Source organism: Oryctolagus cuniculus, chromosome 18, assembly GCF_964237555.1.
Source record: "Oryctolagus cuniculus chromosome 18, mOryCun1.1, whole genome shotgun sequence".
Classification (NCBI taxonomy): domain Eukaryota; kingdom Metazoa; phylum Chordata; class Mammalia; order Lagomorpha; family Leporidae; genus Oryctolagus; species Oryctolagus cuniculus.
In genome coordinates, this window is record NC_091449.1 from 6,414,173 (window position 1) to 6,484,295 (window position 70,123).

The window sequence follows — 70,123 nt, forward strand, 5'->3', positions numbered from 1 at the left end:
GACGTCTGGAAGGGGGCTTCTGGGATACCCAGACCCAGCCCAGCCCTTCCAGCGGCCTGCCTCTCCCCCTCCCCACTCAGGGTGGTCCCGCGCCGCAGGGGGCCGTGGGCGGGGGCTGCGCGAAGGCCCAGGGACGCCCCCAGAGCAGAGGGAGGGAAGGGAGCTTGCTGCAGGCGTCTGACGGGTGAACGCGGGCGTCCACGGCCGGCCACGGGGCGGATGTCCCCAGATGCGGCCGGGGGCTCCCCAGGGGGCAAGGCCAACCGCCCTCCCGGCATAAGCCGAAGGTCCCTCCTGCCGCTCGCACGACGGTGTTGGGGATCAGCACGCCCGCCGGCGGAACCACCGCCGGACCAGCCCGAACCCGCACACCGGCCGGGTGGCCAGATGACGTCAGGCGCCACGACCGCACACGCGCAGAAGCGACCACCGAGCCTCGCCGAGAGGCAGGGGTCGCCTCCGCCCATTCTGGCCCCTTACTGGCTAGAAACGACTGCTCGTCACGGCCGTCGTTAGCGGCGACGTAGGCGGGGACAACCTTGGTCGCTAAGATACTCCGTACTTCCGCTTCCTCTCCCTCCCAGCCCCCGCTCCTCCGCTCCGGCAAGACCAATCTCGTTCATCCGCCCAATGGCAAATGGGCAGTGGGCGGGACTTCACTTGTTCGGACCAAAGAAACACGGGCTCGGCCCCGCAGAGCGCGCCCAATGACGGTGGGGCAGCCCCTGTGGAGTGGCTAGGGCGGCCCCACGCCCGCCTTTCCTCCTCCTCCCAGCACAGCCCCGCCCTACCCCGGTTTCAGCACAGCGCTGGCCGCAGTCTGACAGGAACGGGACGGAGCCAAAATGGCGGCGGCCGACGGCGACGACTCGCTCTACCCCATCGCGGTGCTCATAGACGAGCTCCGCAACGAGGACGTTCAGGTCCGGAGGCCCCAGGGGACGCGGGGAAGACGGGAAAGGGGACACCGGGGGTACGGGCGGCCCTCGCGGAAAGGGCTCAGCGTTCGCTGGGAGTGGCGGAAGGGGGCTGCGGCCAATCAGCGTGCAGCTCTCATCTCTCCAGGTCCCGGGACTCGATGAGACGGCGCCCTGGGTTGGGCGTCCACCTAGCGGAGGGGCGGGGGCCGGGGCGAACCTCGAGGGTCCCGGGCCTGCGGGTGCGCGCGCGGCGGCCCTGGCCCGGACAGCCGCGGCCCGGTGCGGGTCTGCAGGCTGCTTGCGGGAAGGGGAGTGGTGGCGGAGAGGGCTCGTGATTTTCAGCGGCCTCCGTGTGGCCTTCGGGGATGGGGTGGGCGCGTGACTTGCTCGGAGTGGGGGAGGGGCCGCCTGGTTGTTTTTTTTTTTTTTTTTTTTTCCTTTCTGGGTTTCGGCCACTGGACCCCTTGGGACTGAGAGGCGAAGGCTGCCGTCCCAGTTGCTCTGGCCTGGACCGGGTGGAGTTGTGGACTCCGCCTTGCCCTGCAATCTGGGGCGTGTGCGAAGCGCGCTGACCCCGCTGTCGCGTGAGCCGGGGTCGCCCTGCCGGGCTGCGTGCGAGGCCCCCTCCCACGCGCGGCGTGACCTTGTGCGGGGCGCTCCCTCGCCCTGCGTGGGCCTCCGTCTTCCGTGGAATGCGGGACGGCGATGATCCTGGCCTCCCTGGCTGTGTGAGGGATTGATGAGTAACGGAGGAAGGTGTCGGGCTGCTGAAATGGGCCCAGTAACTAGTCGGCTGTGATTAAGGCGGCGGTGACCGCGGTCTCATTTTCCCTTTCGGCCTCAGTTCCCGCCTTGGTAAAGCTGTGCGGGTTTCCTTGCACGAGGAAGCCTGCCGAGCTCCGTGGGTTGCAGGTGCTGGTGGCACCGGGCTGTGATTGTAGTCCCGGCCCTTGCACTCCTCACTGATGGAGATGGGCAAGTGAGTCCATCTCCGCAAGCCTTCGAGTGGGGCTGCTGTCTGGTCCACGTAGTGCTGATGTAGAATGCGTTTGACAGACACCTGCTGTGTCTCGGGGTGGTGCTGGGGGGGTAGCGGTAGTTCGGGTTGCTGTGCGGGAGACAGAACTCAGTGTCCGATGTTATTAACACGTGTAGGCAGTGTGGAAATAAAACAAGGGGCTGTGATTGTGAATCAGTAAGTATCTGGGGGGAGTCTGGGCGCTGGTGTGCAGCAGTCAACACACAGATAACAACTTCTGGCTTTGTTGACGCCCTAGTGAGGGAGACAATAAACCCCATGTTAAGTAAAACTTAACCCCGGACGGGGACGCCGCTTTAGAGAGGTCCGGGGAAGCCTTGCCAAGGAGCTGAGGTTTGGCAGACACCGGTGGAGACCAGGGAAGGAGCACAGCACGGGCAGAGTGGGGTGGGGATGCGTGGTAAGGAGGCCTGCAGGGAGGGTACAGACTGTTTTTGTTAAAAAGATTTATGTGTTTGAAAGGCAGTTAGAGAGCTTTTCCCTCTGCTGGTTCACTCTCCAGAGAGCTGCAGTGGTCAGGGCTGGGCCAGGCCAAAGCTGAGAGCCAAGAATTCTATCCATTCTCCCACGTGGGTGCAGGGACCCATCTGGGCCTTCTTCCTCTGCTTTCCCAGGCGCGTTAGCAGGGAGCCGGCTCGGAAGTGGAGCAGCTGGGACTTCCTCGGTGCTTACTTGGGCTGCTGGCATTCCAGGTGGTGCCCTGCTGCGCCACTGCGCTGGCCAGCTGAGGATGCAGATTTTGAGCGAAGGTGCTTCCAGAAAGAGAGGGGACACACGGGGGCTGTAGTTGTTAACTTAGGCGATTTTGCTCACCAGAAGACATTCGGCAACATCTGGCGAGGTTTCTGGTTGGGGTAACTAGAGGGTTGTTTCTGGTGTCTTGTAGGTGGAGGTCAGGTATGCAGCTGAACATCTTGCAGTGCCACAGGCAGAGACCTACCCTGTGGAGCTCACTCGCTTGTGCAGGCAGAGAGAAAGAGCAGATGGTGAGGAGTGCCGTGGAGACAAGTAAAACAGGGTGGGGTGGGGAGGCCTGGCCAGCGTGGCTGTGATCCGGGCTTCGCTGGAGTGGCTGAGCAAGCCTTGCGGAGGAGGTGAGATTTGAGTAGAGGGATGCAGGGAAGTAGCAGGCCCGTGGATACCTAGGGATAGCATTCCAGGCGGAGGAAATGAGTACAAAGGTCCTGGGCTGGTTTTGATGCTGGGAAATAAAGTTGAAGAGGAAGTGAAGTCCAGCCTTTGGAAGGACCTTGTCGGCCTCCGTTTAAGCCAGGGATTGGCTAACAGCCACCTGTGCCCTTTCCTGCTTTTCTAAATAGAGTGGTTGCTGTCTGTAAACTGAGATACGCCCATTCAGTTGTAGGTTGTCTGTGGCTGCTTTTTCTGTGCCGAAACCACCCAGTAGAGGAGTTGTTAGCAGATGGCCTGGTTCCCAGAGCCAAAGTACTTTGGTCCCTTGTAGGTAAGAACCGGCAACCCCTGACTACAGCTTCCCTGGTATCAGATTAGGGTGCTTGCTCTGCCCCAGGTGCTGGACAGACATCGGGCCTCAGTGTTTACGTGCTTGCTGACTTACATGCTGCTCTTACCGCCCTTCGGAGCAGGCCTTGTGCTTATCTACATCGCACAGGTGAGGAAGCCTGAGCTCAGGAACCAGAAGTAACACAGCTGCAGCCCTGCAGCTGAAAGGAAGTAGCTAGGACCAGAAGGCAGAACAGAACTTGGGGTGGGCCAGCGCCGTGCGGGCGGCATCCAGATGCTGGTGGGTCTGTGTCTTTAGTGAGACAGTTCAGGGTGCTGGAAAGCCTGGAGCCTTGATTCGCTTGTTCAGCAAGTATCCATCCAGCACCTTCTCTGTGGGGACCATGCGTTAGAGACCGGAAGTACAGCAGGGGGCAGACCTGCAAAGCTGCTCCTCTTGTGGGTTTCCATTCCAGGGAGGGGGACAGAAATAAATCTGTAATGTGATGTCAGTCGCAGTCGTCGCTAAGAAGGAAAGAGAGGCAGAGACGGGGACCGAGTGAGCGGAGCCTGCTGCACTGGATGGGGAGGTTAGGGAAGGCTGCCCGGAGGACACCTGCGAGCAAGGGCTGGAGTGAGGTGAAGGACGGACAGCACAGTGGCCGTCCCAGCCAAGGGGACTGTTGCTGCGAAGGCTGTGAGTGGACGTGACGAGGCCAGTGTGGCTGAAGCAGAGTGAATGGCCAGGCGGTGGGAAGTGAGGCCTAGGCTGGGAGGCCTGTGGTTCTGGATGGGGGTGAGGGTGGGGAGGGCACTGCAAGGCCTTACTAGGGGAACGTCCAGTGACCGATTCTGAAGGAGTCCTGTGACCGTGGGGTAGGAGCAGCAGGGCTGGTGCTAGCCGTGGGTGGAGCCAGGCTGTGTCAGGGAGGGCAGAGCCAGTTCGGTGTGATGCAGTGGGCGAGGTAGAGTTGAGGGGGACAGGTCGGAGCCCCAGTTGGCTCCCTGAGTGCCCTCGCAGCGGTACCTTTCCGTTTTGGGGCCCAGCCCCCAGCCTGCATCTGCCTGGTTGTGGAGGTGCAATGAAGCCGGCTGCCTCAGAGTGGGTGTTCAGTACTGGTGACCCCATTCCGTCGTCCCGATGGCTCACAGTTGGATCTTGGAAAAGTGAGGGAAGACGGTGGTGGTGGTGACATGAGTTCAGCCACAGAGTCACCGGATCCCCTAGTCCACTCCTCCCCCAAACCAGTGAGATGCACAGGCCTAACCGCGCTGTCCGGGGTGCTCGGGGCACCGTGCTTCTTGAAATGTGGTCAGCTGTTCAGAGGGCGGGTTTCAGAGTCACTCTCCACGCCTAGGGAAGACAGGGAGGAGTAATTTAGCAGCTGCTGGGGTGGTGAGGACAGGGCTGGTGCACGTACCGTGTTTACAGCTGCATGTACTCCGAGCCGTGGGGAGGTGGTGATGGAGTACAGGAGGCTTCTGACTGGTGTGCATGGCGTGTTTTACGCTGTTTCTTGGGTGTGTAGGGCAGAGGTTCTCAGCGTGGGGTGACGTCCCCCGGGGGGTTCAGCAGGCTCTCTGCTGTGAGGAGAGCCACTGACTTCCGTGGGTGAGGTCCTGGACATGCAGCACCCTGCAGTGCGCAGAGTCCCCAGCGCGAAGTGGCCCAGACGTCGGTAGTGCCGGGACTGAGACCCTGCTGTGGGCTGCGGAGTGTGCCGAGCGCTTTGTGTTGATTGAATCCTCACAAACGCTGTCTTAGATAGGTACGAATCTATTTCCATCAACATTTTTTTAGAAGATGTGTTTGTTTGAAAGGCAGAGTTACAGAGAGGAAAGAGAGGTGTTCCGGCTGCTGGTTCACCTCCCAAATGACTGCAGTGGCCAGGGCTGGGCCGAGCTGAAGGGAGGAGCCCAGCACCCCATTGGGCCTCTGCATGGGGGGCAGGGACTAAGCCCTTGGGCCGTCTTGCACTGCTTTCCCAGTGCATCAGCGGGAGCTGCAGGTGGGAGGGAACCGGTGCTTGCAGGCGGTGGCCAACTCTAAGGATGCTGGCCCCATTACCATCTTTACTTGTCAGATTTCAGACAAAAGTAGAGAAAATAGTGTCTGACACCCAGACTTAGCAATTTTTTCAAGATTTTTTTTTTTTTTTTTTTTTTTTTTTTTTGACAGGCAGAGTGGACAGTGAGAGAGAGAGACAGAGAGAGAAAGGTCTTCCTTTGCCGTTGGTTCACCCTCCAATGGCCGCCGCTGCAGCCGGCGCACCGCGCTGATCCTGGCAGGAGCCAGGAGCCAGGTGCTTTTCCTGGTCTCCCATGGGGTGCAGGGCCCAAGCACCTGGGCCATCCTCCACTGCACTCCCTGGCCATAGCAGAGAGCTGGCCTGGAAGAGGGGCAACCGGGACAGAATCCGGCGCCCCAACCGGGACTAGAACCCGGTGTGCCGGCGCCGCAAGGTGGAGGATTAGCCTATTGAGCCACGGCGCCGGCCAATTTTTTCAAGATTTTGCCACAGTTGTTCTTTACCCCCCCCCCCTTCTTTTTTGCTGAGGTATTTTTAAGATCAGTCCATATCAGACTGTTTCTCCTGCATTATTCAGTCCCCACTTCCAAACCAACAGACATTTTTATCTGTGCAGCCATTTTCCCAGCTAACAGGGTAACAGCAGCTCCCCGGCATTGTCCAGGACTCACTTTCCCTGACTGTCTCAATCTGACTTGGTTTCAGTCTTCAGTCTGGAATCCCTGCTGTCACACAGCCTAGTAAGTGACAAAGTGAAGTTTAACCAGGGGTATGGGCTTCGGGCACAGCCTCCGAGGAGACGAGACAGGTCTGGAGGTGATGAGAAGAGGCAGGGCCTTAGGTGGAGGCCGCCAGGGTTTGAATCCTGGTCTGGCCACTTTACAAGTGACTCACGCTTCTGGGCCTTGGTTTTCTTATTCAACGAAGAAAGGGTGGAAAGCACCCATCAGGCTTTAAGAATTAGACAAGGTAAACTAGGTAATGACAAGCCACTTCTTTTTTTTTTTTTTTTTTTTTGACAGGTAGAGTTAGACAGAGAGACAGAGAGAAAGGTCTTCCCTCCTGTTGGTTCACCCTCCAAATGGCTTCCATGGCCGGCGCACTGCACCATTCCGAAGCCAGGTGCCTCCTCCTGGTCTCCCATGCAAGTGCAGGGCCCAAAGCACCTGGGCCACCCTTCACTGCCTTCCTGGGCCACAGCAGAGAGCTGGACTGGAAGAGGAGCAAGTGGGACTAGAACCGGGGGTGCCAGCGCCGCAGGCGGAGGATTAGCCTAGTGAGCCGTGGCGCCGGCATCAAGCCACTTCTAACAGCGGTGGGGAGCATGTTCGCGAAATCATCTGGTCAGACTCTGCAAAGAAACTGCAGGCAGAACTTGAAATTCAATAATTACAGCAGGCTGATTTTTAGGTTGAGAATTTTGTATGGCCCATGGCCCTTGGCAGGAGAAAGGTTGCCCAGTCCTGGTCTCAGACAGCAGCGTGCCCCTGTCTGCGTCCTAGAGCGTGGACATACGGGTGTTTTCTGAGAGCTTGCAGACAAGGAGGGGCAGAGGACAGTGGTGAGGGACGCAGGGTCACGTCCACGCTCTGCCACACGTGCACTGATGACCTGTGTTCCTCCCTCTCTGCCTTAGTTTCCCCGCTGGCAAAACAAATACAAAGTGCTGTCTGCCCCTTAGGTTTACTGGGAGAGAGAACCTGTGTGAGGTGCCTGAACACAGTGAACACTCCAAGCAGTACTTGGGCTTTAAGACCGTCTAAAATTATCTGCATATCTCTGTGTGTGTTTTTATTTATTTATTTTTTGATGAGAATTAGATTCTTGTTTAGGAGTAGTTGGTAACGGTCCTATTCCTCCCTCCTGGAGACAAGTTGCCTTGGAGGAGTGGGGACAGACACCTTGATCAATAAGTACGATGCCGGGGAAGCTGTGAGGGCTGCTGCTTGGTTTCCCAGGGGGTGGGGAAATTACTTGGGCTTTTCCTGTTTCAGTTCACGTTCCTTCTGGTTAAGAAATGCACGAAGCCGGCGCCGTGGCTCAATAGGCTAATCCTCCACCTTGCGGCGCCGGCACACCGGGTTCTAGTCCCGGTTGGGGCGCCGGATTCTGTCCCGGTTGCCCCTCTTCCAGGCCAGCTCTCTGCTATGGCCAGGGAGTGCAGTGGAGGATGGCCCAGGTGCTTGGGCCCTGCACCCCATGGGAGACCAGGAAAAGCACCTGGCTCCTGGCTCCTGCCAGGATCAGCGCGGTGCGCCGGCCGCAGCGGCGGCCATTGGAGGGTGAACCAACGGCAAAGGAAGACCTTTCTCTCTCTGTCTCTCTCTCTCACTGTCCACTCTGCCTGTCAAAAAAAAAAAAAAAAAAAAAAGAAATGCACGAGAACTGATAACGACTGACACTGGAGCGCTTGCTGTGGCCGGCGGTGCCTGCATTCCTGGATCGATCACCCCAGCAATCCTGAAGCAGGCCTTTGCAGTTCCCATTTCACAGTGGGGAAGCGGAAGCTGAGATGCCCAGGACTTGTCTGGGGACTCTATCTGGTACCTGGGAAGGCAGGTTATGTGCTCATCCATTATTCTTAAAAAACAAGGGCTTCAGAAATAGAGCCCATGACGGCCACACTGGCGTCCAGCCTTGGTGAATTCTGTCAGGTGGGTGCTGGCTTTCCCACTCAGTGCACCTACATCCAGATTCGTTTCATTAGCAATGTGGTCTTTGAAGGCGTGAGGATGGAAGCATGGGCTGGAGGACTTCGTAGGGTGGAGAGACGCCGTCCTCACTGAATGGAGAGGGTGTCGTCAAGCACGCATTATACCCCGGCCACTTCAGCTGCAGGTCATGTGCAACAGTGCGTTATACCCTCCCCCCCACTTCAGCTGCAGGTCATGCAACAGTAACAGTTGGGAGTGTATTCCTCCAGATACTTTTTTTCTCTGACGTCTGTAAAAACCCCAAGCACCATGCATTTATTGGGTACTTGCTCTGTGCCAGGCACTGTCCTGTGTTCTTGGGACGAAGCCCTGGTGACGTGCATACTCCAGCAGAGAGGGAGAAGCAGTAAGCGAAAATGATGCGTGTCAGCCAGTGATGGAGTCGGGTGCACACGGTGATGGTGGAGCAGACCTGAGGAGGCCCTGAGAAGGGCCACCTGGGGAGGAGGCAGCAGGGTGAGGAAACAGCAGGGGCAAAGACCTGGGCTCTGTTTTTGGCAGCTGTCAAGGAAACCACTGTGACAGGCACCCAAGGAGCAAGGGGTGGTGAGAACAGATCCGTCCCCAGGGGCCAGATCACATCGGGCCTTGGAGGCCAGAGTGAGGCCTTTGGCTCTTATTCTGCCTGGAAGGAGGACGTGCTGTGTGTGTGGTCGTACAGACCGTGTTCCCGCCAGAGAAGGCTCTCTGGATCGAGTGGGAGGGGCCTCACGAGCAGAGGGGGTTTCTGCAGGTTCATGTGCCCATCAGCAGGCTGTATGCACAGGGCTCCTGGAGACTCTGGCAAGCCCAGTTCAGGGTGGGAGACCGTATGGGTGAGCTGTTGCAAGTGCTTGGTGGGGGCCCATTTGGGGGACAGTGAAGGTCACTTAACTAATGCTACTAACACTGATTGTATCAGGAATGTTCCAGAGAACCCCAGGAGTCGTTTAAGCAAGTAAAGGTTCCCGCTGCCCCTTTTCCTTACGAGTTCAGCAGCTCAAGGATATCCCAGAACTGTATCAGAGCACGCCACTCTGTTGACGGCCACAGCCTCTGCTGTCCTTGTAAGCAGGGCCAGCCTAGGACTCAGCTTGTTCTTGCCCTTGTCCGTTTTATCTAGGAGGAAAATCTTTCCTGGAAGCTGCTCAGGTGTCTCTGTCCAGAACCAGGTCAGCTGAGTGAGTGGGGATTAAGTTTGGTTGTAAACGATAGGAAAACTCTAAATAACAGGGGCTTAAATAGCTTGACGTTTATTTCTGACCAATGACCAAAGGGTCTGATGGCTGCCCGAGCTGCTGAGGCACTCCAGGGGGTGGGGCACCAGGCCCTCACCCTTGTTTTCTGCTTGCATGGCCTCCACTCTCCCCTCTTCGTCCCAGGTCACGTGTAACATTTCCATTTGGATTTTACTGGTCAGAGGTTCCTCTCCTAGTCACATCCAGATGCAGAGGTGATTTGGGAATGTCTTCTGGGGGCCATGGACACAACTGAAAACACCAGGGTTGTGAGCAGCAGGATGGCGCAGTGCAGGGGCTCTTAACCTGGGCTCCGCTCTGATTCCTGGGCAGCTGCAGGCATTTACATGGGAAAAGCAGCATCTTTCATTTACACCAGGGTTTAGCTTCTTTCTGTTGTGGATTGGTGTCACAGCAACAGATTACAAACAGTGTCACCAGTGGAAGTCAGGGCTGTGTTCATAACTCTTCCAGCTGTTTTTCATGTCTTCTGGTGTTGCTTATGCTGAGATCTGTTTCCAAATTGTGATCATTAGTAGTCCTGCTAAGAGGGTCCATGACAACTCACCACAAAAAGAAACAAAGCAAATACGAAGCCATGGCATTGGCCAAGTTCTGGCTCAGCCACTTAGGTGCTTTTGCTTTGTGCCATGAGACAGGTGACCCTTCGCTTCCCTATCAGGGTCATGAGGATCAAACAAGAGAAAACATTGAAGCACCACTTGCAACAGGGTCTGGAGCGTAATGAGGGCTTTGGAAATTGTTGCTGCCATTGTGACTGAGATAGGAGGGGGAAGACCCTTCTTGATAACCTGAACGAAAAGCCGGATGCCGACCGCAGGGTGAGGGTGCCACCGCCTCTGTTACCGTCTCTCCCTGGCACTGTACTCATGATACAGGGGTCGGACCCACCCTCGGTGAGCCCATTTCATAGATGAGAACATGGAGACTCAGAAAGGTGCAAAGATTGTTCAGGATCCAACCACTACCATGTAAACAGCTTAGCTTTGAACTCGGGCCTTGTAGCTCCAAATTTCTCAGGCATCCTCAGTGCCATCTGCCTGAAGAAACAGTGACATTCTTTTTTTTTTTTTTTTAAGATTTATTTATTTACTTGAGAGGCATAGTTAAAACAGAGAGAGGGAGAGACACAGAGAGAGTCTTTCATCCAGTGGTTCACTCCCCACATGGCTGCAGTGGCTAGAGTTGGGCCAGGCTGAAGTCAGGAACCAGAGTCTTCTTCCAGGTCTCCCACGTGGGTGCAGGGGCCCAAGCACGTGGGCCATCTTCTGCTGCCTTCCCAGGTACATTAACAGGGAGCTGGATCAGAAGTACAGCAGCCAGGACTAGAACCGGCACCATATGGGATGCCATATCCGCTGCAGGCGGCAGCTTAACCTACTAAACCACAGCGCTGGCCCCAGTGACATTCTTATTGAAACCCAAACTAGAATCTCCAAGGGCAACAGTGAAGAAATGGGCTGGTTCTCTTGGACACTGTTCCCGAGTGACAGTATGATGTTGAAATTGAGTCAGACTGCCTGGTGTTGGCTGTGGCTCCATTGCTTTCCACCAAATGATGTCTTATGTGTATTAACATCCACACCTGTGACATGGGGACTCCAGTCACAGTACCTTGGAGTATGGTGCCAAGGGATTATCTATGGCCAGTACATGGTAAACACTCAATAAATGTTCAGTTGTTGCTGGCATAGTGATTATGGTTGTGATTGTGGCTGTTTGCTGTCACCATCTCTAGCGTGGCTCTGGCTCATGTGTGCTCTTGCCCATGGCCCAGCTGAGAGAGCACAGAGATCCAGCTTGGAGAAATCAAAGAGGAAAGAAAGCGGCCAGCTAGGTCAGCCTGCTGTGCAGTACTTGATTGTGAAAACTTCCAGAGAACATTGGAAGACTAGTTGAGGGTCAGCCAGATGCAGCCAGCTGGCGGGCCATGTTCACTGCCTGCTTTTGCCAGTGAAGTTTTGTTGGAATAGAGCCAAGCCCGTTGATTTACTTAGTCTCCTGTGGCTGCCTTTGTGCTGTGAGGGCTGTTAAGTAGCTGGGACAGCAGCCATGTGGTCTGCAGAGCTGAAAAGATTGCCCAGCTGTTTGTAGAGCCAGCTCTCCTGCCCTCGGGGCTGATGTGGGGAGCACCCAGGTACTCGCCACCAGACCCACCACATGGTAGGGTGGTGTAGTTTTTTAATCTCCCAGTGGATCCAGCTTTGTGTTTTATTTTTGGTTCAAAGTAAGCTTACATCTTGAGGTTCTCTTACTCCCAGAGATGAGCGTGAGCTTGAAGAGGTTCAGGAAGCCCAGTGAAGCTGTGTGAAAGTTGTGCTGTGCATGTTTCTGAGGTGAGACCACCACGGTATTCCATCAGATTCCCACCATCGGCTGTGTCAGAGAACACGGCTCACTCAGGACTCAGTCATCTCCCAGTTGGGTGGGGTCCAGGAAAAGAACAGGCCAAGGGCACCTGCTCATCGTGTCACCCCAGGAAGAGGATTCCCCTGTGTCACCAACAGTCACTTGCTCCTCAGCGAGACTGCTCCCCCTCTCACACACGTGATCTCCTCACATCCCTCTACAGCCCTGGGAGCTGGGCGGCGGAGGTGCCGCCACTGGGAGCGTCTCAGGGTCAGCTCTGCAGTCAGAGCAGGGGTGGACCTCCAGCTGTGACCATGCTCCCTTCAGGGGCTGTCTTTATGTCTCTGAGCCTCAGTCTCCACTACTATCTGTGCTTTCCTCCCCAGGGTGGAGAGGCTCACTGAGGTCCTAACACGTAAATGCTTAATTCTGTAGGGCCGCCACAAACAGCACAGGCCCGTTGGCTTGAAGCAGCAGAAATGTGTTGTCTCTCCGTTCTGGAGGACAGAGTCTGAGATCCAGGTGTGTGCAGGGCTGGTTCCTCTGGGGGTCCTGGGGGAGATCCTAACAGAGTCGGAGATCCTGTGCAGGGCTGGTTCCTTTGGGGGTTCTGGGGGAGATCTTTTGGGTACTCCCTAACTTCTGGTGGCTCCGAGGGAGATCCTCTCTGTGCCGGCAGTTTGAGGTTCATCACCCTGATCTCTCGCGCCATCTTCACGTGGTCTTCCTGTCTGTGTGTCTCTGTCTTGAGGGACTCTGTTGGATCAGGGGCCAGCACTCAGGTCGGGGTGATCTCAGGTGAATGCACTGGGGTTAGGACTGGGGCATGCCTTTCGGGGCCACCAGTGAACCCACTGTGCTGGGGGCCGTCCTGTTTCAGAGTGAGGTTGTCATAACAGTGTTTGCTCTGACAGCCCTGGGTATACATCCTTGATTCTTGCCGTCTTGGCTCTGTGACCCTGAGCAGGACCTTTGCTCCCTGGTCCTGCGTGCATCTGTGTGAAGTAGGACTTGGAGTGAGTCTGGCCTCTTGGGGGACTTGTGAGCACTAAATGAGCTTCTGGAGGTGAGCGCTTAGGCTGGCGCCTGGCGCGGAGGAAGCGTGCGAGCTGTGGCTGTTGCTGTGCTGTTCAAGTGTGGTGTCGGGTACGAGACGGTGCAGCGTGCAGAGAAGGGCTTAAAGCAGAGGGAGGAGAGGGAGGTTGGGGGAAGCAGGCTGGAATCTGACACAGAGCGGTGTTGGGAAATGCGACTGATTAGGCGCCAGCTCTGTAAGACACAAAGGACACTTTCGCTTTTGTTACTGCTGCCTCTTTGGTGGTCATTGTTAAATGATTTCATTCTCAGGCAGAGTCACTTGGTAGGTGTTTTCAAGTTACTGTTAAGCGTCTTTATACATGCCTAGCAAGGCTTTGAGGGGAACTGGATCTACGGCTGTGGGAACTCCCTTGAATCTGGGATTGCTAACATCTTCCCCCCTTTCTTGTTCTCTCAGCTTCGCCTCAACAGCATCAAGAAACTGTCCACCATCGCGTTGGCCCTCGGGGTTGAAAGGACCCGAAGTGAGCTCCTGCCCTTCCTTACAGGTAATAAAATGTGGACTCCCAGAGTGCACTGGAGTGAGGACTGCTGGGGAGTGGTTCCTGCTAGACAGGAGAGGGGCCTGGCTGTGGATTCAACAGATCTGCCCAGTGTCTGACACTGTGGGATGGGGGCAGGGATTCAGAGGACAAGTACAGTCCTGCTCGGAGAGGATGATCTGGAATCATCGAGGCAGGCATGGGTAAAGGGGTCTGAAGGCAGAGCCAGGTTAGAGTTGCAGTTCCAGCAGTTGGCAGCTAGGGATTTCAGGTGAGTTACTCCACTGTTCCCTAGATTTTCCGCCAGAAAAACAGGGTAGTGACCCGTGCTCTGTTGTGTTAGTTTTAAGTGTTGGTAGTAATTGCTGCACTTACTATGCTGCCTACCATGTGCCAGGCAGTGTTGTAAACTTTCTCTGTGATGATTGAGTTTACTTGCATAGTGCTGAGACTGCCAGTTAATGTCACAGCAGTGCCTTAAGGCAGGTAATCTGTCCCCATTTGTAGACGAGGGAAGGAGGAGTGGAGAGGTAAAGTGAAATAATTTGCCTGAGGTCACTGTAGGGATATTTATCTAGTCAGACATTATGGCTGTAAGTTGAGTTTGGTTGGTTAAGGACGAGTAGCACAGACTACTTGATTTCAAATCCAATCTCTATGACTTTATAGGTATGTGACCTTGGACAAGGTATTTCACGTGTACCTGCCACAGATTCTTGGTGGTTAGCAGTGGGTGTGATGGTATAACTTAATGTGAGGATTTAGTAAGAATCCTATGAAGTGCTTCTGGTACCCAGTGTGTGGTCAGTGTGGTTTGTTAGCTACTGGGCTGTCACTGAGCACTCTTAAGGTGTATGTAACACACCTAGTATGTCTGAGTGGACCACCATTGACTGCAAGTCCTCTGTTACCACTTTTCTCATCACTACTTCCCAATTACAATCACAGCTGAAGGTTTACTGTGTGTTGCCCTGACAGACCTCTTCTGTATCTAATCATCTTACTGGATCCAGTGATGATCCCGTGGGATAGAGAGGCCAGGATCGTGGCCCCTCCCCTTGTTTGCCATGTGGGGAAATTGAGGCCTAGGGAGCTGCGTCGACTTTGCCACAGTGGGGCAGCTGGTGGCTGAGGGCCATAGGAGTAGGTGTCTGCACACGTGACCCTGAACAGGTTGCCCCAAACCAAATGGCTTCCACTGATGAACTGCTGGAAAGACAGAAAGCCTTAGCGTGCTGAGACGGGGCATCTTCTGGACGAGAAGGGGTGGTCTGGCAGGATCATAAAGTGGCCGAAGGTTGTAGAGAAGACAGATTGGAGAAACGTGGGTTTGAAACAAGCCATGGGTGTGATAGCAGCCTGCTGGGAAACCTCTGGTAGGCCACTTCACCTGTTCGCCTTGTTCCCTTATCAGCAAAGTGTACCAGAGAACCTGACTCACAGCTTGGCAGGAAGGTGAAGTGCACCACACGCAGTCTGGTCCATAAAAGTGCTCAGTGTTTGCTGCTGGTGGGGAAGGCAGCCCCGTGCGGGAGATTGGCCTGGGTTCATAGCAAGTGCGGTGATTGTCTATGTTGAGGAATGTATAAAGAGCTGTCGGCGAGGTGGGCAATGGTGGATTGGGTCTTGCTGGCCTGGAGCACCAAGTGGAGCAGTTAGATGAACCCCCGCTGTGCGGCAGGGCAGCCATCGTAAATAGCAGCTAGAGGGCAGGGTGCATGCGATACAGAAAGTAAACCTGGTGCTTGCAGAATTTGTGGGGAGGGGGTGAGATGGACTAGAAAAGGGCAGAGGCAGGAAGCCTGCTCGGCGAGGAGTGGAGACCCCGGGGTCGAGGTGCCAGGGGTCAGCCCAGCCTTGGTGTGCATTGTTGAAGTGGGACTAACCATACAGGGTGTGTTAGGAGCATTGTGAAGGGTCAGTGAGTGTTATTTTTTCTGTACTGCGGAACCACTGACTGTGTTACAGTAGTCCAGCTGGGAGGAACTGGTTTGGGGGTAGTGGGGGCAGAGTCGTGTGGGAGCCATAAGATTGAAGAGGAGCCAGTGATTCAGAGATTGCTTTGAGCTTTTGGAATCCCAAGTAAAGTCTGTTTTCTCTGCTTTGGGCATCAGGCTAATGGCAAGTATTCAAAATAGCAAGTGCAGGATACAGTGTCTTTCCAAAAAGATAATACTGTTTCAGACAGAAAAGACTGAAACCCCTACTGAGCTCACACCTGCAAAACATTCAGAATCAATTTTATGAGGGGGAAATTACTGTGTTGTATTGGTTTGCTAGGGATAAAATACTACAGACTGAGTGACTAAAACGATAGAAATTGATTGTATTTTCTCACACTTCAGAGGAGGCTGGAATTCCGAGACCGTGTGGGCAGGTTTACTCTCTCGATCAAGGTGCTGGCAGGGTCGATTTCCCCTGTGTGTCCCGTGGCCTGTGGATGGTGCTTTGTTCTCACATGATGGTGTCTCTCTGTGTTCACCCCTACTGTCTCTCTGCCTGTGCCAGTCTCCTAGTCTTACGAGGACACTAGGCAGACATTAAAGGTCTCATCTCCAGCTACAGCCACACTCTAAATTACCAGGATGTTTCAATGTGGGGCAGGAGTCACAATTCAGCCCGTAACAAATGTACTGTCCCAACACTGTTAGTAATTCTGATCATCTGTGGGCAGATTCCATAGCAGATTAAGTCACTTATGTGTCTACATTAAGATTATAGATACAGGGTTGGTGCCATGGCGCAGTAGGTTAATCCTCCGCCTGCAGTGCCAGCATCCCATATGGGCGCCAGTTCTAGTCCCGGCTGTTCCTCTTCCAGTCCAGTTTTCTGCTGGCCTGAGAAAACAGTAGAAGATGGCCCAAGTCCTTGGGCCCCTGCATCCATGTGGGAGACCCAGAAGAAGCTAAGCTCTAGCTCCTGGCTTCAGATTGGCGCAGCTCCAGCCATTGTGGCCATTTGGGGAGTGAACCAGTGGATGGAAGACCTTTGTCTCTGCCTCTCCCTCTCACTGTCTATAACTCTACCTCTCAAATATATAAATAAAATCCTTTAAAAAAAAAAAAAAAGATTGTAGAAGAGTCTGTCATTTAAAGACTCTGGTAAATTCTGATGAACAGTGCCTCCGAATTCCCAGATTTGCCCTTGTGGTTTGTTCCAGAGGCCTCCAAGTGCAAGTGTCCTGAGTCTGAGGAGGGTGGTTCGAGAGCTGCCCTTAACTTTGCCATGACATTTCCACGATCAGAAAGGAAGAGTGTTTCCTGTTTGAAAGTCTGGGTTCATTAGGCTGATTCACAGTACAATTAATTCATTCTTTATAGTAGGCTATAAAGTTATTTATTTGCTTTGAGAGCAAGAGAAAACAAGCAGCAGCTCCTATCCATTTGCTCACTCCCAAAATGCCTGCAGAGGTCCCAGGCTTGGGGCCAGGAACTCCGTCTCGGTCTCCCACGTGGGTGGCCAGGAGCCCAGTTCCTTGAAGCCTCACTGCTGACTCCCACCGTCTGCACTGACGGGAAGCTGGAGTGGAGCATGGAGCCAGGCAGGTAACACAGGCACTCTGCAGAGGATGCTGTCCTCCCAGCGGGCAGCATGAGACCCCAGCACGCAGTTGAAGTGTGTTTATTCTGTAGTATATGATGCCTGTCCACTATTCGCTGTATGCTGGCCTGCAGACAGAACAAACCAAAGTGTCTGTTCTCAGAGCTTCCACTCCAGCTGAGAGACCGGCACTGTAATAGGTAGTGTGTGATAAGGCCTGAGAGAAGTGAAGTGCGAGTGATCATCAGCAGTGTTAAACTGCGTAGGGCTTGACTTCATGGGGGGATGACCGTGACAGGGACCCCCGCTGCACGGGATCCTGGGGGGAGGTGGGTGTATATTCAGCACGTTGGGAGAACAGCGGTCAGGTGGCTGCAGGTTGTTAAACTGCGCAGGGCTTGACTTCATGGGGGGATGACCGTGACAGGGACCCCCGCTGCACGGGATCCTGGGGAGAGGTGGGTGTATATTCAGCATGTTGGGAGAACAGCGGTCAGGTGGCTGCAGGTTGTTAAACTGCGCAGGGCTTGACTTCATAGGGGGATGACCATGACAGGGACCCCCGCTGCACGGGATCCTTGGGGGAGGTGGGTGTGTATTCAGCATGTTGGGAGAACAGCGGTCAGGTGGCTGCAGGTTGAACCCAGCTGTTGAGGGAGAGTGAAGAAGGTAACACGTGAGTTGAAGAGGCCGTGGTGACCACAGCCTGAGACACAGAGTCCTGACAGGTGAAATCTGAATTTTGGTCCATCAGGAAGATAGAGATGAAGGAGTGCCATGATTTGTTTAGTGCCTGAAGAGTGACTGGGTCCCGGAGGAGAGCGGATGGATTGAGGGCAGGAGTGGCAGCAGGAAACCCAGTTAGGAAGCTGTCGCCTTCCACGGCTGAGACATGGTGATGATGAGGGCAGTGGAAGGGTTGGCAGGCCTGGCTCGGGAGGGAGGGGTGTGCAGAGCTTGGGGGCAGAGGCGTGGGCCTGTGTAAACTGGAGGGGTAGCAGGAGGAAGCCCTGCCGGTTCCCTCCCACAGGTCTGATTCCGGAACTTAGCTTGCTCACCTGGTCTGAACTAGAGGAGGCGGAGTTGGAAGAGCTGAGCCCATGAATATTCACGAGCTCTCCAGGAGCCAGACAGAGAAAGCAAGGAGGGTGATCCTAACTGAGAGCCAGGGCCTCTGAGGCCGGGGAGGAGCCACACTGCCGCAAGGTCAAGGTCGCGTGCTGAGCTCTCCCCAGAAGCATCCGCTGCCCTCTGTCCTGTGAAGTGAGGAAAGCCCTGCTGTGATTTGGGCGGTGAGGAAACAGGCCCACGGGAGTGAGGGGCTGCTGCACGAGTGTGCAGCAGAGCAAGTGTGTTTTTTTCTTCTTACAATTTATTTTATTTTATTTGAAACGCAGAGTCACAGAGAGAGAGGGCAATACAGAAAGAGAGAGAGAGAGACCTTCCACCCACTGGTTTACTCCCCAAATGGATGCAGTGGCCCAGGCTGGACCAGGCCAAAGCCAGGAGCCAGGAGCTGCATCCAGGTCTCCTACATGGGTGCAGGGGCCCAGGCACTTGGGCCATCCTCCGCTGCTTTCCTAGACATATTAGCAGGGAACTGGATCAGAAGTGGAGCAGCCAGGACTCCAACTGGCACCCATATGGGATGTCAGCATTGTAGGCAGCAGTTTAATGTGCTACACCACAACGCTGACCCCTAGAACAAGATTTGAACCGAACTCAAGTTGCGAACCTACCTCACAACTGAGAAGGTTATGATAAGGAAGTGACCCAGGAATTGATGACACAAACACACCTGCCCTACCCCCATACACCCTTTTAGCCAGAGCATGGTGACATGGCCATGCTAGTTGCAGTGGGAAATGTAGCTCACAGATGCTAGGGATGTTGGCTACGAAGGTCAGGCAGTCTCCCCAACTTGGGAAGAATAGGCCAGGGCTTGAGGAGAGAGGCCTTCAGGTTCAGGCATTAGGACAAAGCAGCTTTGCCTTAACGTGATCAATCATTGTTGGGGAAAATGTGAACAGAGCTCCGACTACAGCTCGGCACAGAGAGGAGCCAGGTCTGGCAGGTGATCGTCCCCTGTGATAAGAGCTCTGGTCGGGGTGGCCGAGCGGGAGGGGAGAAGAGCTGACTTGGTCTGCAGAGCGTCCTGGACAGCTTCTGAGAACCGCTAGTTACCCAGGTCTGGAAAGACACTGAAGAGTGTCTTGGGCAGAAGAGAAAGATGTTCCCGACTGAGGGAACAGCGCTGAGGGTAAAGGCTAGACCAGAACAGCTCCTCCTCCATGCTCCGCGCTTCGTGCATGCCGTCTCATTTGCTGCCTACTGGGACACGTCACCAGTGTCAGGGACAGAAGCTGGGCATGGAGTGGTGGTGTCACTTGCCCAGTGCCCACACCTGGCGAGGGGCAGAGGTGGGACTTGGGGCTCAGTCATCTGACCGAGCACGTGCGTTGGTCTCTGTGCTGCCCGGGTGGAAGGTGGGGAGGTCGCAGGAGCTGGCAGCGTGAGGAAGCTGAGTGGAGGGCACCTCTCTGAGCTGGGTTGCTGAGGGGTTGGGGTCAGCATGGCGTGGCGCTGTAACCGAGTCTCTTTGTCCCACAGACACCATCTACGATGAGGATGAGGTCCTCTTGGCTCTGGCGGAACAGCTGGGAACCTTCACCACACTGGTGGGAGGCCCAGAGTATGTGCACTGCCTCCTGGTGAGTCTTGAACGCAGAGAACGCCTCTCGTGTTCCCTCTCATTGGGGTCAAACCTGTAGTCCTGCAGTCCAGGGCAGGGGCGGGAGGGTGTAGAAGAGGCTGAGGGTTCCCCCCATCACTTTAATCCAGCAGGCCGTTAGTGACACTTGATGCCCTGGTGCTAGAACACCACGTGTAGGGCTTTGGGTTCATGGGTAGGCTGGGTTCTGCCACTTATTTGCTGTGCACTGTCCTCTTCCAAAGTGCTGTCCCTCCCATGTGTGGTTGGGTTACAGAACCGTAGCCCAGTGCTGGACACACTGTGTACTGACAGACGTTATGTGATGTCACGTCCGCCCTGTGGGCTGGGGCGTGCCCTCGTTAATGAGCCACCTGGAGGGTGCGAGGGCGTGCATCTCATCGAGGTTACATCACTAGTGAGTGGCAGAGCAGGGACTTCAGGTCTGTCCCTTTGCCTTCCCCCGAGTCCCCACCCCACTGCCTGCCTCATGTCCCTGTGCTGGGTGACGACTGGGGACACACAGGTGGGTCAGACAGCAGTAACTGCTGCTGGGGAGATGAGGGAGAACACCCGTGTCCAGCAGGGAAATACTCTGGTTTTCAGTGGTGCTCAGAGCCGAGGCCACGGTGGCAGCCTGTGTCCCCAGGAGGTCTGTTCTTGTCTGCCACGTTTTCGTACTTGGGCATCTGCACTGCTGTCGCATCAGCAGCCTTTCCTCCTTTGGGTGTATAAAATAGCAGCGCTGTTTATAGTTGCTGCAGTGTTAGTTTGAGGCAGTATTAGGTTGAGCAGCATTAAGTGTGAAGAAGCTTGGTAATGACCATTAAATTCTGGTATTCTGTGCATGTGTGTATAATCTCCGTACATACAAAATTCCTGTAAATAAGATCGTTTCATTCATTGTCCAGAGCAGGGGCGTGAGGTCCGCGGGTCAGCAGGAGTGGGGCCCTTTAGCTCCATGCACTGTGCAGCCCCTGGCCCTGTCAGCGTGTCTGAGGAGAGAACACGTTGCTTTCAGTAGCTGCTCAGAGGACTCAGGGGCGGCTTGGTTTAGCACCCTAGGGCTCCCACGAGGAGCTCGGACCTGCAGACAGTAGGAGCTCAGGCTTGCTGTGGAGCTTGGGGCTGGAGCCCGGGGATCCCTCTCCTACCTGTCAGTGTCGCCTCAGACGTTCTCAGTGGGGAAAACCCCAATTGACCCACTCTTCCTTTTGGGAAGCAGTCTCCTGTGACCTGTGGGACTGATACCCGTGACATTCGCTTCAGCCAGCAGACCGCGTCGAGGCCCTTTGTGAGCTGGGCAGTGTGGGAACCCAGAGGCAAGTCAGACCAGAATAACGGCCCCCTTCCAAGTGCCTTGTGCACGGTGTGTGCTGGTCTTAGCCCCATTCCTTGGCTGAGGACTCTGAGGCACAGGCTGGCTTAAGTGGACTGTGCGAGCTGGGAGGAGCTGAGTCCAGATCCGCCCGTGATTCGTAACTACTCCACCTGCCCTCGAAGAGTTCTCGGTTGCTCCACAGGCTGATGAGAGCTGTGAGTAAGGGAAGAGAACCCTTAGGACCAGAGGCCCAGGCTGGTCGAGATGGGAGGGGAAGCTGTCAAGGGCGCTTCCTGGAGGAGGTGGCAGTTAACCTGGATTTTGACAGGTTATGAGCAGTGGAAAATGCTGTGGTGCAGTTTGTTCATTCTACAGACATGAAGCAAAGGCGGCAGGCTGGAGGAGCCCAGAGGTGTCAGACCTGCTCCTGGCCTTCATTCTCTGCAGTAAGAAATGGAGTCAGTTGTACAGGAACCTTGTAGCTCAAGGATTGCTCCTGGTCAGAGGCTGCCCTGAGTAGTGAACACTCTGACTCCCCTCTCAAGGTTTCCAGAGAGTCCCACCTTGCCCGCTCCCTTGTGTGGTCTCCAGGTTGAAAACACCTGCTGTCCCGACTTCACAGAGAGGCTTCTGTGTCCTGGGCCCTGCCCTCGGAGAGTCCATCCTAGGCTGGGTGTCCTGGTGACCCTGCTGTGGGTGGTCCAGGGACTGCACTTTGAGGACCACTCCATGCCTTCTGTGTGCATGCCCGGGTGGTAGAGAAGCAGAGGCGAAATCCCTGGGGCAGCCCTGGGACACCACACCCACTCTCACCTGAGCCCCTCCTGCACTTGAAACCCTTGGTAGTGAGGTCCTCTGACAGAGACCACGTATTGTGGCCCACTGCTCACAGTTTTTCTCTTGGATAGTTTTTTTTTAGAGATGTATGTATTTACTTGAAGGGCGGAGTTACACAGAGGCAGAGACAGAGAGAGAGGAGTCTTCCATCTGCTGGTTCACTCCCCAGATGGCCACACTGGCTGGAGCTGTGCTGATCCGAAGCCAGGAGCCAGGAGCTTCTTCTGGGTCTTTCACGCTGGTGCAGGGGCCCAATGACTCCTGCTCGGGCCATCTTCTGCTTTCCCAGGCCATAGCAGAGAGCTGGATCAGAAGTAGAGCAGCTGGGACTTGAACTGGCGCCCATATGGGACACCAGCACTGCAGGCAGCAACTTTACCTGCTATTCCACAGTGCTGGCCCCCTCTTGGATAATTTATTTCCACCCTTTAAAAACTGGGTTTTGGGGCCGGTGCTGTGGTGCAGCGGGTTAAAGCCCTGGCCTGCAGCGCTTGCATTCCATTTGGGCACCGGTTCGAGTGCCGGCTGGTCGTCCTCTTCCAACGCAGCTTTCTGCTATGACCTAGGAAGATGGCCCAAGTCCTTGGAACCCTGCATCCGTGTGGGAGACTCGGAAGAAGCTCCTGGCTTCTGGCTTCGGATCAGCTCGGCTCCTGCCATTGCAGTCATTTGGGGAATGAACCAGCAGAATGGAAGACCTCTCTCTGTAACTCTGTCTTTCAAATAAATAAAAATTTTTAAAAAATGGGTTTTAAAAAAATTCTTTAAATTTTTTTTATCATGTCAAAATTTAGCTAAAATCTATCATTTTAACCAGTTTTAAGTTGTATAATTCTGTGGTGTTAAATACATTCACATTGTTGTGTGCTATCACCACCATGCATCTCCAGAACTCTTCTCTGTGTTCCAACTGAAACTGCACACCCATTAAACACCGACTCCCCTTCTCCTCCCCCTCTCCCTAGGCCCTGCTCACCTCCATTGCACTGTCTGTCTTTGTCGGTTTGAATACTAGGTACCTCCTATAAGTAGAGTCATAGAATAATTGTCCTTTGTGGCTACTTTTTTGTTAAGATTTATTTGAAAGAGAGATCTTCTACCTACTGATTTACTCTCCAGATGACTGCATCAGCTGGAGCTGGGCCAGGCTGAAGCCAGGAGGCTGGAACTCCAGCTGGGTCTCTAATGTGGGTGCAGGGGCCCAAGTTCTCGGGCCGTCCTCCTCTGCCGTCCCAGATGCATTAGCAGGGAGCTGGATTGGAAGCGGGGCAGCCAAGACTGACATGGGATGCTGGTGGCAGCTTAGCTGCTAGGCCACAGTGCCAGCTCCCTGCTTTATTTACCATAGCATCTTTAGTCTCCACCCATGCTGTTGCATGTGTTAAAGGAAGCTTTTTGCATATGGCACTGGGCTTATTTTGCTACTTCTGGAAAACGAGATTTGCTTTTTAAAGCGGCTCCACCGTGATAACTGTTGATGGAACTGGGAAGCAGCTGTCCTCCCTGGACCAAATGTCCTGCTGTGCGCCACTAGCCCTGCTTCTCTCTGTTGTCACCACTCTGTCACCTTTGCTCATTGCTTTACTGTTACCTGGCTAGGCACTGGAGGCATTCCCATTGTACCTTCTTTCTGCCTTAAATACCTCCCCAGCCAAGCTGGATTTCAGACCAGAGCCCTGCACAACTTTAGTTGAACATTGTAGCATAAATTGAGTCTCCATTAGGTCAGGAATTGCTGCATTCCTGCCCTATGCTAGGAGCCCTGCTGGGCTTTGGGGCAAAGTGGGCAGCCAGTCAGATGTCCCCGCCCCCCAGAATCTCCGGTAACACACCAGTAAGCAGTTACCCAGGGCCCCAGAGTCACGTGAGATCTTGTTACAGTCAGCAGAACTGTGTTAGAGGCCAGACTGCGGAGCCTCTGAGCCAAGTGAGTGGGTTTAGGTCCTGACTTGAAGTTGTTCCTGGCTTGGGCAAAGTGCTCAGCTTGTCTTTGCCTCACTGTCCTCTTTGAAGTGAGGACGCTAAAGGGACCTGCTTCCTGAGATCCTGTGAGCTGAACCAGCCCTGGGGGCTGTGACATGGTGGCCCTGCTTTGAGCGTGGGGTAGAGGTTCCCGTCAGCATCAGTGATGAGTCGTGCACTTAGAGAAGCCAAGGGTAGACAGGCCTCTCCTCAGGAAACGGCACACGTACAAAGGTTTATGAGGAGCTGAGAGCTTTCACGGAAGGCTGGGTGAAGGCTGGCACGGAGTGATTGGGGATCTGCAGGGAGATGCACCAGGAGGGAGCACGGTCTGGGTGGGAGTCCAGGACCACGTGTGGTGGGGAGCGAGTGTGTGATGGTCTCCTTCTCCTCACAGCCACCCCTGGAGTCACTGGCCACGGTGGAGGAGACGGTGGTGCGGGACAAGGCGGTGGAGTCCCTGCGGGCCATCTCACACGAGCACTCGCCCTCCGACCTGGAGGCCCACTTCGTGCCACTGGTGAAGAGGCTGGCGGGCGGCGACTGGTTCACCTCCCGCACCTCCGCCTGTGGCCTCTTCTCTGTCTGCTACCCCCGCGTGTCCAGTGCCGTCAAGGCGGAACTTCGACAGTAAGTCCTGCTCTTGCCCCATGGAAGCCCTGGCCCTCCCACCGCTGAGCTTGGTTCCCTTCCTTAAAGCCTCAGCCCCTTTAGGTCCGCCCTGGCTCACTTGCCCGGAGTGCTCCCAGCTCCCACTCCACCTCACCGGTCCCCAGAGAGGCGTGCCCTTGGGGGTGTGGCATCAACCCTGGCTCTGTCTCAGTGGGAGTGCCTTCTTCCCATTTTAATAAAATGAGCACATGAAGTGATTTGGATGGAATCTGGCACACAAAACACTCAACCAGTGATGTCTGGTGTTACCTTGGGCCAACCCTAGGTCACAGCCTTTGGCACATGTGCCATCTCCATGTCAGGCCTACCCAGGTCTCTCCCAGGATCTTGAACCTCAGGCCCAGGCCCTGAACTGTCACTCACTCCAGAGTTTTGGTTTCCAGTGGGACCTGTGTGCTGAGTTACCTCCCTTTACCCATGCGTGTCCAGCAGCTGTGTTTAAGGATAGCCTCTCGGTTTGACTTAGGGCAGCACTTCCGGTTTGGCAGTTTTCTGATTGTTACCTGGTAGCATTATTATGTGCTGGAAGGCTGCTGAGTGTCTCACACATGCTACCTGATTTAACCTGACGGCTCTGTGGGGTAGGTGCTGCTGCTCACAGCTCCACCCAGCAAAGCCAGGACCCTAGAGGCACCTTGCCACTCTGCTGCCTGCTGCCTTGGAATTCCCAGGGTTTCCCCCTCCTGAGTTCTGCCTGCAATCCCAGGTATTTCCGGAACCTGTGCTCAGACGACACCCCCATGGTGCGGCGGGCCGCAGCCTCCAAGCTGGGGGAGTTCGCCAAGGTGCTGGAGCTAGACAATGTCAAGAGTGAGATCATCCCCATGTTCTCCAACCTGGCCTCTGACGAGCAGGTGAGCTCTGTTCCCTGGCCCTCCCCTCTGGCCGACCGTGCACTCAGAGGGACTCCCAGGGCTCAGCAGGGCCTCTGCTGCCCTCCCTGTGCCCTGATCTCCCCAGGACTCGGTGCGGCTGTTGGCAGTGGAGGCGTGCGTGAACATTGCCCAGCTCCTGCCCCAGGAGGACCTGGAGGCCTTGGTGATGCCCACCCTGCGCCAGGCTGCTGAGGACAAGTCCTGGCGTGTCCGCTACATGGTGGCAGACAAGTTCACAGAGGTAAGTGAGAGGCCGTGGACATTGTCCCACAGGTGGGGACCCTGAGGCCCTCAGAGGGCCAGGGGCAGGGCTGGGTAAAGGAGCTGAGCCAGTGGAATCATCAAGTGTTTAAGCAGTGACATCTCTGTGATCATCCAGTTGGATCTCATTGCATTTGCCAGCCCTGGTTAATTTATGTGACAGCTTAAATTCCTGCTGAAAATTCTGGAGCTATGTTCAGACCCAGGGAAGAGCCACCAGAGCAGAGAAGGGAACGGGTAGCCTGTGGAGAGCGTTCCTGCCCTAGTAGAGCTTTTTCCTTCTCTCTCTTTTTTTTTTTCTTTTTACAGTTTTATTTATTTATTTGAGTGTTAGAGTTACAGAGAGAGAGGGGGAGTCAGAGAGGAGAGAGATCTTCATCTGCTAGTTCACTCCGCAAATGGCCTCAGTGACCAGGGCTGGGCCAGGCTGAAGCCAGGAGCTTCATCTGGGTCTCCTACTTGGATGCAGGGGCCCAAACACTAGGGCTGTCTTCTGCTGCTTTTCCAGACACACTAGGAGGGAGCTGGATCAGAAGTAGAACAGCCAGGACTCTAGCCAGCACCTATATGGGATACCAGCACTGCAGATGGTGGCTTAACCTGCTACACCATAACACCGACCTCACTTTTCCTCCTCTTACAAAAGAGAGTCTCTGACTCTCCCAGGGCAGTGCTCAAACATGTTTGGGGAGCAGCAGGTCTTTGAGCTCTGAGGGGTGCAGTGAATTCACCACATTCCTGGCCTTCAGGGGCAGGTGTTATACAGGGGAAGGTCAACTCAAGGGAACTTTATTAGTAAAGTGGGGGCCGGTTCTGTGGTGCAGCTGGTAAAGCTGCCACCTACAGTGCCGGCATCCCACATGGGCGCTGGTTCGAGTCCTGACTGCTCCACTTCCGATCCAGCTTCCGCTATGGCCTGGGAAAGCAGTAGAAGATGGCCCAAGTGCTTGGGCCCCTGCACCCTCATATGGAATTTTCCACTTGTATCACATTGTGCTCAAAAAGCTTTGAATTTTGGAACATTCTGGATTTTGGGATTAGAGTTATTCAACTTAACTTGTGCTTCTGTTAACTGATCTTAAAAAAATAGAAACAAATATAAATCAAAAAGTAAGGGAGTAGGAATTGTGGCTCAGCAGGTTAAGCCACTGCTTGGGATGCCTGCTTCCATAACAGAGGACCTAGTTCAACTCCTGGCTACTCTGTGCTTCTGATCTAGCTTCCCGCTACCTGGCAGGTAGCAGATGATAGCCCAAGGACTTGGGTCCCTGCCACCCATGTGGAGACTTGGATGGAGTTCCTGGCTTTGTCCTGTCCAAACCCCAGCTCTTGGGGACATCTGGATGAGCCAACAGATGAAAGATCTCTTTCTCCCTCTCTGTGTGTGTCTGTTACTCTTCTTCTCAAATAAGTCTTTTAAAAAAAGAATCCACAGTATCATTAGAACTTTTTTTTTTTTTAATCCACTAACAGAAAACCCAGCCCACAATAGCTTGAACAATGAGATCTGTTGTTATTTGTAAGGAAAACTACCCTGAGGAAGGCGCAGCTCTCATTTTGCTTCCAAGGAAGCTGAGACGCAGACCGTTGCCTGAGGTCACACCACAGCACTGCGTTAGCTCCCAGGGATGACCCCAGGGCCCCTCCCCTGCTCTCTGCTCCACCTGTCTACACTTCTCAGGGGTGACCCAGGGCCCCTCCCCTGCTCTCTGATCCACCTGTCCACACTTCTCAGGGGTGACCCAGGGCCCCTCCCCTGCTCTCTGCTCCACCTGTCCACACTTCTCAGGGGTGACCCAGGGCCCCTCCCCTGCTCTCTGCTCCACCTGTCCACACTTCTCAGGGGTGACCCAGGGCCCCTCCCCTGCTCTCTGATCCATCTGTCTACACTTCTCAGGGGTGACCCAGGGCCCCTCCCCTGCTCTCTGCTCCACCTGTCTACACTTCTCAGGGGTGACCCAGGGCCCCTCCCCTGCTCTCTGCTCCACCTGTCTACACTTCTCAGGAGTGACCCAGGGCCCCTCCCCTGCTCTCTGCTCCACCTGTCTACACTTCTCAGGGGTGACCCAGGGCCCCTCCTCTGTTCTCTGCTCCACCTGTCTACACTTCTCAGGGGTGACCCAGGGCCCCTCCCCTGCTCTCTGCTCCACCTGTCTACACTTCTCAGGGGTGACCCAGGGCCCCTCCCCTGCTCTCTGCTCCACCTGTCTACACTTCTCAGGGGTGACCCAGGGCCCCTCCCCTGCTCTCTGCCCCACCTGTCTACACTTCTCAGGAGTGACCCAGGGCCCCTCCCCTGCTCTCTGCTCCACCTGTCTACACTTCTCAGGGGTGACCCCAGGGCCCCTCCCCTGCTCTCTACTCCACCTGTCTACACTTCTCAGGGGTGACCCAGGGCCCCTCCCCTGCTCTCTGCTCCACCTGTCTACACTTCTCAGGGGTGACCCAGGGCCCCTCCCCTGTTCTCTGATCCACCTGTCTGCACTTCTCAGGGTGACCCCAGGGCCCCTCCCCTGCTATCTGACCCCCATGCCTTTAACTGACTTGACCTCTCACACTCCCCATCTCCCTTCTCCTGTGCAGCTCCAGAAAGCAGTGGGGCCTGAGATCACCAAGACAGACCTGGTCCCTGCCTTCCAGAACTTGATGAAGGACTGTGAGGCCGAGGTGAGGGCCGCAGCCTCCCACAAGGTCAAAGGTTGGTGCTGGCGACCAGAACACAGCAAGTCGGGTGGGTATCTGAGGGACTGCACGTGGACTAGGCCATTGGGTCTCATCCCACCCTCCCCCTTCCTTCTCCCCACCCAGAGTTCTGTGAAAATCTCTCCACCGACTGTCGGGAGAATGTGATCATGACCCAGATTTTGCCCTGCATCAAGGTAACGGAGAGTTGGGGACGAATGGAGCAGGTCTGAGCCTACCAAGAAGAGGGGGTGGTGTCAGGAGGCTTGGGGACATCCAGAAGCAAACTGGGTTCCAGCCTTTGGGACCAGGCAGTCCTTGGTTTGAAGCCACTGAGGTCTTGATTGCAGGCAAAATCTGAGGCTTGGGGTTGACTTGGAGGTCTCGGAGTCCCCTTACCCATAGAACTGTTGGATTGGGGTGAGGGCTGCTAGCAGCAGGAACCATCAAACTCTGAGTCAGTGGGACATTTGAGGAACTGAATGTCCCCCAGAGTCAGCTCACCCTGCTCTGAGTGACAGGGCAAGAGCAAGCTGTTGTCTGAGGCTTCCTACAAGTTGATGTGCGTTTGGCGTGTGGTGCTTCAGAGATCGCCCTGACCCCTTCTTCCTCGCAGGAGCTGGTGTCAGACGCCAACCAGCACGTCAAGTCAGCGCTGGCCTCGGTCATCATGGGCCTCTCGCCCATCCTGGGCAAGGACAACACCATCGAGCACCTCCTGCCCCTCTTCCTGGCCCAGCTGAAGGATGAGGTAAGGGTGCAGGCGGGACCTCGGCTCCGGGTTTGCAGAAGGGACGGGAGGGCCAGCTGCTTGCTCACATCAGCTGGGATTCTCCTAGAATCGCAACAGACCCCCAGAGCTTTGCTCAGCTGATGAGTGTACAACCGTGTACACAGAGGTCACTCACTTGTCAGCATTATTTTGTGTCCTCAGCTCTGTGCTGCTCCTTATCTTGGGCATTAGGAATATGAGAAAAAGAATGAAATATTCTTACTATGTATTTTAAAAAAGAATAAAAATCTGAAGAAAAGAATCCTCAGAGACTAGCAGTGGAGCGTGCCGATGGATGGTTGCAGGGTTCCATGAAGGTGCTGTAGGTGCTGTGAGGACCACAGTGCCGTACTCGGGGTCTCGGGATTCAGTGTCCTAAATAAAACCGAAGATTGCTCTTCACAGCAGTCCAGGTGGCCCTACACTAGTGGATTAACCCTGGCAACCTCAAGTCCCTGTGTCTGCGGTGACTGCCCTAGTGTTTTACTGTCCCCCAGGCCCCAGGAAAGGCAAAGGCAGCACACAGTGGCCGGCCACTCCTCTTGAGAACAAGGCCCATCACGGCAGCTTATACCCCACATATCCCATGGGCCAGAGTTGGTCGCATGACCACACCTAGCTGTTCGGTTGGCCTGGACTACAGAGCATGAGAGGGTGCTGGGTGGTGACTGGGGAGTTTGGGCTTGAATTTAGGCAAGAAGAGGGGCTAGAACGGATCAGTGTTAGAAAGGACCACTGAGACTAAGAAGAGGTTGAGGCCGGCGCCGCAGCTTACTGGGCTAATCCTCCGCCTTGCGGCGCCGGCACACCAGGTTCTAGTCCCGGTCGGGGCGCCGGATTCTGTCCCAGTTGCCCCTCTTCCAGGCCAGCTCTCTGCTGTGGCCCGGGAGTGCAGTGGAGGATGGCCCAAGTCCTTTGGGCCCTGCACCCCATGGGAGACCAGGATAAGTACCTGGCTCCTGCCATTGGATCAGCGTGGTGCGCCAACGGCAGCGTGCCGGCCGCGGCGGCCATTGGAGGGTGAACCAACGGCAAAGGAAGATGTTTCTCTCTGTCTCTCTCTCTCACTGTCCACTCTGCCTGTCAAAAAATAAAAATAAATAAATAAATAAATAAATAAATAAAATGAAAAAATAAAATAAAAAAGAAGAGGTTGAAGTAAGGCTGCCGTAGCATTCTAGGTGGAGGAGGAAGGCTGCCGACTAGCTTATTTGACTTCCCTGTTTTTATTTTTTATTTGCGAGAGAGCTGTCATATCCACTGGCTCACTCCCCAGTGCTCGCAGTAGCCAGTATCAGGCCTGACCAGAGTCAGGAATTCAGTACAGATCTCCCAGATGGGTGGCAGGAACCCAGTTAGTTAAGCTATCACCCCAGCCTTGCAGGGTCCGCTTTAGCAGGAAGTTGGAGTCAGGAACCAAAGGTGAGCATCAGGCTCGGGCACTTTGATCCAGGATGTGGGGCTTTTAATCACCAGGTCACACGCCTGTCCCTACGGACCGTCTTCACCTCTGATGGAACACGTTGATGAGATTGTCCAGTTGTAGCCTTTGACACATACCCTGTGGCAGTCACTCACACAGAACCCTCCTGTCCTAGTGCCCTGAAGTGCGACTGAACATCATCTCCAACCTGGACTGCGTGAACGAGGTGATCGGCATCCGGCAGCTGTCCCAGTCCCTGCTGCCTGCCATCGTGGAGCTGGCTGAGGATGCCAAGTGGCGGGTGCGGCTGGCCATCATTGAGTACATGCCCCTGCTAGCTGGGCAGCTGGTGAGTACGCAGGCCTGGGCCCAGGTGGCGCTGCCCAGGGGAGGGCTCCGTGCCGTGTGTCCATACAGCCAGGGCAGTCCATGACAGCCGCCCAGGAGTTGAAAGAAGAGATCCAGGATATAGGTTCTTAAAAGATGAGTAATAGGATTCAGTAAGAGACGGAAAGGGACGCCTCAGGTGGATTTGAGGGGCAATTGGTCTTTCTGAGGCAGGTATAGTTTGTTTGGAGTATCACTGGCAACTCTCCCTTGAGCCCTAACCTCCTGTTCTTCTGCAGGGAGTGGAGTTCTTTGATGAGAAACTCAACTCTCTGTGCATGGCCTGGCTCGTGGATCACGGTGAGTACCTCCTGGAAGACAGCAAAGTGGAGATAGGAGCTCCTAGAGGGTGGACCCCTTGGATGAGGTATTTGGGGCATCCGGAGTCCCTGCCCCGTGCCAAGGGGTGCTCCTGCGGCCCTGCTTTCTTGCTTATTAAAACAGTAGAGAAGTACAGAGTAGGGAGGGGATGTACTAGGTCACCTGGGGGGCTGCAGGTAGAGTGGCGAGCCACAGGGCCACCAGGCAGGCAGACTTGGTTGAGAAGCTCACCCTCCTCGCTGGCAAAGCTTAAGCAAGTCGCTCGCCACCTTTTAGCCCCATACTCATGCTGTGAAATGTGGGACTTCTTACCCCACCTTTTCAGACTGCTGTTCCTTGTGAGAATTGTTATTCAGAGTGATAGAAGGTTCATGTTGATCTGTGTCAGACACTGAAGAACTGAATAGGTTGCTTGGGCAAATCATTTGTTGGAGCCTCAGTTTGCTCATCTGTAGAATGAGGCTGATGCTAGAACCTTCTTCGTGGAGTAGTGGAGAGACTGAAAAGAAGATACGTGTTAGATACAGCACATAGTGAGCCCCTCTTTTCTTTTTGGCTGAGTTTGTTGGCCCACTTACGCCCAGGCACCTGGGGACTGCCCAGTGAGAAGTATGGTGCCCGTCGCTTCCCGTCTGTGTCAGTCACTCACTCCAGACTCTGCCTTTCTCACCTTCTGTAGTCTATGCCATCCGTGAGGCAGCCACCAGCAACCTGAAGAAGCTGGTGGAGAAGTTTGGCAAGGAGTGGGCCCATGCCACTATCATCCCCAAGGTCTTGGCCATGTCTGGAGACCCCAACTACCTGCACCGCATGACTACACTCTTCTGCATCAATGTGAGCCCTGCTGCCTGCAGACGGTCCCTAGAGGGCTAGGGTGCCGGGAGAGGACTGTGCTGGGTGGTCCTCAAGGGAGACACTTGACCTGGGAATGGAGAAGGGGAGACCTGGGGTCCCTGGAGGGCTAGGGTGCCGGGAGAGGACTGTGCTGGGTGGTCCTCAAGGGAGACACTTGACCTGGGAATGGAGAAGGGGAGACCTGGGGTCCCTGGAGGGCTAGGGTGCCGGGAGAGGAGTGTGCTGGGTGGTTCTCAAGGGAGACACCTGACCTGGGAATGGAGATGGGGAGACCTGGGGTCCCTAGAGGGCTAGGGTGCCAGGAGAGGAGTGTGCTGGGTGGTCCTCAAGGGAGACACTTGACCTGGGAATGGAGAAGGGGAGACCTGGGTCCCTGGAGGGCTAGGGTGCCAGGAGAGGAGCATGCTGGGTGATCCTCAAGGGAGACACTTGACCTGGGAATGGAGAAGGGGAGACCTGAGGTCCCTGGAGGGCTAGGGTGCCAGGTGAGGAATGTGCTGGGTGGTCCTCAAGGGAGACTTGATCTGGGAATGGAGAGGGGGAGACCTGGGGTCCCTGGAGGGCTAGGGTGCCGGGAGAGGAGTGTGCTGGGTGATCCTCAAGGGAGACTTGATCTGGGAATGGAGAGGGGGAGACCTGGGGTCCCCGGAGGGCTAGGGTGCCAGGAGAGGAGTGTGCTGGGTGATCCTCAAGGGAGACTTGACCTGGGAATGGAGAAGAGGAGACCTGGGTCCCTGGAGGGCTAGGGTGCCGGGAGAGGAGTGTGCTGGGTGATCCTCAAGGGAGACTTGACTTGGAAATGGAGAGGGGGAGACCTAGGGTGCTGTAGATGAGTCACTGAGTGAACTTCAGGCTGGGGCTCGGGCTCCCAGAGACAGGAACATAGGGCCTCTGAGGGTGGGGACTTATGTGGTGGGACAAGGGAGGAAAACTTGATCTGTCTTCGCACTTACCTCCAGAGTTTTTCCCCCTCCTTTCCTCAAAAATAGTATACATATATGTATTATAACAGTGGCTAAATGTATATGCTGTAGAATAAGACCTTGTTTTGAATTCTGGTTCTGCCATGTATTAGCTATAGACTTTAGGAAAATTACCTAAAAACAATGTTTCAGTTTTCTCATGTGGGAAGAATTCATTTGCATAATCACAGTACCTGACTTCTCAGGTTGTGAAGATTAATCTGGTTATACATAGGACAGACTTAGGACAGTCATATAGAGAAGATACTCCCATCTGTGTGCTGTGTTGTTGTGGTTATCTCTTGTACTACTAGGCTAATACACATACCATACATATAGCTAGATTGAAAGGAAGGTATTTAAGAATGCCTATGATTATGTGTTCCAGTAATTTCTTCCCTTGCCACAATTTACAGACTTCTGTACTAAGGAGAGATCCCATAGGTTAGGGCTTAAGGAGCATTCCCAGAGGATAAAGGAATACTGGAAGCCAGATCAGGACATCCCAGAGTGGAGGGCATGGTTGTACAGGAGTTGGAGTCTTGAGGAGGGTGAGCTGTCCCTGGGGTGGGTGAATCCCCCTTAGCCACAGGAAGGGAGACTTAGGAGTTACCGGGAACTGTGCATGATCACTCTTCTGCCTCTCACTGGCCCCCAGGTGCTGTCTGAGGTCTGTGGACAGGACATCACCACCAAGCACATGCTGCCCACTGTTCTGCGTATGGCTGGGGACCCAGTTGCCAATGTCCGCTTCAACGTGGCCAAGTCCCTACAGAAGATAGGGCCCATCCTGGACAACAGGTGGGGCCTGCAGAGTCCCTAATACACGGCAAGGGAAGGGAAGGGCTGTTCTGAGCATCTTGATCTTTGACCTTTGAAGATAGAGCGCAGGGCGTGAGGGCTGGCTCTACTCTGCTTGCTCTGTGACCTTGCCTGTCTCTTCCCTAGTCTAAGATTGTTTTCTTAACTGCAGAATGGGAATCCATGTGGCCAACCTCCAAGAGTGGAATGGAAGTGGGGAGGTGATGGTGTTGTCTGTACATAAGCAACGAATCATTAGAAAATGAAACTAAGAAACATGTATATAAATATGTATATATAACATATGTATATGTGAGTATGTTTATATATATTTACAAGAGTACTTCCGAAAGCTTGTGAAAAAATAGAATTAAAAGATGTCTATTTTGATGTGAAAATTTTGAAATCCATACATATTTTCCACAGACTTTTTGAAGTCCCCATGAGTACAGTAGGCACCACTGGCATTCAGTGGTAAGATGTCCATATGTTCCAAAAATGGCTGAATCACTTGGGAAGCCATGGAGGAAAAAGAGAACTCTTGCTTTGGGGATTAAATAAGTTGAAATGACAGAAAGATAAAGTAAAATTTCTTAAAGAAAATGTAGGAGAATATCTTTATAACTTAGGGTTGGCACAGATTTTCTAAAAAGCAAGCCAGAGGAAAAGATCAATAAGTTGACCTTCAGTAAAATGAAGAACTGTTCATCAGAAGACAAATCCCTGGCTGGGAGGAGGTATTTACAATGTATAATTTTGGATAAAGGACTCATCCAAAATACTTGCTTACAGATAGGTAAAACAAGAAACCCTAGAAAGAGATGGGCAAAGCAGAGCATCTCCAAATAGCAGGTAGCCTCCAGCAAGCCACTCAGCATCACGCACCTTCAGGGAGGGGCACGTTGAGGCCAGTGAGGGAGCCGGCATTGCACACTGGCCAGACTGGCTGCCCTGAGGCTTGAGGTGGGTTTGGTGAGGACGTAGAACAGCTGGAACTCTCACCACAGCGGGCGGGGCTGTGGATGCTCTGAGCACTCTGCTGATGAGGATTTAGTGAAGCTAGTTCATGGACACCTTTTGAGCCAGTCCCTCCAGTTCTCGGTTTGCATTTGAGAGAAATGAGTGCGCATTTCTGTCCAAAAAAAAAAAAAAAGGTCACAGTAGCTTTGGTCAAGATGGAAACAACCTGTGTTAGCTTTTCATCTCTGTAACAGTGTACCTGAGACAGACCAGGTAGGAAGTACTCACGAAGAGATTGATTTAGCTAACAGTTTTGGAGGCCAGAAGTCCAGATGGCATGATGCAGGCTTTGTATAGAGGCTGTGCTGTAGCTTCGTCACCTCGTGGCATGGAAGCACCAGTGGGAGCAAGCAGGCAGTTGATTACATTTCACACCAGGAGCAGAGGGAAAGGGTCCAGACTTGCTCCTTTAAGTACTGTAGCAGAAACTACCAAAGATACCTCATGCTGCCAGGGAACTAAAGCTCTCCAACCAAGCCCCACATCCCAAAGATCCCATCACCTCCCAGGAGGGCCACTGTGGGGACCAGGCCTTTAATCATATGAACCTTTGGGGTGGATGCATTTTAATCACATCCAAACCCTGGCACAACCCAAATGTCTGTCAGCAGTCATGGATAAATTATGATTTATTCGTACAGTAGAAAACAATATAGCATATAGTATCTACTGTTGTAAACCACAGGCCTCTCACACAATGCTGAGTGAAAAGCCACACCTGAGGACACACCATTATGTCAAGTTGAGAAATAGACTGAGCAGATCTGGAGGATCGAAGCAAGAATAGTGGTTGTGGAGGGCGGAGGAGCCATCTCAGCTGAAAGGGATCACATGGGAATAGATGCCTCGGGGCTCCTGCACATCCATGGATTTGCCCTCCAAACCCTGCGTGTCCGTGAACTTGCCCTCCGCTGCTCCCTAGGACCCCGTGTCTTACTCCTGGTTCAAGCTTCCCATTGGCGAGAATTGAATGGTTTATCTGTGTTCAGTGTAGGCTTCAGTAAAAATGTGTGAAGTAAAGGACGTCCACTTGCTCAGCCTCAGAAACATGGGTTCTGGCTGGCGCCGCGGCTCACTAGGCTAATCCTCCACCTGCGGCACCGGCATCCCGGGTTCTAGTCCTGGACGGGGCACCGGTTCTGTCCTGGTTGCTCCTCTTCCAGTCCAGCTCTCTGCTGTGGCCGATGAAGGCAGTGGAGGATGGCCCAGGTCCTTGGGCCCTGCACCTGCATGGGAGACCAGGAGGAAGCTCCTAGCTCCTGGCTTCGGATTGGCCCAGCATGCTGGCCATAGTGGCCATTTTGGGGGTGAACCAACGGAAAAAGGAAGATCTTTCTCTCTGTCTTTCTCACTAACTCTGCCTGTCAAAAAAAAAAAAAAAGAAAAAAACATGGGTTCTGTCGTTCGGTTACCAGGCTGCCCTGATCTCCCTGTTGTGGGCCCCAGAGACGTCTTTCCCTGTTTGTCACACTTCCTACCTTCAAAGTAATTGTGCAGTTGGCCTCCGAGACTTCTGGTTGGAGTGTATGTCTGTCTGCTGGACTCTTGTGTGTGCAGTGTCAGTGTGTGTTTGCGCCTCCTTGGCCTCTGCTGTTGCCCCTGACGTACTCCCTCTTTGTCTTTCCTTTCTCCTCCCAGCACCTTGCAGAGTGAAGTCAAGCCCATCCTAGAGAAACTGACCCAGGACCAGGATGTGGACGTCAAGTACTTTGCCCAGGAGGCCCTGACTGGTAAGGCCCCAGAGGAGGTGATCCACAGGAACAGGCCTGAAGCCTGCGGGCAGCAGCTCCGGGGAAGCGGGAGGTGCCGCAGCAGTGGTGTGGGCGGAGGGGGAGCCACGGTTCTGAGTCCTGCCTGTTCCTGTTTCCCCAGTTCTGTCTCTCGCCTGATGCTGGAAGAGGAGCCAACGCCGGTCTCTGGTGTCCACTCTGCAACCCCCTCAAGTCCCTCCCTTGGGGAGACTGTAGGGGGCCTTGGCTGTCATTCCCTGTGCATGGTCTGCCCCAGGCCCCTTCCCCAGCACGGTTCCTCCTCTCCCCAGCCTGGGAAGACTTCTCACTGTCCATCTCCCAAGGGGCTGGGGGAGCACAAGGTAGGATAGGGCAGCAACCCTGGGAGGAAGGGGCTACTCCCGCCACACCGGGGGAGAGAAGCGAGCGTCCCGGGTCACTGGCTCCTGCTGCTGTAATGGGGACTCCCTCCCCCATCTACTTCTCCACCTCCCTTTTCCCCTTCCTCCCCTCAGTGGTTTTTTTGTGTCAACAGTGCTGTTTTTATTTTATTCCCTTTTTTCCCTTTTCACAGAGAAATAAAGGTCTAGAAGTAGTCGGTGCTTGGGTCTTGGTCATCGGCAGGTGGCGGGGTGCTGTCTTAGGGCACTTGTCTCTGCCCTTCCCTCTGAGGGAGATGTGGTTACTGGACCTGTTACACCACATGTCCCAAGAGTGAGATGGACTCTCTGGGGCCCACCGAGAGTGCTACTGGCCTACAGGGTGGGGGTCCACAGGGCGTCTCTGGCCCTGAGTCTTGTGGTGCGGTTCCATTGTCCAGGCGTTGGCTGAGTGCTTAGGGTTAAGAGCAGGTGCTTTGCAGCCAGTCTGGGTGAGAACCTGAAGTCTTCAGTTAGTAGCTGGGTGACTTTGGGTAGTTACCCAGTCTTTCTGAGCTTGGTGTGTACTCCACAAAATGGGGATCACAGTGGTACTAGGCAGGAGGGCTGGTTTTGAGTCGGTAGCTCTCTGCAACTGTAGCTGGTGTGTGGTAAGCGAGTTAGCTGCAGGGTGCCAGAAGTCCCCCTGGGCCTGTCCTGTGTGCTGGGCTTGGCCGTGTCTCCGGGGAGCTATGAGGGTAAGCAGGCAGCAGTGAAAGCGGAGGTAAAGCAGGCCAGCGCCAGTTGATCTCGGTATATGTTTACAGAAGCTCTGGTAGTCATCTAGGCACATGGCTGCCTGGGTTCAGGGCATGTCATGTTACCATGTCTTGAAGTTTAGCGTGGCATTGTGAGTAAGTTCTGGCCAGCAAGCTGTGGGCAACAGTGGTGTGTGCAGTTGTAGAAGTGTTTTTGAGGGAGGAGGCGTGATCCTCCTTCCCACCTTGCTGTGCTCTGAGCCACAGAACATGTAACTGTCATGTGGGTGTATCTCAGGCCGGCAGATGGCCAGGGGAGCAGAGGCCAGGCAAGGCAGAAGTACCTGACTGAAGGTGCCTGGGTCCCTGATTATGGGAAGGACCACAGTTTGCTCACCTGGGAGAGTAAAACTGCTGGAGTGACAGATTGCATCATGTGAAAGTCACCTGGATTCTTAGTGATGCAGGCAGGGCCCCAGGGAGCCTTGTGAAAGGGGTGAGGGGTCTCGGGGTGGTGGTGTACGTGTGGAAGTTTCACTCAGTTCATGAGTCTGGCGTAAAATGGGCTCAGCCCAGTGGAGGGAAATGCGGCACTGGGTCACAAGGCGATTTCACCACAATGAAATCAGCTCTCCTTGTCGTAGATGTAAGGGCCTCAGAATCTTGATATCAATGCACCTGCTCACCAGCACCTTGCTAGAATGGCAGTGTCTCCGCCCACCTGCAGGCTAAGTCGGATCCTGCGTTTTGACACATGGAAGTTGGAGATGTTCTGCTGCAAACACTTGAGCCCACTTTTCTTGTGAATAATGCTAATGATGTCTGGAGCTAGCGCTCCGGCTGTGCTGTGGCTCAGGGGTATGAGGCTCTAGGACTCGGTAAACAAGGCTGGAGGTAGAAGTGGGAAGGACACCCAGGATGGACTGGGTGATTGGGACAAGGGGGAAGCTCTGTGCCCCGAAAGCCAGACCCTTTCTAGAAGCTAAAAAGTTTGCTCCTCAAGGCCCTAGATCCCGGAGCTGTGTCAGGATGAAGCCAGGACAGGCTCCACTGCCTGAGGTGTCTCCAGTTGTTCCCTTCACCACAAACTTGCCTGTCTTTTAAATACCTATACTTGGGCTGATATCTTTTACCAGCAGCTTCTCTCTTCAGCTTTTCAACTGCTTTGACCCAGTGGGTGCAGATGAGGTTGAGCCATTTGGTGCCCTTGGCTAATGGGTGGAGGTAGGTTTAAGGAGAGCCCTGGAGTCCTGGGGCAGGGGCTTCCTGAGGTGAGCAGTGGTGATAGTGTGGCACATGCTCACACCAAGGACAGTCCTGTGTGTCGTCACCAGGCACGGAAGGAAGGCAGATGCCAGGTTCATCTGTGCAAGTGGGTGATGGCCGGCCCGAAAACATCCCTCAGGGGTCATCAGGACATCTGCAGGGATGCATCAGTGTGGCCTGGAGCTCCTGCTGAGCCAGCCACGTGGGTCCTAGGTCAGCTCGTGCTTGTGTAGGAATCAAGATGGAGATGGGCCGGCGCCGCGGCTCACTAGGCTAATCCTCCGCCTGTGGCGCTGGCACCCCGGGTTCTAGTCCTGGTTGGGGCACCAGATTCTGTCCCGGTTACTCCTTTTCCAGTCCAGCTCTCTGCTGTGGCCCGGGAGTGCAGTGGAGGATGGCCCAAGTGCTTGGGCCTTGCACCCGCATGGGAGAGCGGGAGAGGCACCTGGCTCCTGGCTTCAGATCAGCACGGTGTTTCAGCTGCAGCGGCTATTGTGGGGTGAACCAACAGTAAAGGAAGACCTTTCTCTCTGTCTCTCTCTCACTATCCACTCTGCCTGTCAAAAAAAAAAAAAAAAAAAAAAAAATGGAGATGGTGTGGGGCGTCCATCCATTCTCACCATCTGACTGTTCTCCCCTCTTCATTCATTTCTGACTCCTCCTGCTCCAGCCTCTTCCTCAGTCTCTGTCCTTTCTCCTGACGCCATGTGGTGCTCTGTGAACATTGCCACCATCTGTGCAGGAATCCTCCGCACTGCAGTGCAGCCTCAAGCCCAGTGGAGTCTCCACAGGGAGGCTCTGTCCCATGGTGCTCACTCCAGGGAGATGCTGCTGTCAGGATCATCTTACTTCAGACAAGACAGACCTGTAAGCCACACCTGCCGTGTTTCTAGGCCTTGCTGTGTTCTTCCCAGGATCCTCAGAATACCTCCCGTTGCCCTCTGGTCCTTCTGTTCAGCACTGATTAGCATCTACATTGCAGAAAAGAAGTTGTGACAAAGGATTTTCTGAATCACCAGAAACCACAGGTTCTCCGTGACATCTTGGAGCAAAAAGGATAGCCTTGACACTCGCCGATGGGACCAGAGTGGGTGACGGGCTTCCAGGGCCAGGGAACGGGGAGTGCCGGGAGTGCCTCAAACACAGCTGCTGATTGTCTCTAGATGTCTCCCTTTCCCTGGTCTGCCTGTCACAGGGGCCATAGCCTGCTAAAGTAGCAGGACTTGATGCTTGTCACTGGTCACTTGTGCTTGCTCAGAGGAGAGAGCTGGCTGGTTGCAGGACTTGATGCTTGTCACTGGTCACTGTGCTTGCTCAGAATAGAGAGAAGGCTGACGCCGCGGCTCACTAGGCTAATCCTCCGCCTTGCGGCGCCGGCACACCGGGTTCTAGTCCTGGTCGGGGCGCCGGATTCTGTCCCGGTTGCCCCTCTTCCAGTCCAGCTCTCTGCTGTGGCCAGGGAGTGGAGTGGAGGATGGCCCAAGTGCTTGGGCCCTGCACCCCATGGGAGACCAGGATAAGCACCTGGCTCCTGCCATCAGATCAGCGCAGTGCGCCAGCCGCGGCGGCCATTGGAGGGTGAACCAACAGCAAAAGGAAGACCTTTCTCTCTCTCTCTCTCTCTCTCTCTCTCTCTCTCTCTCTCTCTCTCTCTCCCCCTCCCTTCCTCCCTCCCTCTCTCTCCCTGTCCATTCTGCCTGTTAAAAAAAAAAAAAATAGAATGATCATTAGGAGTGTCAGCAGACTGGCTAGGCTGGAGTTTTGCCTTCTGCTGGTTTTCCTCTTAGGCCTGAGGTCTAGATTAGTTTAGGATCCGTTCTCTTGACACTCAGAGTCCCCATTGCCCACAGTGACAGCTCTGGTTGCATCACGTCCTGGGGTCTCAGAGCTTCCCAGTAACTTCAGTGTTGCAGAGACCGTTGGCTGCTGAGATCACCTCCCTTCTGTGACAGCATCTCAGTTGTCCGCATAAGGGTTTATTTATTTATTTGATAGAGTACAGAAAGAGTGCACAGAAGAGACATCTGCCATCTGCTGGTTCACTCCCCACACGGCCACAACAGCCAGAGCTGGGTGGGTCTGGAACCAGGAGCCAGGAACTTCTTCCAGGTCTCCCAAATGGTGCAGCAAGTCCTGTTTGACAGGGCAGCTCCTCCCTCTGGGGTCAGTGGACTACAACCCTGCATCCCTCCTCAATGCTGCCTTGATTTCAGATTCCTAGAGTCCCCTCTCAGAGCTAAATTCTTACCCTGAATCTTAGACCTTGTATGAGTTTGTTCAGCCTGGTATAATGAAGTAGCACACACTGGGTATTTTATGAACTACAACAATAATTTTGTCAGTGTTCTGAAGGCAAAGAAGTCCAAGACCAACATGCTAGTGAATTTGGGGTCTGGTGTGGCCCACTTTGAATCAGATGATTCCCTCTAGCTGTGTCCTTGAATGGTTGAAAGGTGAATGAGTTCCTTTGGGCCTGTTTTATAAGGGCACAGATCTCATTCATGCAGGTGTCGCCCAGATGACCAAGTCACGCCCCAGAGGCCCTACTTAATATAGTCACAGAGGTAGGTAGTTTTCAACATATACATGTTGGGAGGACAGACATGAAAGAAGGCCTAAAGCTTCGGAGCCTATGACTCCAGCTGCCTTCCAGACTCTGAACACCAGACCGGGGAAGCGCCTAACCATCACCAATCACATGATGGGGATGGGGCCACAAGACCTTAGAAGTTAAATGAGGCATGGGCATTTCTGAGGGGCAGTCTTCAAGGTGGCCATCCACAAGTGGAGCAGTGAAAGAAAATGAACCAAGGATGAAACTGTGGTTCCAACGCCAGCTTCATCCCACCACGAGACTAAGGCATGGCTTTGTTGGAATGTTGATGGTGGAGGGGAACATGGCTTGGTTACAGAGGTACCTACACTACTCAGGTCCCCACCTAACTTCTGGGAGTTTTTTAGCTCACTGGCTCTCAGAACGTCTTCTGATTTTGAATGAGAAGTAGGGAACTTCTCGGGTAGCACTATCTCAATTTTCTACTCCTGTATCTTAGGACATTGCTGTACCATGGCTGGAGTCACTAGCTGCACGGCTGCTTCTTTCATGGCCCATGTTCTTTTCCTGGCCAGTTTGTCATCACCTTAAGGCTATTCTGTCGCTCCCCCTAACGCTGGGAATTAGGGCTGAGAATCCGTTTTATTTCTTCCACAGTCTTGAAGGCCTCTGAGCACGTGAACAGTATTATAAGGGGCTGTCTCAGAGTCATTGGGCCTCGTTTACCCACAAGTGAGAAAGGGAAAGTACCATCCAGGTGATGATAACTATTTTTCTTACCTGATCTTATTCATATGTGTGCCTGAGGGACTTGGCAACCAGCAGATGGGGAGCTAAGAAGGATGGCGTGGGGAAGAAGCCAGGGTTGAACTGTCCTTAACTTCAGCAGTTTATGGGTTAATGGACCTTGAGTGACAGGCTTCTGCCACACTCAAAACTGCACAGTTTGGCTTCTAGCAGTAGAAGCAGACTGCAGAAGAACTCTTGTGGAGTTAACATTCCTGACCCACCAAGAAAGGCGGAGTTCTGATTCCAAGAGCGATATGACCCAGTAGAAGACAATGTACTGAAAAATTCACTCAAAATAGATGCCTAAGTACGACTTAGGGATGTCTTCCAGGTCACACACTTATTTATTCGTTTGAAAGGCAGAGTTAGAGAGAGATCCTCCATCTGCTGTTTCACTCCCCAAATGGCCACAGTGGCTGGAGCTGGGCTATTCTGAAACCAGGAGCTTCTTCAGGGTTCCCACGTGGATGCAGGGGCTCAAGCACTTGGGCCATATTCTGCGGCTTTCCCAGGCATGTTAGCAGGGAGCTGGATCAGAAGTGGAGCAGCCAGGACTTGAACCGGCATTCATATGGGATGCTGGCACCACAGGCAGGGCTTTACCAGCTACACCACAGTGCTGGCCCCTTCCAGGTGCTTCTGATGTAGTTCTCCCTGGTCTCCTTGTTAACACTTTCCCCAGGTTGTCAGCCAGATCACTCTTGGCCTCTTCATATTCATCCTGCAGATTCTTTACTAGGTACCTTTGGAAGCCATTTGGTGAGCTGTCTGTGGGCTGTGCTCCAAGCCCTTTATTTGCTTGCTTAGCTGGAACTTCCTGTGTTTCTCGTGATAGTTTCCTGGCTGCCTGAATCCAGTCAGCATTAGACCCTTGCTGCTTTGGCCCTGAAGTACATGGGCTGTGAGACCCCATGTTTACCAACTGAGCCATCCCTGATGGCACCTCTGCCTCTGTAATTCTGCCTTTCAAGTAAATAAATAAATAAATCTTAAAAAAAAATGGGGTCCTGTCATTTGCAACAAAATCATGGAATTTGAACTCAGTTTACTAAATGAAATAAGTCTGGCACAGGAAGGTAAGTGACAAATACCACATCTTTTCTCTGACATGTGATAGGTAAAGTTAAAAATGTGTTGGTGCCATATTATGTGGCATGTAAGTGTTTATAATGTATTATACCCCTTTTATATCAATATACTATTTGTTTTTGTCATGAATTTCACCATATTAATATATCCACCCTTTTAAAAAGTGTGTATTTTCTACACAAAAATAGAGAAAATGGGGGAAATGTTAAAAATTATTAAATCTAAAAGAGGGCATGAGGAATCTTCTTTAATGCTGACAATATGCTGTTTTGTGATAAAAGAGCTGCATGGAGAAGAAGCCTGTTAAGTTTGTGAAATCTCTGGGCAGTCCTTTCATGACCAATAGTAATTGTAAGTGTATCAAAATAAGTTAAATATATTATTATACAGTGAACTTACATTGTCAATGTGTGAAGGTTAAAAGCTTTAAGGTATTAGTTCTTACAAGTATGCTGTGATTTCTAAGTTGAAATCTAAGAAGTATGAAATATATATCACCCAGAAGAAAGGGATGAAATGTAGAATTCTGAAAGTAAGTTACACAAAAGAAATAAACACAGGAAGAATCATCAAACTGTCATTGTTGTTAGTACTTCCCAGCTCTGTTATTATATTAACATAAAAGACCAGTTATTTTTTTTTTTCAAATAGAGTTACAGAAGGAGTGACAGAGATCTTCCATCTGCTGGTTCACTCCCCAGATGGCTACAAATGACAGGACTAGGCCAGGAGCTTCATCCAGGTCTCATATGGGAGGCAGGGTCCCAAACACTTGGTCTATCTTCCTCTGCTTTTCCTAAACCATTAACAAGGAGCTGGACTGGAAGTGAAGCGGCCGGCACACAAACCAGGGCTCACATGGGAGCTAGTGTTGCATCCCTTTACCCACTGTGCCACAACACCAGCCCCCTATTACTCATTTTAAAGTAAATATTTGACTACATTCATTAGAATATTTTAATCAAGAGAAACGTGATGGCCTGGAAGACACTCAGGAAGCAGCTAGTGCCAGCAGACACAACCCTTCCCACTATAAAAGCTTACATCCAAAATCACCAGGGAAATCTTTCAATCCAGAATCTGCCATTGTGTGAGGCACTCACGTGTGGAAGAGGGTCAAGAACTGAGTCTGGGGCCAGCACTGAGGTGCAGCGGGTTAAAGCCCTGGCCTGAAGTGCCAGCATCCCATATGGCGCCGGTTCTAGTCCCAGCTGCTCTTCCCATCCACTCACCATTGCTTCCCAAGGTCTGCATTGGAGGGTCCAGCGCTTGGCATAGCAGATAAGGCTGCTGTGCAAAACAGGTATCCCATACGGGTGCCAGTTCACGTCCCTGGAGTACAGTGTCTGCTCCACTGCAGTCCAGCTCTGTGCTATTGGCCTGGGAAGGCAGCAGAAGATGGGTCATGTGTTTGGGCCCTGCCACCCATGTGGAGACCTGAATGAAGCTCCTGGCTCCAGCCTGGCTCAGTCCTGGCTGTGTAGCCACTTAGGGAGTGAAGCAGCAGATGGAAGATTTTTCTCTGTGTGTGTGTGTGTGTTTCTCCCTCTGCAACTTTCAAATTAGTAAGTAGGGGCTGGTGCTGTAGCACAGTGGGCTAAGCCTCCACCTGCAGTGCCAGTATCCTATATGGGTGCTGGTTCTAGTCCCGGCTGCTTCTCTTCCAATCCAGCTCTCTGCTATGGCCTGGGAGAGCAGTGGGAGATGTCCCAAGTGCTTGGGCCCCTGAACCCACATGGGAGACCCAGAAGAAGCCTCTGGCTCCTGGCTTTGGATCAGCCTAGCTCTGGCCATTGTGGCCATTTGGGGAGTGATCCAGCAGATGAAAAATTCTCTCTCCCTCCCTGTGTTTCTGCCTTTCAAATAAAATAAAGTTTTTAAAAATTATAAAACACCAATGAAAGAAGTCGTCAATGACACACAAATGTGAAGAGAGGTTCCCTGTTCGTGGGTTGGAAGACACCAGCTCAAGCTCCGTAGACAGGTACAGTGTGCTGCAGACCCCTGAGTCAGGCCAGCACATTCTTACCCTGGTACTCATCTCCCTGACTGCATCACAAACACGGGCACCTTGCTAAACAGTACAACATGGTAGCAGGTGCACCTGTGTCTCAGCTTTGAGCTCATCAGCATGTTTCCCTTCAGTTTATGGAAAGAATTATTCTGAACAAAAAAGCTCATTGAAGATTTTGACACCAGGAGTAACATTGAGACTGCTGATGGGGTGCTCTGTGTGACTGCCAAAGACTTCAAGAGGCAGAGGAAGGGCTCGGATCATTTACAGGAACCGAATACACAGCCTTAAAACGTGGACCTAAGCACCCAGATTAGACTTGTAACAAAAATTAATATGAGCAGAGTCGGCAGTTCTAATGGAGCAGTGGACCCAGGAGCCGTATCAGTGCTAGCAAATTGGCCAAACTCACACGGCAACAGCGTTGTGCTGCACGAGCTGCGGTGCCTGCTGATGTCTCAAGAGAACGTGAGGATCCTGTCACCCAAAGGACGGTACCACGGCAGCTAACCTGGAAGGAAAGCCAGGGGGCCTGCCCTGCCCTGACCCATGCAACGAAAGCAGCCTTCATTTTCCACAGCAGTAAATTTTCTTGTAGCCCTCGAAGTGCTGGAAAGAACCTCCCACTCAAAGGCAGTTTATCTAAAGATACTGTAAATGGTACAGACTTTTTGCCCATTTGAAATATGTAAGTTGTGCTTGTAAAGAGAATGAAAAAGTATTGCTAAAGTAGAAGGAAAAAGTTTGACTCAAGGACAAGAAGTAAACAAAATAAGGAGATGAGTCTGTACAACCTTGGGTGAACACAGAGGCTGTTTGGGGAATAGAGGGCGCCCTCTGTTCTTTAAACAATGTTCTAATCAAATTGTGTGGGAATATGGCCCTGGCTAGGCCAGTTCACGGACAATTTTAAAAACATCTGCCTCTGGCTGATTAGCAAGTACTGCTAAGGTTAAGGTCAGGTAAGGGATTACATAAGGAAAGATATAAAAGTAAGAAGAAAAACAAATGAAGGTGGTATGATTGCTTCCCGAATGCTACATGCATTGCCCATGATGCCTTATTCCTGTGCTGTGGTTGTAAGTTTCTAACAGATGGGAGTCTTTGTAAATCAACCTTATCTTTCTACTTTCATGGGTATGTGGATGTTTACTTGTGAATTGAGCCTCTAATATTGAAGTGTGTGCACAGCTCTTGGCCATATCACTATCTGGTCAAAACAGTGCTATTTTTATTTATTTATCTATTTGACAGATAGAGTTAGACAGTGAGAGAGAGACAGAGAGAAAGGTCTTCCTTCTGTTGGTTCACCCCCTAAATGGCCACTATGGCCAGAGCTATGCTGATCTGAAGCCAGGAGCCAGGTGCTTCCTCCTGGTCTCCCATGCGGGTGCAGGGGCCCAAGCACTTGGGCCATCCTCCACTGCCCTCCTGGGCCACAGCAGAGAGCTGGACTGGAAGAGGAGCAACCGGGACTAGAACCCGGTGCCCATATGGGATGCCAGCACCACAGGCGGAGGATTAACCAAGTGAGCCATGGCGCCTCAAAACAGTACTATTAAAAAAAAATCTTTCTGCCACTTTCTCATTTCTTTTGAAAATTCCACAATGTACAGGTTGATGGCTTAATGGTGTTCCGTGGGTCCTGGAGCCTCCATTCACTTTTCTTCACTCTTTTCCTGTTCCTCAGCTATAGTTTCAGTCCCCTATTTTGGTGAGTGATACTTTCGCTTTTTCACATCTACCTTTGTATCTCTAGTGAATTCTACATTTCAGTTATTATACTTTTCAGCTCCTAAATTTATTTTTTACATCTTCTGACATGCCCTCTTCATTGATGTTTCCATTTTATTCATGCATAATTTTCTTTCTTCTGCTTGCCTTCCATTCTATTTGAGCATTTTAAATACTTTTTTAAATTCCATTTCTAATTTCTTTAGAAATTTCCAAATTGTTTTCTTTTTTTAAAAAAGATTTATTTATTTATTTGAAAGTCAGAATTACACAGGAGAGGCAGAAAGAGAGAGAGAGAGAGAGGTCTTCCATGCACTGGTTCACTCCCTAGATGGCTGCAACGGCTGGAGCTGTGCCGATCCGAAGCCAGGATCCAGGAGCTTCTTCCAGGTCTCCTATGCGGGTGCAGGAGCCCAAGAACCTGGGCCATCTTCTACTGCTTTCCCAGGCCATAGCAGAGAGCTGGATAGGAAGTGGTGCAGTTGGGTTCGAACCGGTGCCCATGTGGGATGCTGGTGCTTCAGACTAGAGCGTTAACCCACTACGCCAAAGTGCCAGCCCCCATACTGTTTTCAATAATAGTTGTACCAATATACATTCCCTCAGGTTTTTTATTTTTATTTTTTTTAGAAAGAAAGAGAACAAGTTGAGAGGAAAGAAGAGAGGGAAGAAAAAAAGGAAAGGAAAAAGTGAGATCTGATATCGCAGGGCCTGCTTTCCTGTGTGGCTACAGAGGTGTTGCATACGTCCCTGGGGTCATCTGACTTTACAGCTTCTCCTATCAATAACAATTTATAGTTGCGCATACAGATGAGTATAGGTGGGACAGAGGCCAGCGTTGTTAAAGGGAGTAGTGAAGGGAAGCAGATAGAGCCAAATGCTAGGAACACAAGACCTGGGCTTGTCTCCAGAAACTGTACAATTGGAACTCCTCTCAAACTCTAGCATTTTCATTGCTGCCACGCTGTGTGGTCCAGATTCTGTCTCATTTAAAGTCCTTACTGACACTAACAAGCATACTCAAAGAATCCAACTATCACAGTTTAAGACATTTTTAAAATGTTTATCTGTTAGGTCAGTCATCTCAATGATTACATTTCCTGTGAATAAGCCAACCCTCCTGTTTCTTTCTATGCCTTCTGATTTTTTGTTGTTGACAACTGGACATAGGAATCTCATAAGGTAACTCTGGAAATTGGCTTCTCACCTTTCCCAGGAGCTGGCTGATTCGGGTTTCTGTGTTTTGGTTGTTGAGGATCAGCCTGAGGTACTTTGTTGGGCTGTGTCTTCCTCTGGGAATGTAGGCTGTCATTGTACCTTCTGCCACATATGCAGTTGTTTTTGACTGTCCTCAGTCTTAAATGCCAGGTGGTCAAAAGGGAGAAAAGGAGAAAGATAGGGGCAAAGAAAAAGAAAATAGAAAAAGACACTGGCATTTACATCCTGCGAGAGAAGGGGGTTGTAATAGTGGAACAAGTGTAATGACAAGAAGCAGCAATTAGCAATCAGGACAGTGTTCTCACTGCTCACATGAGTCCTACAACATGTGTGCAAGCTGCTCCAGGAGCCCTCACACGTGGCTGCCTGCTCTATGGTTAGAGAGTGGGGAACAGGGATGGAAGAGCTGAAATTCACTGCTGTGCACCACCCAGGATTTTCTTTGGATATTGCAAACCTGGATTATACTCCAGGATTCCAAGTGATTAACACCAGCTTGATTCTTTCTGTACTGTTGTTGTCTGGAGAATGACAGATTTCCCTGACACTTTAAATGATATAACCTTCTCAGAGTCCCGACCCACAGAAGAGTTTGGCACCACAGATCATGCAGATTTTATGGTGTAGTGGCACTGAAAGAGGCGGGAAGGGATAAAATGAGCAGGAGACTTGACGTAGAAGTCAACTTGCAAGGATGCAGCAGTGTTAACTTAGGCAAGGCAATGACAGGTGAAACCACGATATTTTCAGAATACGCATGGTTCCATTTATATAAGTGATGCAAGAGTTTAGAATGCTCTATGCTGTTAGAAGACACAGTAATGGTCACTCTCAAGCATAGGCATTGGGAGGGGCATAGTAGCATCTGCAATGCAGACAATGTTGGTTTTCTTTTCTTTTTTTTTTTTTTTAAGATTTATTTTATTTATCTGAAAGAGTTACAGAGAGAAGTAGATCCAGAGAGAGAGAGAGAGACGTCTTCCATTCCTCTGGTTCACTCTCCAAATGACCGCAACGGACAGAACTGAGCTGATCCGAAGCCAGGAGCCAGGAGCTTCTTCCAGGTCTCCCACGCGGGTGCAGGGGCCCAATGACTTGGGCCATCTTCCACTGCTTTCCCAGGCCACAGCAGAGAGCTGGATCGAAAGAGGAGGAGCCGGGACTTGAACCTGTGCCCATATGGGATGCCGGCACTGTAGGCTGGGGCTTTAACCCGCTATGCTCCAGCACTGACCCTGATTATAAGTGTCTTGCTGTCATTTCTAAAGACACTATTGGAGTGTTCATCAGAGCCTGTTAGATTTCCATGACCCCAAGAGATAGAATCTCAAAAGCAGGGAGCTTTTTTTTTTTTTTATACTATTTGTTGAACTGTTTACTTAATGTAGGGTTAATCTTATGAGTGTAAAGTTAACTGAAAATGGATCTTTGTAAAAATTAAAAGCAGGAATAGGAGAGGGAGGAGCAAGAAGGGTTGGAAGGTGTGTGGGAGGGAGGGTAAGGTGGGAAGTATCACTGTGTTCCTAAACCTGTGTATATAAAATACACAAAACTTGTATAATTTAAACAAATCAGAGGGCAGGAAAGACTGAGGTCTGACATTTGAGGAACTGAGAGTGAGTTACAAATGTCCCGTTGTATCATTTGCTTCCCTGAGAATTTTCTGCCCCAAATCTAATTCTTTCCTAATCCCCATTCCACTAAGTGAGGGTCCTTGACCTTATGTCAATCCCTGATGGCTCCTCATATAACTTAACAACTTCCTCGCTGAGGATGACTGTCAGAGAATGGTCCCAGTGATAATGAAATAAGATTTTAGTGCAAATGGATTTTGATAATGAAATATATTTGTGATTCAAAAAATTTTACATAAATCATAGTGAAAATTCACAGTATGCTTGAAATGCCTTCATGCCTAAACATTAGTATGAAATGATAAGACTTATTTAACCATGTGCAGAAACAGTGCATCTGAAATCCTCTCTGGAAGGAAATGAAATGTGTTTTTAATCATCTAACTCTGTTCCAGGCACAGAACACTCTCTGTGTTATGTGTTTGCGATCATTATTTAGTTGGAGTAAAATTTGGAACAAAGGGGTTTTATAGGGAGAATATTTTTTAAAGTACCCTTTTTGGATTAATCTTAAATTTGAGATTCTGGCCGGCGCCACAGCTCACTTAGCTAATCCTCTGCCTGCGGCGCCGGCACACCGGGTTCTAGTTCCAGTTGGGGCGCTGGATTCTGTCCCGGTTGCTCCTCTTCCAGCCCAGCTCTCTGCTGTGGCCCGGGAGTGCAGTGGAGGATGGCCCAAGTGCTTGGGCCCTGCACCCACATGGGAGACCAGGAGGAAGCACTTGGCTCCTGGCTTTGGATTGGCGCAACATGCTGGACGTAGCGGCCATTTGGGGGGTGAACCAACGAAAGGAAGACCTTTCTGTCTGTCTCTCACTAACTCTGCCTGTCAAAAAAAAATTGAGATTCTGTGAATATCACAAATTAGGATACAAGGTCAAGAGGCCCGTTACTACAGAATGAAGGTTCACACACATGCAGTGATTTATATTTACCAATTGTTTTCTTTTTTTTTTTTTAAGATTTATTTATTTATTTGAAAGTCAGAGTTACACAGAGCAAGGAGAGGCAGAGAAAGAGAGAGGTCTTTCATCCTCTGGTTCACTCCCCAACTGGCCGCAATGGCCGGAGCTGTGCGGAGCCAGGAGCCAGGAGCTTCTTCCAAGTCTCCCATGCAGATGCAGGGGCCCAAGGACCTGAGCCATCTTGTACTGCTTTCCAGGCCATAGCAGAGAGCTGGATCGGAAGTGGAGCAGCCGGGACTTGAACCAGCTCCCATATGGGATGCTGATGCTTTAGGCCAAGACTTTAACCCGCTGCACCACAGCGCCAGTCCCTACCAATTGTTTTCACATACAGAATCTTCTGTGAGATTCACAATATCCATCTGAGGAAGAAAGGCAATGTGCCAATCACTGGAGAATTCAGAGAAGTAGAGAAGTTAACAGTTTGTCCAAAGTCAGGACCAAAAAGTTACGCTTCCAAAACCAACTAGGACAGACCACCCAAGAGAAGATACTTTGCTGAGTCCATTACCCTCTGATTCCTGAGAATGAGAAGACAATACAGTGGGAGAACCGTCCCCCAGATCTGCCACCCACAGGCCTCCCTCTGTGGGCTCTCCTTTCAAAGAGAGCCAAGCTCCAAGAGCTGATATTCTCAGAGACTGGAGACCTGGGTCTCCATGAACAGGAAGAGATTAAGAATAATCATCGTGTTGAACCATCTTTTAGTGTGCAGTTTGATTTGGCTTGCTAGTATTTTGTTCAGGATTTCTTTTTTTATTTATTTATTTATTTTTTTTTTGACAGGCAGAGTGGACAGTGAGAGAGAGAGACAGAAAGAAAGGTCTTCCTTTGCCGTTGGTTCACCCTCCAATGGCTGCCGTGGCCGGCGCACCGCGCTGATCCAATGGCAGGAGCCAGGTACTTATCCTGGTCTCCCATGGGGTGCAGGGCCCAAGCACTTGGGCCATCCTCCACTGCCTTCCCTGGCCACAGCAGAGAGCTGGCCTGGAAGAGGGGCAACCGGGACAGAATCCAGCACCCGGACCAGGACTAGAACCTGGTGTGCCGGCGCCGCAAGGCAGAGGATTAGCCTAGTGAGCCACGGCGCCGGCCTTTGTACAGGATTTCTACATATCTGTTTAACAGGAATACTTCCTTGTAATTTCTTTGATCCATTGGTTGATCAAGAATATGTTATTTAACCTCCTCATAGTCTTAATTTTTATTTAGTTTTTAAAGATTCAACATTTTTAACATTTTGCTATATTCACTTCATATGTAAATATTATATACTTACACATACACGCTATTTTTTGAAACTGGGACTATAGTACTACACAATATGGACTTCACGACAAGGACCACAAAGTGAGGAAAGAAGAGTATGTTATTATACAGAGAATATAATTCAGTGACAACATTAATAACTATATACCAAATAATATGACATCCACAAACTTTTATACTCTTTCTATATATATTACCTTCCATTATGAGAGAAGATACATGAAAATTTTCTTCCTTTATGACTTATTTCATTTAACATCATGGTCTCCATTTCCAGCCATTTGGTTGCAAATGTCAGGATTTCATTCTCTTCTCAGGCTGAGAAATATTTATTGTGTACATGTACCACATTTTGTGTATCCAGCCATCAGTTGATAGCTAGATTGATTCCATATTTTGCTATTGTGAGTTAGGCTGCAATGAATTGACTTAGTAAATAAATAGGGAGTGACTTCATTTCTTTGGTTATATTCTCAGAAGTGCAATAGCTGAGTCATCTGGTAGGTCCCATTTTACTTTTCTGAGTAATCTCCATACTGTTTTCCATGATGGTTGTACTAGTTTGCTTTCCCACTAATAGCATATTAGGGTTCTGTTCACAACCTCACCAGCATTTGTCATTCTTTGATATTTGGGTAATTACCATTCTAACTGGAGTGACATGATACTCTATTGTGTTTTGATTTGCATTTCCCTGATGGCTAGTGATTTTCCGTGTTTGTTGGCAATTTCTATTTTTTCTTTTGGAAAATGTTTATGAATATCCTCTGACCAATTCTTAACTGGATTATTTATTTTATTGTTGTTGTTGAATTTCTTGAGCTCCTTATTTATTCTGGATATCACTTATTTGTGATGCATAGTTTGCAAATATTTCCGTTCTGTTGATTACATCATCACATTGTTGATTATTTCCCTTGCTATGCAGAAGCTTCTTAGTTAGATATAATCCCATTTCTCTACTTTTGTTTTTATTGCCAGTGCTATTAGGGTCTTATCTAAAAAGTCATTGCCTAGGCCAACGTCTTGGAGTGTTTCCCCTAATTTTCTTTTATAGTGTTTCTTTTTTAGTGTTAGTTTTCTTTTTTAGTGTTTCCCCTAATTTTCTTTTATGGTTTCAAGTTTCGCATTTAGATCCTTGACCCATTTTGAGTTGATTTTTATATAGGGTGAAGTACAGATGTTGTTTTCAAACTTCTACATGTTGAAAGCAATTTTCCCAATATAATTTATTTAAAAGACTGTCCTTTCCACAGAGAAATTTTTTAGTACATCTGTCAAAGATCAACTGGTTGTGGAAGTGTAGATTTAGGTCTGTGGTTTTATTCTGTTCCACTTGTCTACGAGTCTATTTTATGCCAGTACCATGCTGTTTTGGTTATAATAGCCCTGCAGTATTCTTGAAATCTGGTATTGTGATGTCTCTGGCCTTGTTTTTATTGCTGAAGATTTCTTTGTATTTTGGGATCTTTGGGGGTTTCTGTATCAATTTTAGGATTGTCTCTTCTAGTTCTGTGATGTATGTCATTGGTATTTTGGTGGGGATTGTGTTGAGTCTGTAAACTGCTTTGGATAGTAAAGGGCATTTGATAACATTAATTCTTCCAATCTATGAACATGAGAGATTTTTCTAATTTTTGCATCTTCTTCTATTTATTCCATTAGTGTTTTGTAGTTTCGTTGTAGTGGTCTTGCATGTCCTTGATTAACTTTATTCCAAGGTATTTAATTTTTTGTGGCTATTTTGAATGGAATGTTCTTACAATTTCTTTCTCAGCAAGACCATTGTTGATGTATAAAATGCAACAGACTTTTGTGTGTTGACTTCATATCCGCTCACATCTCATCCTGGTTCTAATAATCTCTTGGTGGAATATCCCAATATGGGATCTGGGTGTCCAGGCTTAACAGCTGTGCCAGACACCGGCCCTGCAAATATGCTTTCAACAATGTCATCTACCTATCCCTTGTGTCACCCTCTCGATCCATATGTTGAAGCCTTCAACCCTAATACCTCAGAACGTGACCTGCTTTGGAGATAGTCATTGCAGAGGAGATGAGTGAGGGTGAGTTCAAACTGGAGCAGGGCGCACCCTAATCCAGTATGACGGGTCCTTTTAAAGGGGAACAGTTTGAAGACAGTCATGCACTGAGGGAGAATCACAGTGGCGACTGAATATTCCAGAAGCCGGGAGAAGCCTGGAGAAATCCTTCCCTAGCACATGCAGTGGGAACATGGCCCTGTGCTGACAGCTTAAACCGGTCTTCCATCTTCCAGAACTACCAGCCAACAGATTTCCGATGTGAAGCCACTGGGGTTGTGTTGCCCTAGAAACGGATCCCTTCCTTTGTCACCTCCCCACCCACAGGCAGGAGGACTGTGACATGCAGAAGAGGCTTCCTGTCCCTGTCGTGGTTACAGGAGCTACTGAGTGTAGTGTGAAGGTTGTGACAGGATTTCCTGCGCCCCATCCTCAGGGCATTCTCCACCTGGCAGCACTCTCAAATCCTGCTGTAGCATGGAGGATGTGGCCGGACTGAAACTCCCCGACAAAGTCCACACAGAGGAGAACCCCCTATGGATCGGAGCCCAGGCTCAGCCTCAGAAAAGAGTCCTGAAGCCTTGGTCATTAACCCTGGATGCTCCTGAGAATTTTTTTGCATCATTTTATTCAATCGTCGTTGAGGCTGATCCCCAACTCGGAGTGAGTGACACATGATGGTGGGAGAGATAGGCGGGCACAGATACTGCATTCTGAAACCTCCCTGGCTGATACTAATGGAAGCCAGGGGCCGGCGCCGCGGCTCACTAGGCTAATCCTCCGCTTTGCGGCGCCAGTCCCGGTGGGGCACCGGATTCTGTCCCGGTTGCCCCTCTTCCAGGCCAGCTCTCTGCTGTGGCCAGGGAAGGCAGTGGAGGATGGCCCAAGTGCTTGGGCCCTGCACCCCATGGGAAACCAGGAGAAGCACCTGGCTCCTGCCATCGGATCAGCACGGTGCGCCGGCCGCGGCGGCCATTGGAGGGTGAACCAACGGCAAAGGAAGACCTTTCTCTCTGTCTCTCTCTCTCTCACTGTCTGCCTGTCAAAAAAAAAAAAAAAAAAAAAAGGAAGCCAGGGTCAAGGACCCTTAGCTAACAGTGCCTCTGAGCTGTAAGGCGCATGTGAGTCACCTGGGGATCTTTCGGAACCATGCCCTGAGATCGATGCTGGCAGTGCGGCCTGAGACTCCCACTTTGGCCACAGTCGCTAAAGGTGCTCCTGTTTCCCTCCCAAGATCCCTCACACCCCCCTCTTTCATTGGCACAGCACACCCATGCCACGTTCCCTGTGGCCGCGCATCGCAGCACACACACTGCAGGTGCCTGCATTTAGCACGTGGTGTGGAAAGGAATGGAGCCAGGACGGGCGCTCCCTGAGAGGAGAGCCAAGCCCCGAGGGCTCCGTGAGATCACGGAACGTTTGCAGGTGCAGGTGCAGGTGCAGGTCCGAGGGAGGCAGGGCAGACGGCGGCGACCAGTGCGCAAGCGCGAGCATTTGGCGCGCAGGTGCAGCGGGGTGGTGGTGGGGTGGTCCACGTCTCTGCGCGCGTCCGTTTAGGAGCCCGGTAAGGTGCGCTCTCCAGTGCGCTGCAGGACGCCCAATGCCGGGGCAGGAGTTACAGCTATGGACTTTCCATCTGGGCGGCCACCTTTGAGGGAATCTCGGCCGTCCTCTGTTGGCGCCGCCACTCCGGGCGAGCAATCGGAGCCGCGGACCCGGTGCGTCGCAGCTGCGCCTGGGGCAGCCGAGCCACCTGCCAAGGACTGATTGAGGTAGGCCCTGGTGGGTGCTCTTTTTCTGCTCGACGGCCTGTGCCGGGATCCTGGTGTTGTCCTTGAGGAAGTCTAGATTATGGGAATTTCTGGATTCGCGGCCCCGGTGGCCTGCAGCGCACCCTAGTGCGCGCATGAGCAACCACTTGGGCTGCTAGAAAAAGGTAGAAGAGAGACGAACGGTATAGAAGGCGTGGATTGAGGTGCAGATGTTGTTCCACGTAGGGCAGAAATCTAACCTCACGTCTGTGGCCCGGTGGATACAGGGCTCTGGCTGTACCGTGGAGGGACCAATTCTGAGCCTGGGAGGGGCTTGATTGTGCCCGGAGGCCTTTTGGCGAAGTGTGGTTTGGGGAAGAGATTCTTGGTCTGCAAGGGGTAGACCCGAGCAGTGCTCGAGTTCATGAGTTGGTGTGCAGCAAAGCTTGCCCTTTGATGAGACATCTTAGCGGAACTCCCACTGTTCTGTCCTGCCAGTGCCAGAGGGGACCTGACCTGGACTTTAGGGGGTAAATGCTCAGTTCCCAGAGATCCCCGCATCACCATGTCCACACATTATTCTCACGTCGAATATCAAAAAAAAAAAAAAATGAGAAGGGATTTCATGGGCTAAAATGATAATATTTAGGGAATCGAGATGAGGATATAGAATGTTCTCTGTGCTTACATAAGCGAAATTTTTAAAACGAAATTTTTAATTTTTTTTAAAACGAAAAAAACTTCATGCTATTTTCTACAGTGGCTGCGATAATTTACATTCCCACCTAAGAGTTCTTTCTTCACGTCATTGCCAACATTAGTTCCTTTCTCCTTCTGAAAAGAGTTAATTTATCAAATGTGTTGATATTTCAGTGTGCTTTTGATAGCTAGTGATACTGAGCATTTTTCATATATATATATATATATTTTAGCCATTTTTAATGAGATGTATTTATTTATTTGAAAGAGTTACAGAGAGAGGGAAAGACAGAGAAAGATCTTCCGGGGCTGGCGCTGTGATGCACCAGGATGAAGCCCCAGTCTGCAGCGCCATTATACCAAATGTGAGCCGCTTCAAGTCCCGCCTGTTCCACTTCCGATCCAGCTCTCTGCTGTGGCCTGGGATAGCAGCAGAAGATGGCCCAAGTCCTTTGGCCCCTGAATCCACGTGGAAGTCCCGGAAGAAGCTCCTGGCTTCGGATCAGCCCAGTTCTGGCCAATGCAGCAATTTGGAAAGTGAACCAGTGGTTGGAAGACCTCTTTCTCTCTGGCTCTACCTCGCTCTGTAACTCTGTCTTTGAAATAAATAAACCTTAAAAAACAAAACCTTCCATATGCTAGTTCACTCTCCAAGGCCACTAGCCAGGGCTGGGCCAGGCCAGAACTGGGAGCCAGGGACTTCTTCCATATCTCTACTGATGGGAAGTTGAGCAGCGGGACACTAACCAGTATGTAGTATGCTATTCTTTCTATCTATCTATCTATCTATCTATCTATCTATTTCTTTATCCAGCCATCAGTTGATGGACATATTAGTTGATCCCATATTGTGAATTGAGCTGCAATAAACATGGGGGTACAGGTAACTCTTTAAATGCTGATTTCATTTCATTTGGGTAAATTCCCAGGAGTGGGGTGGCTGGGTCATGCAGTAGGTCTATATTATAGATCATATGTACAGATTCAGGAGCATAGTATTCGGCACAGGCCACCCTCACTTCTGCCCGCATTCCCACCCTTCCTCTCCTTCCTTTCTTATTCTTTAATTTTTACAATGACATACTTTCAGCTTATTTTATGATCACCAGATGAACCCTCTGCTAAGTAAAGAATTCAACAAAAAGTAAGAAATAAGCAACACTGATCCACAACAGTAGCGACAAGGTCCATACATAGTAATTCTCAAAATGTCAATTTCACTCATATACATTACCTTTTTTGTACTCTGTTAGTACCACAGATCAGGGAAAGCATATGGTACTTGTCTTTGGGGGCCTGGCTTATTTCCCTAAGTAAAATGGTTTCCAGTTGCATCCATTTTGTTGTGAAAGACAGGAGTTCATTCTTTATCCCTGCTGAGTGATATTCCACAGTGTGTACATGCCACATTCTCTTTATCCAGTCATCAGTTGGTGGTTATCTGGGTTGATCCCACGTCTTAGCTATTGTGAATTGAGCTCCAGTAAGCATAGGAATACAGATAACTGTCTCATATGCTGATTCATTTCCCTTGGGTGAATTCCCAGGAGTGGGATGGCTGGGTCCTGTGGTAGGTCTGTATTCAGTTTTCCGAGGAATCTCCATACTGTCTTCCACAAGGACTGTATTGGTTTGCATTCCCACCAACAGTGGATTAGGGAACTTTGCCCCGAATATCTTGCCAGCATTTACTGTTTGTTGATTTCTGTATGAGAGACATCATAACAGGGTGAGGTGAAACCTCACTGTGGTTTTGATTTGCATTTCCCTCATGGCTAGTGATCCCGAGCACGTTTTCATGTGTCTGTTGGCCATTTGAATTTCCTCTTCTGAAGAATGCCTATTCAAGTCCTTTGTCCTGGGATCCTTTTAAAATGAATTTCCTGAGATAAATTCACTCTAAGAAATTAATATACAGCAGGTTGCAATGGAGCCTGAGACATCCACTTTGGGCATGGCCACTGGTGATGCTAACTGCTCCTCTACCAAGACCCCTCTCCACAGCACCCCCGCCTCTCCCTTTCATTAGCACGGAGGTAAAGAAAGCATAGAACCCTCATGTTCCTTCTGAGCACGCATCGCAGTGGAAACACTGTAGGCGTCTACATTTAGCTCATGATATGGAAAAGAGTGGAACCTGGGTGGATGGGTGGTAGTAGGTGGACCTGGTGGACTGAAGCTGGAGCCAGACTAACAAATAAAAAAGACAAAATTCAAATAAATGAAATTAGAGAGGGAGAAGGAAGCTCTGCAATCAATACCACAGAAACACAAAGGTTCATAAGAAACTGCTCTGAACAACTATATGTGAATAAGTTGGAAAACCTCGAATAAATGGATACATTCCTGGATTTAACCTAGTAAGAGGAAATCAAGAAGATACAGAAAATCTAAGCTGACCATAATAAGCAATGAGATTGAAGCAATAATAAAAAGGCTCTCATCAAAGAAAAGGGCAGGCTGGCGCCGCGGCTCACTAGGCTAATGCTCCGCCTTGCGGTGCCGGCACACTGGGTTCTAGTCCCGGTCGGGGCACCGGATTCTTTGCTGGTTGCCCCTCTTCCAGGCCAGCTCTCTGCTGTGGCCAGGGAGTGCAGTGGAGGATGGCCCAAGTGCTTGGGCCCTGCACCCCATGGGAGACCAGGAGAAGCACCTGGCTCCTGCCTTCGGATCAGCGCGGTGTGCTGGCCGCAGCGCACCAGCCGTGGCGGCCATTGGAGGGTGAACCAACGGCAAAGGAAGATCTTTCTCTCTGTCTCTCTCTCTCTCTCACTGTCCATTCTGCCTGTCAAAAAAAAAAAAAAAAAAAAAAAGAAAGAAAAAGAAAGAAAGAAAAGGGCAGGACCTGATGTCTTTACTACTGAATTCTACAAAACATTGTAATTCCAATATCTTTTTTAAAAAATTTATTTATTTATTTGAAAGTCAGAGTTACTCAGAAAAGGAGAGGCAGAGGGAGACCGGGACGGGGAGGGGGAGAAATAAAACTTCGTTTAAAATAGCGACTATTAGGATATAGCATTCTGGGAGACTTTGGCTATCCAGACCATAGGGTGTGGGTTAGTATCCCACAATACAAAGTGCACTAAGTGGCAATTTGCAATTGCAGGCCTGCTTGTCGTATGTCTTGAACACTCTCAATTACTACTACTCCCAAGTTGTTTGGTATGAAGCTACTCCTGGGTGTTTTACTGTCAGAACAGTGTGGGATCTGGAACACTTTGGTGGCTGTATTCATTTTTCCTAATGAATTTGCTAATGTGTGGAGAAAGGAAAAAATTGAGTATGTTGTCCAATGATATTAAATTGTGAACTTGTGGGACTTATGTAGCAGCAGATCAATATTTGACAATAGCAGTAATATCCTCTAACAGAAAAGTTGCCTCCAAAATTAAAGGCAGAGAGCCACTGAAGTAGGATCCTATTACATCCCTTTTTAGATTTTCAGTACGTGTGTTAGGAGCTGTGTAGAAACTGAAATGTCTAGGTTACCAGCTCTCAACCAATAACATCTCAACTATGCAAGAATCTTTTGGAGAGAGAGCAAGAGAGGCAGAGATTGGTTTACTCTTAGTCCCTGAGGACAGGACAGGGTAGTTAACTATGAATGCCTGACCTGGATTCAGAGCTACCAAGACAAGAGGCAGTCGACAAACAGAACCCAGTATCCTAATATTTAAAACTCAGTGATCCTGCTGCCCACCATGCATCCGATGAGACGTGTGCAGGACACTACCAGGACACACACAGGGCCGACTGCCACGGTGGTGCTGAGGGAATGGGTAGATGCCTCAGTGGTCAGGGCGGGGCTAGACTGAAATTAGCTGCCACCTCCAGTCCAACCTTTTGCCTGGACATTGAGAGCCTTCAATTCTATTCCACAGATGCAAATATTGACATCACAGAGATGCTTTCCATGTATACATTGTCTAGGGGATGCCAGGTCTCTGGTGCTTCCCACGCCACAGTCTTCCCAGAGTCCCCTACCCCTCACATCACAAATACCCTGGACTTGGTGCTCCAGTCCCCTGGTAAAGACGGAAAGAGGCGGGAGGAGAGAATGAGTAGCAGACTTGACCTGGGAGTAAACTCCAGGATGCAACGATGTTGAGCTGGGTGAGGCCATGACAGGTGCCCCTGGGTAAAAGGAAAGCCACGTCCAACATCACTGCACACATTAGGTTTATGGGTTCATAGGGTGAAGACTTAAATTACTGTGATCACATATGACACATTTACTGTGAATACATTTCTGATGTAAATTTTACAGGCATTACGATGTCACAGATGAAACTGAACTGTTGTGATAAACAGAAATGTATTTGAACAGAACAAAATATTAATAAAAAAGACATGAATCTGTACTTAGTACTGTTCAGAGCTCCCACAGGGGAGTTGATACTGATTTTAACATTTGGAAGAGTTCTCTTGATAGTGGGAGTAGAGAGCCGACTCAGAGACCCCTGAGCAGCTGGCCCTGGTCACCATTTCAGCAGCGAGAACGAAACTCAACAACCACTCCCACCCTCAGCTCCACCCAATCCAAGCCCAGCGTGGTGCACAGAGGTGAGGAGGTGGTGGCCTGGGGGACCTCACATTGGGGACCCCTGCAGGCAGGGACAGAAAGGCCACTGCAAGGAAGGCTTGGGGAACAGTAAAATGGCTCCTTGTAAGAAACAGATACGGCTTCATCGACAGGAAAGACACTGAGGACGATGTCTCTGTACACCAGCTGCTCTAGGGGACGGGTGAGGACATCCCTGTGCAGGGCAGAAGCAGGCGAGACTGAGGGGTTGGTGATGTGGGAGGAGAAAAGGGCTCGGAGCAGCCGGGGTTAGAGGCCCTGGTGGAGCTCCAGAGCCAGGCGGTGAATGTGAGCAGACGGAAACCACTGTAGAAGGTGTCCACGCGTAGGGGCCCTCAGGCCGTGTCCTGCAGAGTTCCCAGAATAGTGAGTGGGGAAGAGAATGGGGATCGGAGAGTGCTCCCCAAGGCCAGGCCCAACCACGCCAGCCTGAGGGCAGCCCAGGCTCCCCCCTTCCTACATGCAGAGCCCCTATGAGCATGGACCGCAGGATTCCAACCCTCCCGTGCAGGGAGAAGGGATGGAAGGGGTAGACAGCCGGGCTGCTGAGAACAAGGGAGACCAGGGAGACAGAACATGCAGAGGGGTCCTTTCCACAGCCCCCCAGGGCCAGCCTGGAGAGGAGGCACTGAGGAGGAGAAGGAAACTGAGGAGAGGAGACCGAGGCCGCAGCCACCCCAGCGTTGGCACCGCTGCAGCTTCGTCAGCACTGCAGACACCAAGAGCCCAAACCACAAGACGGCAAGGAGACATCGTGGACACCCCACCAGCTTTAGGGTTTTCCTTTTTTTTTTTTTTTTTGTTTTTGTTTTGACAGGCAGAGTGGACAGTGAGAGACAGAGACAGAGAGAAAGGTCTTCCTTTTGCCGTTGGTTCACCCTCCAATGGCCGCCACGGCCGGCGCGCTCTGGCCGGCGCACCGCGCTGATCCGATGGCAGGAGCCAGGTGCTTTCCCTGGTCTCCCATGGGGTGCAGGGCCCAAGCACCTGGGCCATCCTCCACTGCACTCCCGGGCCACAGCAGAGAGCCTGCCTGGAAGAGAGGCAACCAGGACAGAATCCGGCGCCGCAGCTGGGACTAGAACCCGGTGTGCCGGCGTCGCAAGGTGGAGGATTAGCCTAGTGAGCCGCGGCGCCGGCCTCCAGTTGTTTCATATCTGGATGAGACATTTAGAAATTTCATTTTTCATTTTTAATGAATGATTTACCACTTGAACTTTCCCAGAAACAACAAACAGCAAGCACCTGTTAATAAAGATCTTAATCTCAAGAGCAATCATTTTGGAAAACATTTTGACTTCTCCTATGGAGGAGTCGCTGTAAACAGGTGACCAGGAAAGCCATGGCCACACACACAAGTGCACAACAGAAATCCTCATGTGCTCTATCATAATTCACTGCAGACATTAGGTGGCGGAACATGATGTGAACCCAAACTGTAGAACACATTTTTGTCAAGGGGCAAGTGATTCAATTCAATATTTGCAGCCAGTAATGTGGTGTGGTGGGTTAAGCCACTGGCTGCAGCATCGGCATCCTTTGTGGCCTTTGGTTCAAGTCCCAGCTGCTCCACTTCCAATCCAGCTCCCTGTGATTGGCCTGGCAAGCATTGGAAGATGGCCCAAGTCCTTGGCCTCTGCACCTGTGTGGGAGACCTGGAAGAAGCTCTTGACTCCCAGTTTCAGCCTGGCCCAGCTTTGGCCTTATTGGCAATTTGGGGAGGAAACCAGCAGGTGAATCTCTCTCATCTGGACTGCTGATGAACAGTTTTTCTTTTTCTTTCTCAGACAACATATTAAACTCTTTTCCTAGAATAGAGTTATTCTTCCATGTATAAAGTTAAATGAAAATAGATTTTAGCAAAATATAATACTGGAGACAGGAGAGGGAAGAAGAAGAGGAGTGGGGGTGGCTGGGTACGGTGGGAAGAATTCCTATGTTCCTAAAGTTGTATTCATAAAATGCATGCAAATAGATACATTCAAAAAAGAGAAAGATTGGCCGGCGCCGCGGCTTACTAGGCTAATCCTCCGCCTAGCGGTGCCGGCACACCGGGTTCTAGTTCCGGTTGGGGTGCCGGATTCTGTCCCGGTTGCCCCTCTTCCAGGCCAGCTCTCTGCTGTGGCCAGGGAGTGCAGTGGAGGATGGCCCAGGTGCTTGGGCCCTGCACCCTATGGGAGACCAGGAAAAGCACCTGGCTCCTGGCTCCTGCCATCAGATCAGCGTGGTGGGCCAGCCGCAGTGCGGTGGGCCGGCTGCAGCGCGCTGGCCGCGGCGGCCATTGGAGGGTGAACCAACGGCAAAGGAAGACCTTTCTCTCTGTCTCTCTCTCTCACCGTCCACTCTGCCTGTCAAAAAAAAAAAAAAAGAAAAAGAGAGAAAGATCTCTCTCTTCTTTTACTCTGTGAAATTCTGACTTTCAAATAAATATTTTTTAAATAATTAATTTTGGTGTCATACAGTCATGTCCAAACAGTATGTGAAAACAAAAATATTTAGAAGACTTTATTAATTTAATTAATTTATTTGAAAAACGGATTTGAGAGAGGGAGAGACAGAGAAATCTGTCTGCTACTTCACTGCACAAATGGATACAATGGGTGGAGCAGGGCTGGTCCACAGCCAGGAGACAGAGCTTCTGTCAGTGTCCCACATGGGTGCAGGGACCCTAGCACTAGAACCATCTTCCATTGCTTTCCAGTGCACATTAGCAGGGAGCTGGATGGGAAGTGGAACAGCTGGGACTCAAACAAGTGCCCATAAGGGATGCTGGCACCCTAGCTGCTACACCCCAGGGCAAACCTAAAAATAAATTTTAAACATGTATTTTGGGGGGGCTGGCTGTATGGGGTAGTTGGTTAAGCATCTGCCTGAGGTGCCAGCATCCCAAATGAGTGCTGGTTCAAGACCTGGCTGCTCCACTTCCAATCCAGCTCCCTGCTGATGGCCTTGGAAAGCAGTAAGGATGACCCAGGTGCTTGGACCCCTGCACCCACCTGGGATTCTGGAAGAAGCTCTTGGCTCCTAACTTTGGGTCAGCCCAGCTCCAGCCATTGCAGCCATTTGGAGAGTGAACCAGTGGATTGAAGATCTCTCCCTCTCTGTCTTTGCACGCACTCTCTCTCTCTCTCTCTCTCTAACTCTGCATTCCAAGTGAAATAAATATTAATAAAAACATGTATTTTTAAGTGAAATGTAAGAGATTCTATTCTATATGATTCCATTCATCTAAAGAATGAGGGAGGTGAAAGTGCCCATATCGTTAGATGTGGCAAACAAGGATTCGTTTGGGGCTGGTCATTGAGAGGCGGGTGAGCCGGGTCTGTCGGGCTGAGAGTATGGTGTGTCTTCATTGTGGACAGCTGCATGCACAGCTGTGTTCAGTTGGTGCCTTCCAAGGGCCAGTGCACAAATGACTTGTGCATGCATTAATTTTGCAATAAGTTGTAGAATGGGAAGTAGATTAGTGTACGGTGCCATATTGTCAATGTAGAGGATAAAGTTATGAACAAACTTTGTGACTTTTAAAATATGACACTGTAGGGGCTGGTGCTGTGGCATCGTGGGTAAAGCTGCCACCTACAGTGCTGCTATCCCATATGGGCGCCGGTTTGATTCCTAGTGTTCCACTTCAGTTCCAGCTCTCTGCTGTAGCCAGGGAAAGCAGTAGAAGATGGCCCAAGTCATTGGGCCCCAGCACCTGCATAGGAGAGCTGGTAGAAGCTCCTGGCTTTGGATTGGCATAGCTCCGGCCATTGTGGCCAACTGAGGAGAGAGCTAGTGGATGGAAGACCTCTCTCTCTGTCTGTCCTTTGCAATCTGTGTAAATCTGACTTTCAAATAAATAAATAAATCTTTTAAAAATAAGTAAGCATTGGGGCTAGTGCTGTGGTGCAGAGTGTTAAAGCCCTGGCATGAATTGCTGGAATCCCATTAGGGCTCTGGTTCTAGTCCCAGCTGCTCCTCTTCTGATCCACTCTCTCTACTGTGACCTGGGAAAGCTGTAGAAGATGGCCCAAGTCATTGGGCCCCTGCACCTGCGTGGGAAACCTGAAGAAGCTCCTGGATCCTGGCTTCAGATCTGCACATCCCAAGCCTTTGCAGCCTTCTGGGGAGTGAATAACAGAGGGAAGACCTCTCTCTCTCTCTCTGTCTCTACCTCTCTTGTAACTCTTTCAAATAAATAAAATAAGTATTTCAAAACAAATAAATATTATGTTGTAATTCCTAGGTCAAAATTTAAGATTCAAAATTTATGTCAAGCAACAAATGGAAAAATGTAGAATTATGGAAATAAACCAAGAAGAAATCAATATGCAAAGAAAACAGAAAAGGTATCAAGAGAAGCTAATAAGTTCATAAACTCTTCCCAAAAATGTGTGTTAGTACATGGAATATATAAGACCAATTTCTCCTGTAGGATCGAATATTGACTAATTATATGTGCTTCAGTTTTGCCTTCAAGAGACATGGCTAAGTCCTAGAGTAAAAGAAGATAAATGAAAGGTACATTGAAGGGAAATTAACTGGTTAACAAACTAGAAAGCAGCAAAATATAGAATACGTTTGAAGTTAAAGAAATTTGCTGTTCTAATTTGCATGATTTTTAAAATAGAACTGAGATTTTTTGTAGCTTTGGCAGAATTACTGCTTGATGGATGATAAACATCTGATTGACATATACACATGCATCCATCACACATTGATAACGGACACTTATATGTATGAGTGTACCAGTACTCTCTTGTCAAATGGCAGCTAATAGTAGTAGTCACAGTTTTTGAATATGAGGACATAAATGGAGCATTTGGAAAGGTTACAGCTCACAGGGTCCACATGTGATCATGGCTCTTCTGTTCCTGATCGAGGCACGGCAGAACCTGACCACGCAGGGGTCACTGCTCATGAGCACAAAGGGGCTCACAGTGGGGAAACACGCAGCAAAGACTGTAGCACTGTTCAGCAGGAACATGCTGGGATTATCAGTAAGACCCAAACAAGCCTGAAAAAAGCAGGACAGGGCATAAAACAGAGAAAAGTGCTCACCAGCAGAAGGATGCTTTTGGTAGCTCTGGCCTCGGGGGACACACTGGTCCTGCGAATGTGTTGCACCTGCTGCCTGTGTCTGTGCAGGATGAAGACCATGTGGCTGCTGGCCCAGAGCATGAGCCCCATGCACAGAACATCAGGGAATGCCAGCAGTGCTGCATACAGAGAATCGTTGGTTTTGTCATGACGGACAGAAGAGCAGAATCCAAAGTCTTTTAGGGTTGTGGTATTTCCATTGCTCCTTTTTGCAGATACATGCATAGGGAAAACAACATTTACAAGCATGTATAGGATCCAACTCGGGTATATGAAGGATCCAACATTCTTGAGAGCTTTTGATTTAAGCTCTGCCCACCTGGAGTGCCTGGAACTGATGGTGATGGCCTGGAAGATGCTCAGGAGGCAGGTGCCGCCAATGGACATGCCCCTGCCCACTCTGTGAAGATAGAAAAGAAGTTTGCATGCAAAATCACTGAAGGAAACATTCAGCCCCAGCACTACCATAGTTTGGGGCACTCCTTTGCAGAGGAGGGTTAGAAGGTTAGCCACAATCAAGTGCTTAAAAATCAAGTCTGTGCACCGTAATTTGTGCGCAGTGAAGGAAAGGAACAGATAACAGAAGAGAAGAGAGAAGTTGCCCAGAACTCCAACCACAGTCTGTGATAAGATGATGACTCCTGTTGCCACACCACTGGCTGCCATCCTGCCAGTCCCCAGCTCTGAGTCGGGGGACCCTGTGTGGAAGAGAGGCAGGAGCTGCACCTGTCACATCCACTGAAGTCCAGTTTCCCAACTGCGCTCCACTGGGAAATGCTGAGTTACTGTTCTCTTACTAAGAGGACTCCAACAGTGAAATGCACAGCCCTTAACCTTCCAACGTATAAATTCCTGCTGTGAAGGTTGTATACATGGTAACATCTTCATTCTTCTATGAGGAGAGCACCACTACAGCTTAATACAAACACAGAAACATCTTAGAGAGCTTAATGCTTGTCTGATTATACTATACTTAGTTGTAGAGTGGCGTCTTCACTGGTTAAGTGATGACAGACAGGACACCAAAAACCTTTGTTAGTTGTGTTCTTCACATTAACCAGTTACATATTTACCCTTGTTTGTATATATCCCTATTGTCTTTAGATTGGTGATATTTCTATGTAGTTGTAACAAATTTCCGATTACCTTTAAAGATTTGTTTCAGATCAGTATCAACAATGAGTGAAGGTTGAGCTGTATCAACAAATTGCAATATCCTGACAGCAATGTAACACTGCAGGAACCTGGGCTCTGACACCACGTGTGAGGGTGCAGCAATGACTCAGTATGAGATTCACTAAAAAAGACTCATTTGTTTAAGTATCAGGAGCACAAGTATCACAGCAGCCACCACAGGAATTAGTGAATGAGCACATTCCATGCCTGAGTTAGGGGAAACTAGCAAGGGACTTCAAAGAGTTTATGGAAAGGGAATTAAGTGTAACTTTGTTTTTCTGCAAAAATTTTTTGAAACATCACATAGTTTTCTTCATCATACACATTTCCTTGTACGTGCATCACATCGTGATGAAGTAGGATTTGTGAACAATTTTAAATCCGGAGCCTGTCAGGCAAAACTGCACATGAGTGGTATATAATCTTGTGCATTAAACATGGAAAGAGGGGAGTTTAAGGTTGCCAATAAATTTCCATACTATATGGGTTAACCCGTTAGAGCAAGGTTCAGTTCACAGCAAAGTTTTGTCATTAGAATTCATCTACTTTATAGAGTTTTGAGCCATTTTCAGTTCAAGACTAAACTATATGGAAAGTAGAGAGATTTCCCACAAACCCACAGCATATAAATAGCCCTCCTCACCATCAAGCTCCCATTGCAGAGTGAGACTCATTACCAGAGGAGAATATTTTTTATACAGATATAAACAAGATTAAGACAGTCTCACAAGTCCTGCCAGGAACTCATCATTACCATGGTAACTTCCTTATATGTTCCTTGTCAGGTTTAAGGAGAGTTTAATCAGGTTTCTTCTCATAATCATCCTGCTCTGTTGTCGACATTGACACAGTTACCTTCTGATTTAAATTGCACCCTATGTCCAAAGTTAGAGCACTGACACATTTTCCACACAGCACTATGTGATCCCTCCAGATCCTTCCTGCTCTTTAAACAAGCAGGGAGAGAGTGTAGGTACCTCTCTAGGCATCTAGAAAATAAAGTCTAGGATTCCTGTCACCGGGCCTTCAGGGCAGACTGATTTTAGAACAACATCCTGAAGCATCTGCAAAATCAGGTTTCATTATCATCAGGAATAAACAACAGCAGTCGCCCTTAGTGAGGGCTGCACTGAATTGAATTAGGAAGCATCAGTGATCGGTGCAGCGTTAGGGTCCCCAGGGAACCCTGTCAGCTAAGTTCCTTTCTCAGGAATTTTGTCTCCTTTCTTGTGGGGTGGGATCAGGTGTGTTCACTCTAGAAGCTGCCCTAGTATGATCACGACCCACATCTTGATAGGAATTTTCCTACAAAGTCCCTGCTCTCAGACAAAAGGGAAAATGCTCACCTAATCTTCTATCTGTGCTGGGTCAGTAAGCTCGGCCCGATGGCCTCTGTGGTAGGCAGTGTGTGCGAGGGAGGGAGTCAACCCTGAGTTAAAGCTGTGTGGCTCTGCAATCTCCTCCCCTCATCTGGCAATTATCCTCTCACATGCTGACGCCGATGTGCAGGCTTGGGGAGCTGAGAATTTTGCTCAAAACTTTTTTTCCCAGTTGGCACTGATCAAAAACAGTTACAAGTTTCCCACTAGTGGGTCTTCAGAGACTGGTGGACTATTAGTGGAAGGCTCTTGCTTTCCCATAACCTCTGGATACAGAGAGAATACTCGGGTCTCACATGGGACAGAGGAATTCTGAACCTGATGAGTGGGAGACTGACTGGCAGGGGTTTCTTTGCTTCCCACTAGTTTTTCTACCAAAAATCTATTCTTTTGTAGTCTTACTTCATTGGGTGGCACTATCATTCAAATAATCATTAGTAGAGAAACTGAAGGAGACACAGTTCCTGAGCAGGGTTGTCAAAGAGGTACCAGGAACCAGAACACCACAATGTTGATAATCTGCCTGGGAAATCATTAGACTCATCTACACAGCTCAGAGCCAACCCACATGAACTCATTTCCACTGCTGTTCACCAATCAGTGTGAACACTTCACAGGAAATTCTGCCTTGCCATTAGCGACCTGCAGGAGGTGACACCGAGCAATATCCCTAGAAGATAGAGAAGACTCTGCAAGAGTCCTGGTAATGAAATGCAAGATCAAAAAAATCAAACTAGAACTCAAGGTAGTTGGTCGGACAGTGTCATTCTACTCCTCTCCACACGGCCCCAGTGCCAGGTGGTCCTCAGGTCATCCTAAGGCGTCCAATGGCTGCTTCAGCTCTGCACACCTGTTTCTTTCTCCAGTCTCAGTGAGGAGTACTTATTGCTTTGGTAACTTGCAAACAAAAGTATAAACTGAAGTTGGTTGCTTGGATGTTCCTCCAAAGAAAGCCACCAATTTACCCAAGTGTGCAAGAATTTCTCTGACCTGTAAGGTGCATGTGATTCTACTGGGGGCTTTTGTCAGCAGATTCGTGGGAATAATCTCTAAAAAACAAATAATGCACAGCAGGTGGAGTGGGTCTCTCAACCCCCACTGTGACAAAATTCACAGGCAGTGCCCACCCTCCTTCCCTAGACTTCTGCCAATAGCACCCCCACGTCTCTGTCTGATGAGCCCTGAGATAAGGAAAGGGAGCACAGCACATCCGTGCCCCCTCCCTCCACACGTCTCAACACAAACACCAGAGCTTTCTGTTTAGCTCACGGTGTGGACAGGAATGGAACCTGGAC

At 50.8% G+C, this 70,123-nt stretch overlaps 1 protein-coding gene and 1 pseudogene across 4 annotated transcripts; one reads left to right on the top strand and one right to left on the bottom strand.

The window, feature by feature from the left end:
• Window positions 1–582: 582 nt before the first annotated feature.
• Window positions 583–37,057, top strand: PPP2R1A (protein phosphatase 2 scaffold subunit Aalpha). 4 transcript variants are annotated; one of them, XM_070062935.1, is made up of 16 exons: window positions 2,851–2,945; window positions 3,488–3,589; window positions 13,247–13,337; window positions 19,482–19,582; window positions 24,099–24,331; window positions 25,080–25,227; window positions 25,334–25,489; window positions 28,093–28,207; window positions 28,318–28,388; window positions 28,808–28,942; window positions 30,562–30,735; window positions 31,013–31,073; window positions 31,774–31,928; window positions 33,570–33,712; window positions 36,371–36,462; window positions 36,605–37,057. In XM_070062935.1, the coding sequence occupies exons 1-16, from the start codon at window positions 2,859–2,861 to the stop codon at window positions 36,619–36,621; spliced, it is 1,881 nt and encodes a 626-aa protein (XP_069919036.1). In that variant the 5' UTR covers window positions 2,851–2,858; the 3' UTR covers window positions 36,622–37,057. The 4 variants fall into 4 exon arrangements, with proteins under 4 accessions (XP_051692564.1, XP_069919037.1, XP_069919036.1 ...); XM_051836604.2 differs by lacking the exons at window positions 2,851–2,945; window positions 3,488–3,589 and adding an exon at window positions 583–923; XM_070062937.1 differs by lacking the exons at window positions 2,851–2,945; window positions 3,488–3,589 and adding an exon at window positions 5,570–7,476 and having other exon boundaries at window positions 7,834–13,337.
• ORYCUNV1R-PS1654 (vomeronasal 1 receptor oryCunV1R-ps1654 pseudogene) lies at window positions 66,005–66,939 on the bottom strand (annotated as a pseudogene).

Coding starts and splice junctions, on each gene's coding strand:
- PPP2R1A (XM_070062935.1), top strand. CDS start 2,859: ATGCAGCTGAACATCTTGCAGTGCCACAGGCAGAGACCTACCCTGTGG. Junction 2,946..3,487: donor GCAGAGAGAAAGAGCAGATG/GTGAGGAGTGCC, acceptor GCTCTGCCCCAG/GTGCTGGACAGACATCGGGC. Junction 28,389..28,807: donor AGATTTTGCCCTGCATCAAG/GTAACGGAGAGT, acceptor TCTTCCTCGCAG/GAGCTGGTGTCAGACGCCAA.